Here is a 72089-nt window from a genome sequence, read left to right on the forward strand (position 1 = left end):
AAGCGCAATAAAGTCTTTTTAGGTCTTGCAGGGACCAAACGCGTAACAAAATTATATTTTAGGGATTGTCCAATTTAAGAAAAAGAAGTAGGGACCAAGTGCGCAGATTATCCCAAACCATAGTAGGGTGTTTGTTTTGATGAATCGGTTTAATCCGGTCCGATCAAGTAAATGTAATTATATTTCAGTTTTCAAAACATGGATCCGAATAGTCCAAACTAAATTCATATCTGATCCGATCCAACCAAATTACAATTCGGTTGGATCGGTTTTTTCAATTCGGTTTTTAAGAGGCGAGACATTTTAAAAATATATAACATAAAGTATTACCCAACTCTATAAAAGTAAATAAAAAAACGTTTTAGTTATGAATTATAATTTATAAACAACTATTAAGTAAAACTGATTATAGTTTAATATTTCATTGACAAAAAACTTTTGATAAGAAATGTATATTAAAGTATTATATTGGATGAAAGTTTCTAATACTTAAACAAATAATTTAGTAATTTTATAAATGATTAAAGATATATATTATAAATAAATAATAAGTTGTTATTCGGTTTTTTAGACTATTCGGTTCTTATTTTATAAACCAAAATCAATCTGAAATCTAAAATAATAATTCAGTTTAACTAAAAATCAATCCGAATATCCGAATATCCGAACTAAATAGTCCAATCCAAATTGTCAATTGGACAATTCGGTTATAACTAAATAGTGAACAGCCGTAAACCACAGGGACCATTCGCGTAATTTACCCATATAGAGAGATGGTTAGGGTTGATAGGAGGCAACAATGGTATGGGACAGAGAGGCTCCCGGAGAAGGTGGTGGTCGGAGATGGAGAACGTGACCCCATGGTGGCTCAGATAGGCAGCAAGAAGTGAGGTATGAGATCAAGGATGAACGATGAATGGATTAGGACTCCGGCAAACAGGAATTGGATTGAAGACTGAGTATTAGATTAATCATAAATATAAAATAATAAAAGAAAATAAATACATTAATAAAGTTAATTAAAAAAAGAAATAAATAATAGCATAATAGTCTTTTTTAGGTAAGACAGAGACCAACTACGCAACAAAAATAAACAAGATAGATCTTCCGAGTTAAAAAAATAAATTAGAGACCAAACATATAAATTACCCAAACCACATAGACTATTCGTGTAATTTACTCTATATATATTAGGATAAATCATTAAAAAAATGGGTATGATTTTTTCTTCTAAAAAAAAGTATTTTATATTTTTATGGGCTTTTGTTTGTTAAATGATCACCACACAGAATGAGTAATTGTACCCTCTTGTACCACAAAAACACAGCTGTACTACTATGCCAAAAAAAGGAAATATAGATCATATACTAAATATAGGCATGTACTAGAAGATATTTTCTATTTTTTCAAATGACAATATAATTTGTTATATTTATAAAAAGGAAAAAAACTGCTTTCGTATTATTCTGTCATTGGTTTTAATACAAACTAATTATTGTATTTTCAGAGTACAAAAATTTAAGAATGAATTATGTAAGAACCAAATATGTTAAGCGATCTTTAGTGATTAATATGATTGTGATAGTTGGATTTGTACATTTTAAACACATTATCATGTTAGTTTTTTTTTTAGTAAATAACATTGTAAAATCTTAGCAAAATTATAGATATGATAATTAGAAAACTTATTCAGATTTATTATATTTTCTTATTCTTTGAAACGTCTCCCTTATAAAAGATAACATGAAACTAATTTACTTCTTAAATTTTTATACCAAAAAACTAAATAGTAAATAAACAATAGCATGATACATTCAAACAAGTAGAAAGATATCCATAATGTTTTTATATCTACAGTTTCTAGATACACATTGTCATTTTTGTTAGGTCTACACCACCCTTTTCTCCTCTAAAACAAATATGTTTAGCTTTAATCTTTTGCAACTTGCATTCTCATCTATTCCATTCCCACCTCTTTCCAGCTTCATCCCACATGATCAAAACAATTGCACAATATTTTTTTTTTTTAAATTAAAATACCCCTAAAGAATAGCAAAATGTTACAATGCATCGATAAGTCTTTGTTTCTTACAATCCTCAAACCCTAATAAATCCATTTCTGTGTCATGACTTCTCTTGCCATTGCAGTTAATGATACTCGGAATGTTAACTCCGAATAATCTTAACATCTGAACCGGTTTGACAAGTTTGACCGGTTGGATAGGCTGTGTGTTGGTATTATCCAACCCGGTTTTTGCTTTCCAGTCTATGTACAGCTGCTTTTCCGGTCCAGTTGATCTCTGAAAGCTGACACTATCACCGGCGTTTAAGTTTTTCTCTTTGACAAACCGGCTCCACCCTTTGGTTAAAACGTAGCTCTGACTGCTGTTCCAGTAAGAGTAACGAAATCTCCATACTTTTGAATCATTGTCTTCGAAATGTAAAAGAACTCCTTTTGAAGTACTTCCTCTCTGAACCGGGAAATGTTTTTCTGCGTGTTGTTTGGGTATCACGAGTCGGTTCAGTTTGCCGACATCGCTAGGGGTGACTGTCTTTTGGAAGAGATGTTCACGTGGTATGACGGAACCCGACCCGGATGAACAACTTAACCCGGCTCCCGAAATGGGTTTATCGATGCAGCAGTTTCTTTTGCTTTGCTCCAGTTCGTCATTATACGTGTGTTTTCTCAGCATATCAACGATCTCGGCTTTCGAATGGCGGCTCAAGAAACTCGCTTCCAAGCTCGCTTCTTTTGTGTCGGCTTCAAGTGGCTTGAGGTTTGTGACGGCGTCTCGGCCACGAAACCGTTGTACGGCGACGTCATACGCCATGGCAGCTTCATCTTCCTCGTTAAACGTGCCAAGCCATACCCTTTGGTGTTTCTCATAAATCTGAGCTCCCCAACGACCATTCGGCTGTGGGACGACTCCTTTGAATCTTGAAGACGGCAGCTTCCTCGACTGTGCTTCCACCCCTCCTTCTGGGTCAAGAACCACGCTAGCTCCGCTTCCGACGCGGCAGAGGCTAGTCTCCACAGGCGGCTGCCGTGGGGTGACAACCGTTGGTGCAACGGTGGAGATGGTTTCGGTGGTTGTGCTTTGATCATCCGTGCAACTTGTATCCATTTTTTAGGGAAATAAATGATGTTGGTTTGATGTTTCTTGAGAGAGAAATAAAAATGTTATGAAATGGGTATGATCGTATATTAGAGAAGGTTTGAGTATATATAGGGATATTTCAAATCTTCATATGGTGTTTGATAATATTAATTTAAGTGCATGTTGTCATATAATAAGTCCTACTTGATATATTTGTATATATGATAACACGTAGATATGGAGAACCAGGCCAAACAATCTGTAGGTAAGAAATACTATACTACTAGTTAGCTTGCTAGGAAGGTTCATATATTATTTGAGGGAGCAAATATTTGAAATTAATTTCGTATGGCTTAAAAATAACAATTTTAACATGTATAGGAAGTAATCCATGCGTTTCCTGTATTTTGTACAATTAAAGATGACACTGAGTGGTATTAATTCGTAGCTATAGCAGAAACACGTACGGCCTATGCCAATTGATGTAGAGGGTCCTATAATTATGAGGTACAATAATTACATCCAAATCTATATAGAAATATGCATGACCTACATGTACACATAGATATCATGGGGCAACATGAATGTACGCATTGCATACATTAGAGGGAGTGAGAGAGGAGGACCAAGTGATGTTTTTGGTGCATCCCCTTTAAGCCATGCTTCATGGATGGCTGACCAAGTCTACGAACATGGTCCATGGCCAAGTGGATCTCTCTCTCTCTCTCTCTCTCTCTCTCTCTCTCTCTCTCTCTCTCTCTCTCTCTCTCTCTCTCTCTCTCTCTCTCTCTCTCTCTCTCTCTCTCTCTCTCTCTCTCTCTCTCTCTCTCTCATGATGCATATCTGGACATCCCTTGGTCTTTATCGAAATCAGCAACAAATAATATTCAAGATTTTGATGGGAGTGGTATGTATCAGCTAGATAAGATGAGGAAAGACGTATATTTCAGTATTATATATAATTATTTATATAGTAAATTATACTCATGATTCATATGGTTTGAGTTGTTTGTGAGCTTGGTTTCGGTTTTGTTATGAGGTTAGTCCTTGCCTAAAATAACATTACCCTTTTTTCTCTTTGTTTTTTTTTATTATCATTATCTTAGAAAATAAAATAATTAAACAATATATATATATATATATATATATATATATATATATATATATATACTAGGTGTGAGACCCGTATGTTATACGGGTTTGATAAAATAAAAAATTAATTATGAAAGTTTAAACAAAAATTTATTTAAATTTAAAATTTTAGATTTGAAATTTAAAATTTAAAAGGAAACATATTAAATATTATATGAATAGTAATATTGTAATTTATTGGTTATTTTTAATTAAAGTAACTATTAATTGATGTGTAAATATCATGTGTTAATTAAGAAAAGATAAAAAAAAATAAGAAAATGACAAATGAAACAACATTTAATCAAAAATACCAAAAAATGACATGCGTCAAAGTTAATGAGAGAGTGACATGTGGCAAAATTATTTTCATTTATTAGGTAGGATATATATATATATATATATATATATATATATATATATATATATATATATATATAGAGAGAGAGAGAGAGAGAGAGAGAAAGGTAGGTTCAAATGTTTTTCACATCTATTGTGTGCTAGAATGCACCAATAGGAATTTAGTATTAATTATATGTATATTAAATGTTATCCTTACTTATAACTCATTTTTATGAAAACTAATTAAATTCGTGATTAATGTCAACAATAATATTCTTTCAGAATGAGTTCATATCTAGAAGAATGAGAGTGTATTCCAGCAGAATGAGAGTATATTCTAGTAGAATACACTCTCGTTCTTCATATTCCATGCAACTTTATTGTATTTTAAGCGAGTGAGTCCTGAAACAAAATACGAACTCATATATAAATACCTAGATGCGAATTCATTCTGAAAGAATGTTATTGCTGAGATTAACGACGGATTTAATTAGTTTTCATAAAAAAAAATTATAATTATGGATATCATTTAATATACATATAATTATGGAAATCATTTAATATCTATATTTATTTAATTAAATAATTATTTAATTTACTAAATTTCTATTGGTGCATTCTAGCACACAATAAATGTTAAAAACAAAATAACCTAGCCATATATATATATATATATATATATATATATATATATATATATATATATATATATATATGTATATATATATATATATATATATATATATATATATATATGATAGCATTCCATCCATTTTCACTTTTTTTTATCTCTCTAATCGACATATTAGAATGACAGAAACAACCTTTTTTCCTACTGATATACCCTAAATTATATATATTTTAAAGAACATTTTATATATTTATATGAGTATTTTTGTTAGTAAAATACAACAAAAACTGCTAATTTGCTATATATTTATAGTTTACAACTGAAATGATCAACTGATGAGAAAGAAGATGAAAATGGCAAAAATAGAATATAATTTTCTGACTATTTGACTAAGTAAGACAGTTGAAATTTCGATATGAAGAATATTCTGATGATTTTGAAGATATATATTAATTTTACTACTTCATGCTGCAATTTATATCGGTTTTACAATGCTATAAATAGAGCTCTTGATTGTCCAAAACAATATATGTTTGAAGAATATAGAAGAAAACAAGCAAATTAAAGTCCAGAAGATCGAAGCAGAAGAGTAACATCAAAGTAACCGATCTTAGAAGATTAATTTTGGTTTGCTTTCATTATGTTTAGCATTATTATTTTAGGCTTTCTTATCTCTTTAGTGTTAATTATGGCCTAAACCATATTACTTTTGCTTAGATATTGATGAACTGATATGTTGTTTTGTTTGAAAGTAATATCCGTAGTTATTCAATTTAATATGAAAGTTTGATTAAAGATCCATGCGTATTAATATTGGTTACTTTATGTGTATGTAGCTGAGTACATGATCTTATAATTGAGTTTGGGTTATGTTACTTGAAATCAACTGCTTATTTAATAATTAGGAGATCAAAACTTGACCAATTGAGGCGTAGACATATATGTCTATCGGAGACGTCCTTAGTTTAGACATAGAAATATTGTGTTAATAGTCATGATTGCGGTATTGAGTTAGGCAATTTGAGAGGTTACCACGGCCAATGGGACTAATTATACCAATCCAGTCTTTCATAATACAAATTAATAGAATAAATCTAGGAATGTTATCCCTGCTGTAAATAACCTAGAAATATATGATTAACGACATTATGTTTGATTTAATTAATTTAGGAATCGATGGATGATTGCAAATTTACATTGCACTTCGTATTAATCAATCGTAATCATTAGGTGATTTGAAATATAAACAGTTGTACTTTATGTCATTATTGTTTAATTATTATTTGTTTGAATTTATATATATATATATATATATATATATATATATATATATAAATCATTATCCTCTTTAGTTTATTTAGTTTAGATCTTGCTTAGTTATACATTACTGTTCCCTTTAAGTTCGATACCCTTGCTTACCACAGTTATACCATTAATGATCATGTATATTGTCGTGTCAATTTGGATTATTAAGTCTTATAAATTCAAAACTATGTTTGAATTAGGTTTATTTTAATATATTGCTAATATCACATCAAACACGATCCTCTTCCTACGACCCCCAGTAACATCGATTGTAATATGTTTTATTCGTCGGGGCTTCATAACCATATAACCTAAAAAACTTAGCACCCTTCATTCCTCGCAAAAAACTCATCACCACCTCCCACTTACCTTGAAATATTTTCTAGTGAATCCTCACTCTCACCTATTCTTCCATTATACCACCATCCTTTCTTTCTTGTCTACCAAACACAATAGATTTCTGATTTACATAAGAAAATAAAAACATTCAGCAAGAAGAGTACTATAACAAACCTATACCTATAACTTCAAATTTACACATCTTAGTCTCATTGCATTTACACGGCGAGAATATACTGTAATATAACCGACAATGATGGTTTGGAACCTTGTTTTCATCTATTTTCGGCAACGATAGGCGGTTAGGTGGTGTAAAATCAAGATGAAGATGAATCTAGATCCTCAACGAAGAGATGAAGATGAGTTTATCGATTAATCCAGTGAAGGAAAAATGTTTGTGTTTTAGTCCCGCAACCATGAATTTCAGACTAAGATTTGAATTGTGATGGGATGAGGTGTGATCAAGTGGTATCGTATTACTCCTATTGGGCAGAGTCAGTATTCTATTCAAAAATGATTGGTTAAGCCACATCATTTTTTCCACCACACTCTGCCCTATCCCCCTCATCCAACACTAATTTTTTGATTTTGTAGTTCCCATGAGTTTTCTCAGCTCTAACGACCTAGGGAAAACAAAGTGACAAAATGAAGGGATGGTTGAGTGGTGTTCCTTACGTTTTCAGGAAGTGTAGGAGCATTTGTTAGAGCTTCGTCGGTTTTTGCTTGCCCCATGAAGTCTCTGACGAGCAAGTGCACCCAGACCTCTGCCTTTTGAGTTCTACATGTAACATTCTTGAATTTTTGGTGTACGAGATTATTAAATGTTAGAAATTTAATTTGGAAACTATGTAATGTCAAATGATATTGATCATCATTGTTTTGTTTGAATAATTGTAGTTAATATACTTTGAGGACCTTGTATCATGAGTAATTAAAAATAATCAGAAACATCTACATAAAAGAGGTATGCATTGATTAGAAATTGGGGTTAAGCATTTGGATACATTGTATACTAATGGTATTACCTATAAGCAATTAAAAATAATCGAAAGGATCTAGAGAAAATAGGTATGCATTGATTACAAATTGGGGTTAAGCATTTAGATACATTGTATACTACTGATATTGCCTATATTGCTATTACAATGAGAAATAAGGTTTAAAAATACCGAACTTGATGAATATTTATTATGTGAACTCTAAGTTAGTGAACATGCCAAATTGGTTCCTAACTTCCTAGATGTTTATCTATGAAGGAGTTAATATTCCATGGTGTTACTTAATAGAGGCAAGTTACTATTTTTATAACATGTTCATTCTTAATACTTTAGAGATGCAAGTTACTAAACTCAAAAATACAAACCTAATCCAAATTCACTTATGGATAACGTTTTTCCTATAGAGAATATATTTGTTAAAGTAGGAAAAGGTTGTTGGAGATCATATACAATGTCATTAATTGTTTTTGATAATATTTCTAATAACAACAAGGGTCTTTTGGGTTGTCTCATGACCAAATAACATAAAGAAATGGAGATATATAAGTTGTTAATTTATTAAGGAATTAATAAATTAATTATAAATTATTTTGGTAATAAATTAAAAGGTTTTAACTAATTAAAGGGGTTGAATATTAATTAATCAAAGGGGTTAATTTGATTAATCCAGAAGATCTGGAAGCGCTTCATATGGACGGTTTTGGTGTCTTTGGGATAGGGATAAGACAGGTTTGAATCAGATAAGGATAAACTCTAAGTGTTTGTACCCTTCTAGAATTCTACCCACTACCTATAAATAGACTACTAAGGGTAAAACCTAGAGGCTTCTTATTCCTCTCCAAAAACCAACCTTACTTTGTCTCTCCCTCCTTGAATGAAAATCACAACCTCTATCCTAGGGTTGGTGATTTTCGAATAAACCCTAGTTTTTGTGTTTCTTCTTTTTTTGTTTTGGTGTTGTGGGTCTAATTTCAATAGAGAGGTGCTACGTTGGATCATGCATCCATATCAATGAGATGGAAATTACAAGATTACAACCAAGCAGCTAAGGTTAGTTGTTCCTTCTTTTGTTAGGTTTTTAAAATATGTTGTTATAACTAGTAAAACATAGATTCTAAGATGCATATTGTTGTGATATGTATCCAGCTCGATTCTTGCTCCGTGAGGGATGGAAAAAGGGGGCCTGAGAATTACAACGAAGAAAACAAGACCGCCAGTCGTCGTCCGGGAGGTTGTCCCAAAATGATGCTCCGACGATCAATTCAGTTTGAGGTTCTGATGAGAGGGTGTGAAAGTATGATGGAAAGAGTTGAAGTTGGATCTTGGTCCCTTTTCTTGGAGGGGAAGAGACCCTTTTATACCTAAAATCAGGGGGACAGAACCCCCGACCATATCTTTTACTTTTTCCGGCCTGGCAGGGACATACGACTTTTGATTGGTAGATCGTGCTCCATGCGTAGCTACCTACCGTTCGTGCAGGGATGCCAGGAGCGACACTCTAAGTAGTACACCTGTCACTTAGGGGGACGACTGGTACTATTTTGTCTTGACTCTTGCTTCGATGCTTGGGTGCCAAGAAATGAGTTTGGGATCACAAGGAAGAGGGCGCAAGCGGAGGCCCGATGTTAGGCGCACAGTGGCCTTTGCTCAAACAGTATAATGGTTATATTACTTATTACGTCAACAAGTCCCCTAGGCTAGTAGAGGTCATCGTTTGCTTAGGGTACGCATTTGGTGGGACGGTCCCTAATGTGTAATAGATCCATTATGGTGAAACATCATTCGTTTCCTCTTTTCTTCTTCTCTTTCTTCCTTTTTCTTTTTATTTAAGGGTTCTCTACTTTTAGAAGTGGTTATACACTTTCTCTTCTTGTAATCTGTCATCCCATCCTCTATTGTCATTTCTTCTTTTACCCATATTTTTTCTCTCTGGTTCTTGATGGCCTCTACTTGATTTGGAGTTATTCCTATGCCCGAGGAGTTAAAGTCTCTTCAGTTCTGATTTAGGTTCATGCTGGAGCATGGAGTTCAATGCCCTTCGGAAGTATCTACCATATATCAACCTCCGGCCGGGATGGTGGGTATTTCGGTGGCGATCTTATAGGTCGGGTTTTGGCTTCCCGTTTCTGGTTTCTTTGATGAGGTTATGCAAGAATATGGTTTCTCTATCCACGACTTGATTCTGAATGTTGTGAACAAGATAGTTGGGTTTGAATTAAGGTTTCGAGCATTGGGAGTACTTCCCCATCTTCAAACATTCCATCCTTTCTTCAATTCGTCTACTTATTCGGGCGTTCACACTTTCTCTCAATGTCGTAATACACATTCATTTATTGTTAACCAGAAAGCGCCTCAGAAGAACTGGAAGGATTGATGGTTGTGGGTTAACAATGACTTGGTTGGGGCTGGCTATCCTCGCGTGCCTATGACTTCAGACTAGGCTCCTCAACTATCAGGGGTCGGTCTGTCGGTGGCTCGCACGTTAAGAGGAATTTGTTTCACCGGAAAAGAGTGGCTAGACTATGTATTGGTAGCGGCCGAAATGAGTGCTGCTTAGCGGTCTTGTGGAAAGATGCCTCAGTTTTATGTGGAAAATGACGGTAAGTGTTACCTGTTCCCCTGCCTTTCTCCCTCCTTTTGCTTTCCTTTTCTTGGTAACTGGTATCTATTGCTGAGAAAAAAGGGGTTTTGCGTTGTTTGCCATTTCAGGTAGCGAGAGGTTTCTGTCTCTTAAGAAAGTGCTACGGGGCGATTTTGAACGGGACCTATAGTATCACAAAGTCCCTCTAGTAGAGACTCTGCTGGCTCCCGTCAATGTTGGCCCTATTTTTGAGCGTGATGTCCCTCCTGTCGAGGCGGGGGTTCGAGGATCAGGTGTGCCTAGTGGTAAAGTTGTCTCCCGTCGTCGATCTGATGCTGTGGATTCTGCCCTCGAGGAAGATGTCGGTGGCAATTCTATCAGCCGCAGGTTGCATCGGAAGAGCAACATTGTTCCTCTCTTTTCTAAGTCCCCTTTTGTTATTGAGATTGTTGATACTGATGACTCGCAAGTGGTGTAAACAACATATTTGCGTCGGCCGGGGGAGCCAGGCGTTATGGACACTTACTTCGTACCTCCCTCTGTTCCCGGTGATGCCCCGTCGGCAGTGGGTCATTCGTCTTTGGGTGCGACTGGCATGTATCTCCCCGGGTGGAGTCTCGCGCCCGGTTCCCTTTTGTCGGAACAGGACCTGGCCGTGAATGGTTCTAACATGCATTTCCCCCGGCTACCATGGATGCTTTTGATGCTCTTTCTTATTATCACATGGCGAATGATCTTCAATATGTTGCTGCTCAGGTTTCTCCCTACTTGGTGGCGGTTGTTGGTCGTCTTCGATACATTAGGGCTAATTGGAGATGGCTGCTGTTAAATCCGGGCGTGACGAGCTTACGGAAAAGGTTTGGCTTCTCAAAGAGGAGCGACGCAAGTTTGATGAGCGCTACCTCGTGATGTCATGGGAAAAGACTGTTCTTGAAGCTCAGGTGGCAACCCTAGATGGGGAGGGAGATCTCTTATCCCAGCAGGTCCAAAATTTGATATCGGAGAAAGAATCATTGGTGGAGCGTTTGCACTACGAGACGATCAACTCACTTCTGAGGTCTCGAGGAGGAAAAGCTTGGAGGCTGATTTTGTGTGGGTTTTCTAGAAGGTAGTGGTTCGGGTGGTGGATCGTTTTGTTAAGAGCCGTGAATTCGCGCTTGGGATTCGTCGTGTGAAGGCCGTGTGTGTGGCCGCTAATGTAGAGAATGGAAAGTAGGTGGAACACACGCAGTCAATTGGTAATAGCCCTGGCTCATCTGATCCAAATGATGTGGCACAATCTATTGATGCAATGCATGCTGCCATTAGGGCTTTTGCGTAGACGGATTTCGCGTCCTACTTCCATTTGGGTGAGCTCGGCCTTGCTAATCTTCGCCAATTGTGCTCTGAAGAGTAGGAACGCCTGCCAGTCAGTGGTGTTGGAGGAACTGCTTCGAGTCTACCTCGCTAGGGTTAATTCACATTTTATTTTTGTATGTTTGTTGTTTCATCTCTCTTTTTATGTACTGTGTAGAATGTTGTTGTATTTTCACTTGCTGTTTCTTCATCACTAATGTTTGTCTGTTCTTACGAGCTTATATATATATATATATATATATATATATATATATATATATATATGTTTGGTTAGGGGTCTCCCCGAAGAGTATTCTATAGGCCTTGCTTTTGGCTCTTAAGTGAGCGGCCAATTGACTTTCTTTTGTGGTCGCTTAAGGTGAGTCGAGGTCGTCACTTCGAGGCTCCCTAGACTTGTATGTGCCTAATTGTCAGGGGAAGGTTATGATCCTTCGGACCCTTTAGGCACGTTTGGTTGAAAATCCTAGAGGCTTTCTTGCTTGTTTAAACCGATGTATACATAGGGGGGTCATCTCTTTTTGAGGTTTGTGGTTGCATGTTTTTGGGTTGTTTTGCTCAGACGATGTGGGTGATCAGCCTGTGTTGTCATTTAGCACGTTCGTGCACCCCTCATTTTTGTTTTATGAGTTTGTATTTGTGCTTTACATACGCGTGTGTGTAGATTGAATAGTAAGGTTAGTCTAGTATGTCGTGAAACCTTATTAATCGGAAAGTTCGAAGGACAACTTAAACATCTTCATGAAAAATGTTTGTCTAAAGTGTGGCTTTTAGGCCGGAGGTCTGAGCGTCATTACCCATTCCTTTAGTTATGCCCTTTGCTAGTTGTTTGGGTTCCATGTTCGGGGTATCGGTCTCCCGTCTTGTGCTTCCAACATGTATGCTCCGTCTCGATGCACCCCTACTATTTTGTAGGGTCCTTCCCAGGTTACACTTAGCTTTCCTAGTGGCTCCGAGTGGTTTGCCTCGTTCTTCCTCAGCACCCATTCTCCTACCAAGAAGTTCTTTACGCGTACCCATTTGCTGTAAAAGTTTTATTTACGAGCTTTGTAGGCCACTTGTCGCGGTCGAGCAGCTTGGCGTTTTTCTTCTAACATGTCCAGGTCATGTTGTCGTTCGTCCTCATTCAAGCCTTCATTGAAGCCGGTTACCCTCAACGATTCACTCAGAATCCCGAGTGGGGGAACCGCTTCCATCCATAAGTTAGGCTGAAGGGTATCTCCCTTCTTTCTAACCTCGTGGTGCTACGGTATGACTACAGTACTGTTAGTAACTCTTCTGTCCAGGCCCCTTTTGTTTTCATCAGGCGTTTCTTGAGTCCATTAACGATGGTCCTGTTTGATACATCGGTCTAGCTGTGTGCCTGAGGGTGTGCGACCAAAGTAAAGTGGCGATGGATCCACTTTTCCTCGCACCATTCTTTGAAGGGGTTTCCCTCGAACTGTGAGCCATTGTCTCTTATTAGGACCGTGGGGGTGCCGAACTAGATTAGGATGTTTTTCTACATAAAACGGATCATATGCCTACCCGTAACCGTGGCTAGGGGTTCCGCCTCGATCCATTTTCTGAAGTAGTCGGCCACGACCATCAGGAACTTCAATCCCCTGGAGCCGTTGGGAACGGTCCCACGGTGTCGATGCCCCATCGGTAGAATGGCCATGGGCTACTGATGCTGTTCATGGTTTCTGCAGGCTGATTCTATAAAGTGGCAAACGCCTGGCATTCCACGCATTTCCTTCTAACCCTTGTCGCGTCTTTGTATACGTTGGGCCAATACACCCCTAAACATAGTATCTTGCCCGTGAGTTCCCGTACTCCCTCATGTGGTCTGACTTCTCCCGACTGGCTCTCTTCTAGGAGAGCTTGGCCTTCCTCTTGCGAGATGCATCTGAGCCAAGGTGCTAGGTAGCCTCTCTTGTACAATTGCATGCCTTTTATGGCGAAATAGGGGGCCTTGATTTTTATCTGATTGGCCTCTTCCAGATCATCTGGAAGGACCCTGTGACGTAGATAGTCTAGGTATGGCTTCGTCCAGTCCCACGATTCGGAGATGGCATCGACTCGTTTGTTGTTGATGCTCCTTTCTCCCAGGACCTCTACTAGTACCTTCTTGATTAGGTGGTCAAAGGACGCTGAGACCAGCTTGCTAAGAGTGTCAGCCATTGTGTTGTCCATCTGGGTATTTGTTTGATTTCGAAGCTTTTGAACGAATGCACCAACTGTCGTGTCTTTTCCAGGTATTTTTGCATTCTTCGATCTGTGGCTTCGTAAGTGCCATTAACCTGGTTGGTTATCAATAGTGAATTGTTAAAAAACCGGAGATGTTTTGCGCCGAATTCTTGTGCCAATCGGAGGCTTGCGAGAAGCGCTTCGTACTCCGCCTTGTTGTTCGAAACTTTAAAGTCGAATCTCAAGGCATATGCAATTTCGTCTCCCTTAGGGTTTTTGAGGACAAGGCATATGCACCTGAGCCCTCCTTACTTGTTGAGTCTTCGGTGTGCAGTTCCCATATTTCTTTGCTTACGTCGGGCTCTAGCAGATCTGCTGGTAGGGCCTTAGTATTCCTCTAAGTGCATCTGGTATTTCTACCAAAAAGTCTGCTAGTGCTTGCGCCTTGATACTATTATGGGGGCGGTAATCTATGTCGTGCTCGCCCAGTTCTATCGCCTATTTCGCTAGACGTCCTGACTTTTCAAGTCTTAGTAGGACCTATTTTATTCGGAAGCTGGTCAGCACTTCGATTTTATATGCTTGAAAATAACGTTGCATGCGTTTAATCGTATAGATTTGGGCCAACACTATTTTTTTCCATGACTAGGGAGTTGATTTCGGGGCCTTGTAATACCCTGCTTACAAAATGTATTGGTAACTGCTTCTTGTTTCTTTCTACCATTAGTACCGATGAAATGGATTCATCGGCCGTTGCGAGGTATATTTGTAGGGTTTCTCTTGGGAGGGGGGCTCGCCATTGTTAGTAGCTGGCGAAGGGCTTCCTTTAGGCATTAGAAAGGTGCATTTGATTCGTTCATCCATTTGAAGTGACTGTTGTTGACACACCCTTTGAGGGTGTGGAATAGTGGTAGTGCTTTCTCTGCTGATATGGCGATGAACCTTCCCAACGCGTTCAACCTCCCGTTGATTTCGTGGAACCCTTTCATGCTGTGTGGGGTTTTGGAATCCAGAAATTCCTGAATTTTGACTTGGTTTAGTTTGATCCCTTCTTTATTTATCCGATATCCCAGGAACTGGCCTTCTTCTGCTCTGAAAGTGCATTTTCCCAGGTTGAGTTTCATCTGTGCTCGCGCCTGGGTCTGGAGGGTCTCCTCGACGTCTTGGAGCAATGTTGCTTCACTGCGGCTTTTAATGACCATGTCGTCGACATATACTTCCACATTCTTTCTGCTTTTCTCCATGAATACTTTATACATCTGGCACTAGTATGTCATGCCGACGTTTTAAGACTGAATGGCATTTTAACGATAGCAGAACTTTCCCCAATCGGTGTGGAAAGTCGTCTTTTCCTCGTCCTCCCTACGCATCTGGACTTGGTGATAGCCATTGTAGGCATCAATAAAACATTTGAGTTAAAAGCCCCCACAAAGATTCGACCTTTTAGTTTATTTTCGGGAGGGGGTAGTAGGGTTTTGGGCATGTATTGTCAGGTCGAAATAATCGACGCACATTTGCCACGAGCCGTCATGTTTCTTTACCATTACCGGTTTTGCGATCCATGTAAGAATAATTGCTTCTCGAAGGATGCATGCGTTTACAAGCTTCACAACCTCGTCATTGATTTCCTTGTTTCTATCACTCGCTTGCCCCCTCATTTTTTGCTTTACCGGAGCACTGCCCGGGAGAATGTTTAGGCTGTGTTCGATGATTGTTCGGTCTACTCTGGTCATGTCTGCGGGCTGCAATGGGAATACCCCGACGAAGCGTGTTAGCAACATGACTAGTTGAACTTTGGTTTCCGCCAGTAGGTCAGCTCTGATTTTTATTTCCTGTTCAGGGTGTTCGCCGTGTATTACGTGTTTTTCTAGTGGGTGGTCTTCTTTAGATTTCTTAGGAGCGCTCATCAGGTCAGATACCGCCATTATTTGGTGGCATGTCTGCATGTGTGGGGTGTCAGCGACTATGGTAGCTGAGCTGAATCGTGTACTAAATTTTAGTGTGCCGTGAACTATAGACTGCACAGCTTGCAACTCGAAGAGTGACGGGCGCCCTAGCAGTATGTTTTGTTCCGTTGGATGGTGTATTACGAAGAATTCAATTGTTCTTGTCCTACTCTCTCTTCCGTCGTGGCTGACTAAAGTTAATGGGATGTGTATTGTTCCAAGTGGCCATAGGCTATGTGTTGGATAAGGTGTCTAAGTCCATAACTTATTTAGTATGTACTTGACTCGACCCAACATGGTCCATTTGGGTTGCACTTCACCCAAACAATTTATATGGATAATCTTATGAGAATAGTATGTTTATGATTTATTAATATATTATCAGCTATAATATATTAATATGAAGTCATGTTATTTAATTAGTTTTAGTCTTAAATTAATTTAATGATTAAAAGGAAGACTAATTAAACATGGGATATTGCATTTTATATAATGTGGGCTTAAATTCATTAGGAATGGGCTAAGCATGCATGGGGGTCCATGGATGATCCATGGAGCTTTTAACCCATGGATCCTTAGAAAGGAAAAGACATGGGTTATTAGGGTTTACCCTAATCCTCCACACTATATAAAGATGCACATATTGCAAGAAATGGCAACTAGTTATGTGAAACTTTGTGGTGGCCGATTTCTACATAGCATATTATTCTCTCAAGGTTTTTCCAAGTTTGTGGTGATTTGTGATTCCACTTGAGGCATTCACATTATTGGTGTTAGGCTCTCAAACTCCAAGAAATCAATCACTATCAAAAAGGTATGTCATTCTTCTAGTGTTTTATGATTCTAGTTCTTATATTTTAGAGAAAACATAGATCCAAGGTTTATTAGGGTTGCATGTACACTTAGGAGTGTTAGAATGCTCAAAACGCAACAGTGGTATCAGAGCCTAGGCTTGTTTTCTTGAATACTTGATGCAAATTGCTGAAAAATGTCGAAAAACTACATTCTGCACAGCTGACTTGCCGATTCCTTCATGGAACTTGCCGAGTCCATGTGTATATGCAACCAACTCGCCGAGTCAGTTCATGCACTCGACGAGTTGGCAGACCTGAGTGCAGATTTTCGAATTTTGGTGCTAGAATGGGTCTAGAATCATTACCTTAAACTGTTTTGAACTTATAAAACCTGTTTTTGATGTGGTAATGATGATGGTGGACCAATTTCAAAGTTATAAGCAAAGTTTCAAGTTTATATTTGCTTATATGATTCTTGAAAGTTGTTGATTATGAATGTTCATGAACTTATGAGTTTTGATAGATCATAGGAATTATGTGAAAATTATTTGATAGTATAATTCTTGATCTTTATGACATTGAATGAAATTGGTCCATAACTTGAGGACAAGTTATGGAGTCCATAAAAACATTTATTAGAAAAAACTCTTCAAAAGTGTAACTTATGACTTCTTAAAAAAACAGTTAAAAGAAAAACTTTTGGAATTCCATAACTTGTCCTCAAGTTATGGAATTCCAAAAGTTTTTCTTTTAACTGTTTTTTTAAGAAGTCATAAGTTACACTTTTGAAGAGTTTTTTCTAATAAATGTTTTTATGGACTCCATAACTTGTCCTCAAGTTATGGATTTCCAAGAGACTCTTTATTAAAAGTTTTAACACTTAATTAAAACTCATAAGTGATGAATATCCCAAAGTTTATGAATTGTTCAAAACTTGCCCTCAAGTTTTGGAATTTGCAAAGTCTCTCACAAACTTTAATTCCAAACCCTTAGAGTTTTAAAAGTTAAAATTCAACCCTTATACTATTATAAGACTAATTGTTAATATATATATATATATATATATATATATATATATATATATATATATATGTATAAGATTAAGTCGTTTTACCATTAGTAGGCCTCATTCATGAAGCCAGTCTATAAGGGGGGTATAAGGTTGTTGCCTATAAAATGACAGCTTAATGGGTGTCCACTCTCACCCACCGCTTCCTTGATCGGTGGAGGGTCGTTAGCCGAACGCGTAGGACAATGACTTTAAATTTTCATTAAAAGTGTAATGATTATTATAAAGTAACTAAATATTTTTTTAATTCCCAATCATAGTTACTTTAGGAAAAATGTGAACATGGTGCTAACCCATGAAATTCACACTTTGTACCTTACCAAGTCGTTGGTGGAGCGTGTGTGGTTAACCGGCACACTAACTTGTACTAGTAAGGATCACAAAAGGTGACTTAATGTTTATCATAGATTGGTGGAGCGTGTGTGGTTAACTGACACATTGATTAGGAGATAATATTAAGGGTACCAAGTGAATTTGCATGGTTATTCACACCTTGTTTTGTGATCCTCGGCATCCCAGTCACAAAACTTGAGAGGGCACAATCGAGATTAAAACATGCCATTGAAAAGTTCAATGAATCTCAAAAGATCTAGGAGTTTCAAATCCAATAAAAACCTAATAAATTATTTCGTTTTTCATGGTGGAAATTGGTGAATCGTCATTCGCTTACCTTCAAATATTTTATAGCTTGGATTACGACATCCCTCTTCCAAGTTATAAAATATTGTGTTGGGTCCTAGCCTTAATATATCATATTGGGTGTTATATTAAGGATTTTGAATCAACTAACTTGATTATCTCCCATTATAGAGGTTTGGTTTAGACAACTATGATCTTCCCAAATCTCTTGGGACAAGCTTTCCTCTTAAAGATGATGTCCCTCAACATCATGCTTCTCTTCCTCCACCTCCTCTATTTATTCTCCCTAACCCACAAGTTTAAGGTCACTTAAGCCCTATTGGCAAGCATAGTCTATGTGTGCTCACATCTTGGAGATAAAGTCACATATTGACAAGCCGAGAGAGTTGGGTGTCAAAGTCTTGTGAAAGTTGGATGTTCAATCACTTTCTTGGTAACATAGTGAGTCCCTTTGGGACTACTATGAGACAGACTATGACATGACCCTTAATGATCTTATCTATTTGCTTGGTGCTGTGGAATCAGCAATGATTTGGAACACTAGTAAAGAAAATTTTGTTAGAAGATCAACTTCCTAAACCTTAAATGGACATTGATAATGGTAGCATTGGAGATCTAGAAAAAGGATTTCTCTTCCCAATGGAAAGGGATCGACCATAGTCAATTCGGTTGACCAAATGGTAAAGAAAAAGGCTAAGTCTGAGATAGTCTCATGTCCCATTACCAAAGGGTCCATATGCTTTATTGCCAAAGGGAGGGACACTAATTGCGAAGCTGCCATATTTACCTGAAAGATCATAAGATTGATCAAGTCAAGAAGTTTGACTCTACTTCAGTTAAAGTCCACTGTCTAACTCTATTAAGTTCATATTTGGAGATTCTTATTACATAATGTGAGTGGGACACATGTTGATGTTTTTAAGAATCAAAGAAAAGATAGGAAGCTTAAAGGAAGTATATGATGATTATGATTGCGAAGATGGGTTTCGATCGCATGGTTCGGTGATCAGAATTTTGAGCTATTGCTTGAGAGTTATGATATATTACTTAGGAATAGATAACAACAAGGTTTTCATATGGATTGTAAGGATAAGTTTTTCCACAAAGTTTTTTAAAATAAAAAAGGGGGGTTTTAATTTTATTTATTTTAAAAATATCCTAAGAATGGCATTTGTGAAAAATTGTTGCGTATATGTTTCCAGTAATAGCAATATTGGAAAGTGGATTTGATTCTTTCGTTTGTGGTAGTGTCAGAATTTACCAAATGAGGAAAGGTTCTCATCACCCAAGTTTCAATTGGACCGAAACTTGGAATCATACAAGCTGTATTGTATGACGGATGAGAATTTTCATCTTTGGAAAATTAAGACTAATTCCTTATGTGAACAAGGATAGGACTAAAGGGATCGGGTACACTGGGTGTGTGTTGGTCATGGTCCACCACAAAGATCGATTCGTCATGATTTACTAAAGTTTAGTAAGTATGGTTATACCTGCAAGTTTAAGTATAATTTTGTAATATTGAAAAGGTTTTAATGTATAGCAGAACGGATGAGAAGAATCAAATATGGCAGAGAGATAAAAGTTTCTCAAATCTGAAAAGATGGGAGAGTACAAATTCATACTCTAAGGACATCTTAGTGCATTGTTATGACTAAGAAGAGGGGTCATGAATTATTGGAATGGTTAAAATCAAGAAGATGAATCATACTTCGTTCCAAAACAATTCTTAGAGTTATAGTTCAGGATTGTAACATTGAGTGACATAAAGTAAGGTTTAAAACACTTATCAAATGTAGTGTAAAATGTTTTCTACTCTTGTACATTTTAAATTGGTAAGTTGTGATGTCTTGGATAAGATAAAGACCAACCAAGACCAATTGTGTGAAGTGTTAGTCTTGATAAGAATCCACACTATCCCTTGAATATTTGTTTTTTCAGGGAATGGTCCTTGACTAGGGAAACTTATATGTCAAGAGGACAGTGGGAGCCTTAAAGATCCTGAAAGAGTTTCAAGATTTAAATCAAGAGTAAAACCTATGTTTTATCACTAGCACATGACTTGAGGTTTGTAACCTATCATGTTGACACAATTCTTTTGCCAATTAAGTTGACTATGCATATGAGTTCTGTTAGTTCTAAATTGTGAGCATAACAGCTTGGAAGCATTAGTGGGACTTGTGCTACCAGGTGACAAGAAATTAAGGTTTAACAAGTTCAATCCATGTAAGGATGAATTTGTCACTAACCTTGTCTTGTTATTATGGTTTTGACAAATTCACATGGGTAGGAACTCATACACCATAAAATCTAAGTGTCATAAGGTTTCTCTCCAATTCATGAGAATGATGGTGAGGAAACGCTTTCACTAAGTCGATTTTAAGTAGATAGCATTTGTGTTATTTGCATTTTCAAAAGTCGTTAGTGGAGCGTGTGTGGTTAACCGGCACACTAACATGGACTTGTGAGAAATGGCAAAGGTCTAAACAATTAAGACTATGATTACGACATCCCTTTTCATAGTTCTTGAAATTGCTTAGACACACATGTGAGTTGTCTACGGAAAGGTGTATGAATCTAAATTTTAGAAGTCCAACCGATTTCTGAATACATGTCAAAGCTAGTGGGAGCATAAGTGTTATGCTAATAATCATCATGTTAGTGGGAGCATGATAATTATGATTATTATTATTGCAATCTAGCAATGTTAATTATAGAAAAACAAAAGTTTCAATTCGTGAAGTTGCAGGGGTTGAAAAATCGTTTTGCTATAATTAAGGGAGAGGAAATTATACTTCAATTCATTTCTAAAAGCTTAGATTAAGATTTTAATCATCTTTAGTCAATGATATATATTTTATGTTGGAATGGTTCAACTTAAAGAAATTCTATATATATTGCGTTATCAAAATTCGATTATGATTACGGAATCCCCTTCATAGTTAAATTTTGAAAACATGGTAAATAAAAAATATTGTAGCAAAAGATTGGTCTAGTATCATGTCTTGATGTGAGACATCATGAATCGTGTCCCATATGCTTCGGATATAGGATCGATTTCATGTGCTATAATATTCATCCTTTCTAAATTTTCCAAATGCTTAGGGCATTTAGAAGTGAAAAGTCTAGAACTGGATATGACTAAAGTGATTAAGCAATTGTCGAGGACAATCTGAGGTTTGCCAAAGATTGGTTGCTTAGGGACATTTGGAAGTATAGTGTTAATTTTTACAGGACCATATTGACATTTTCTTAAAAGAGGCAACTCTTGTTTAGAAGTGATAGTCAAAATGGGACTATGGAAATGTCTCCATAGGTGGAAGTTATTCAATCCGTGTAAGATTAGAAAACCTTAATGCAAGAAGGATGTTCAAATCAATGTACTTTGAATATGAGACTTCATTTCCATAGAGTTGATCTCCTTTGGAATACTTTGTAATGACTGTTGAAAAGTTTTGTGACTATGTGCATAATCGTTACAAGAGGAACATTGGATAAAAGTTTAAAATCTAACAGTTTTTGGTGAATGGTAGGAATTAGGAATTCTTACATTTACAATAAGGATTTGGGATTGTGAAATGAGCATCATTGGAATCATGTTCAAATGATCTATTTCACAAAAGTAAAGATCATAGACAAACATAGTGTGCATACTTGGAGTATGGCATAACTACTGTTTAGAAAAACAAAGTGTACATGTTAGGTGCATGGGACGACTGTTGTTTTATTCAAGTATTAAGTTGATTATTTGAAACATTATACAATGAATAATGTGTAATCAATATGGTGATAAATAAAAGGTGGTTCTATTTATATTCAAAAGGGTTCTGAGACCATATTGGATTCAATTATTATTGTGTTTCACTTTGCATGTTTTGACTTCCAGAATAGCTAGGTTATTCTTTCGAATGAATAAGTTATTTAAACACTCCACAGTCGCTCATATGTTGGAAGTAGGTATGAATTAAGACTGTCATGAATCGAGTTTGTAGATGGCTAAATGTGTTTAGATATAGCAATGGTTGCTACAACATTCATGAGTGCTCATAAGTTATGAGTATTGGACTTAACCCACGCTCACTTGTATCACTTCATGGAATTTATCTCGAGTGATCGTGAGACGGTAATATCATATAAGTCTTCAAACCTAGAGATATGAGTTGTTGCCTATGAGTTGGTTGTGCATTAATTGCACGAAAACGCATCAGTAGCTTGATGTTATAAAACGTGCCTTTGTGTACAATTCAACAAGTAGTAGAACAAGCATATGAGTCGAAGTTTATCTATTCCTTCTAGAAATAGAAGCGATATCTGGGCCCCTCGATGAGTTTGTTTTGACCTATGTACTGGGCCCGGTCAGAACCTAATTGATGTGTTCAATTTAGTTCTTTGTCAAACAAATCGGAAATCGGGAAACAAACTGCTGGACAATAAGTATGACGTTGCTCCATGTATTTGTTTGGATGATATCATGAGAACAGAGGATAATATGATCACTTATCTAAAATGGCGCTTCATAGTTCAACAGAGTTTTCGAGAGCTAGGATTATTGGTTGGTTCCTGAAGTCATATACGCAAATACAATTAGTAGACTTATCCAAGTGGGAGACTGTTGGATAAGGTGTCTAAGTCCATAACTTATTTGGTATATCCTTGACCCTACCCGGCATGGTCCATTTGGGTTGCACTTCACCCGAACAATTTATATGGACAATCTTACAAGAATAGTATGTTTATGATTTATTAATATATTATAAGTTATAATATATTAATATGAAGTCATGTTATTTAATTAGGTTTAGTCTTAAATTAATTATGAATTAATTTAGTGATTAAAAGGAAGAATAATTAAACATGGGCTATTTCATTTTATATAATGTGGGCTTAAACTCATTAGGAATGGGCTAAGCATGCATGGGGGTCCATGGATGATCCATGGAGCTTTTAACACATGGATCCTTAGAAAGGAAAAGACATGGGTTATTAGGGTTTACCCTAATCCTCCACACTATATAAAGATGCACATATTGCACGAAATGGCAACTAGTTATGTGAGACTTTGTGGTGGCTGATTTCTACATAGCATATTATTCTCTCAAGGTTTTTCCAAGTTTGTGGTGATTTGTGATTCCACTTGAGGCATTCACATTATTGGTGCTAGGCTCTCAAACTCCAAGCAGTCAATCAGTATCAAAAGGTATGTCATTCTTCTAGTGTTTTATGATTCTAGTTCTTCATGCCATGCTAGTTAAGATGTAAACCTTGGAAATTATTATTTCCATGTATTTTAGAGAAAACATAGATCCAAGGTTTATTAGAGTTGCATGTACACTTAGGAGTGTTAGAATGCTCAAAACCCAACACTATGTCCCTTGAAGTCGAACAGGGGTCCTCCGGTCAGGGGCTTCAATTCCGCTTTCCAGGACTTTGGTAGTTTCCAGAAACAATGTTCGTACAGGATGTATGTGCTACTTCCATTATCTATGTAGACTTGATGGATTTGTTTATGGTGTATGCACACGGTTATGAGGAGCGATTCTTTGGGCTTCCAACTCTGCAGTTTCAGGTCGTCGGTGGAGAAGTTGATGTTGTTGACTTGTCGTGTCATAGATTTGACGTTGTGGTCTACCTGGTGTCGCTCACGTTTCTTGTATGGTGTGTTGATCATAAACACTCCATGCTGGTGATGCTGTTTTTCTGATGTCGGCTTTTTGTTGACTATAAAGCTGGTTGGCGGGGACTTCATACTCTCCGTAAATTCTATGATGGCGCTTTTCGGCTGAATGTTTGGTGCTAGACAACCAAGTTTGCTAGCTGATGTCGTTTTCCTGGTGGAACCGGTGCTATCATTTTGTGGTGTTGTGAGCTTTGTGTTTTTCGTGATAGACATATAGTGTTGTTTATCGGGTTGTGTCGTACTGGGTGTACGTACAGATGGCGCCAACTGTTGTAATATGTCTCAGACTTGATTCCTACTCCGTGAGGGATAGAAAAAGGGGGCCTAAGAATCACAACAAAGAAAATAAGACTGTCAGTCGTCATCCGGGAGGTTCTCCCAGAACGATGCTCCGACGATCAAGTCAGTTCGAGGTTCTGATGAGAGGGTGTGAAAGTATGAGACAAAGAGTTGAGTTGGATCTTGGTCCCTTTTCTTGGAGGAGAAGATACCCTTTATACCTAGAATCGGGGGGGGGGGGGGGGGGTGGGGGGGAAGAACCCCGACCATATCTTTTACTTTTTCAGGTTTTGTAGGGACAGACGACTTCTGGTTGGTAGATCATGCTCCGCACGTAGCTACCTACCATTGGTGCAGGGCTGCCAAGAGCGACGCTCTAAGTGGTACACCTGTCACTCAGGGGGGGGACAACTGGTACTATTTTGAAATATTATTTTAATTGTTTAAATCTGAATATTCGAGTTTGGTAATTAATTTGAAATATTATTTAATTGGAATTTATATTTGAATATTATTTAAACATGAATTAAAATGTGAATGAACTTTATTTAATATGAGAATTCAATTAGAAAAACAAGGTTATAAATTTACTATATGGTGTAATCCTACTATACATATTGCAATTATATCACATGTGTCCTCACATGTTAATAAAAACATTGTCATCGAATCAAGACTAGGCTTATCCATTCTATTACTCTAATACAAGGTGTAAGGAGGTTTTTTCGATTCCTAATGAGGTATGTTTTTAAAATGCTTTACGCTTACCGCCCTTTACGCCTTTTTGTATTTTGAGAGTGTAGTTACTGAAAGGGTTAAAATTGGATTTTGTTTCAAGATTAAAAGTATTAATCATGTAATAAAACAAAATTCTTGTTGTACGTAAATTGAAAACGTGAGTCATGTGCTACCCATGAAAACACACATTTTGTTTATATTTTGATGATGACGCGAGTGTCGCTAACCGAACTGTCATTGTGAGAATATAAATTAAAATGAGAATCGCTCGGCAAATTGCATATATTTAATGAGAATACTGTTGGATTAGTGTCTAAGTCCATAACTATTTTGGTATGTACTTGACCCAATGATGCATGGTCCTTTTGGGTTGCCTTCACCAAAGCAACTTGATATGATGAATTATGGAGAGAGAAGATTAATTATGATTTATTAATATATTATGAGAATAATATATTAAAGGAGAAACCATATTGTTTAATTAATATTAGTCAAGAATTAATTGTTAATTAATTTTGTGGGTAAAAGAGATTAATTAAACTTAAGGGACTGGAACTGTAATGATAAGATAATTGCATTTGGGCTATGGATCACCTTGGAATAATAGGTTGGACGAATTCTATGGGGAAACCCATTGGAAAATGTCCAAGGGATTTTCTAAAAGGGTCCATGGGCTGCTTAGGGGTTAAGCAGTCAAATTAGGGTTTCCTAGTTGAAAACCCTAATAGCCTACATGTATATATAGTACCCTTAAGCCCCAAAAACGTGGATAAGAGTTCCATTAGGGTTTCTGGACGTTTTTAGGCAGCCTCCTTTCTCCTTATTCTTCATCCTCTTGCTTTTGGTGTTTGTGAGCCATTAGAGGAGTGACACTTGTGACTCTAAGCTTTCTAAATTCATTACAATGAGGATTTAAGATTGTTATTGCTACATAACAATCAAGGTAAGATCTAAACCCCATTCATAAGTTAATATGATTAATTGTATGCTAGATCTAGGGTTTAAAATCTTGGATGAATTGCATGTACAATAGAGAAACCTAGATCCAAACATTAGGGTTTGCATGAGCACATAGGATGTTCTTATGGCCAAAACCCATCAGTGGTATCAGAGCCTTGATTGGTTTTTGTTGTATGTGATGTTATGTTAAATTATTAACTAAAAATCGAATTCTGGCCTTCTGTTCGAACTGACTCGGCGACTCACTACATGGACTCGGCGAGTCTGCCCTACTCGGCGAGTTCCAATGTGTGACTAGGCGAGTCGGAGCGTCAGACAAAGGGAATTTTGGATTTTATTGTTGTTTTGCTTAAGGATAATTACCATATTCGTTTTAAACTTATAAAATACGATTTTTAATGTTTCTAAAAGATTATCCTTGCCAAAACACAAGATAATTACCAATTGATTAGATAATAACTTCCTTATATAATTAAAGATTGATTATTTGTATTAATTGGGTAACTTATCTTGCAAGAAATTGAAATTAGATCAAATATAGATAATGACAAAATTAATTGTTTAATTTCTATTATTTGTTATTTGATCCTTGTGTTGTGAAAAAGTTTCAATTGTGTCCATGTAAGTTTTATGGTTTAAATTTGAACTTAAAGGTTTTGTTTTGAAATTTAAATAGTTAAAACCCTAATGTTTTGAAATGTTTCAAAACTTGCCCTCAAGTTTTTGAATTTAAAATTTGATTAAAAGTTTAATTTAGAAATGTTAAATTCTAAAACCCTAGTATTGTTTTGAAAAGTTGAAATCACACCCTTATCGTTTTATTAATTAATTAAAGTGTATAATTAAAAGAGATTTAATAAATCCATAAAGTTTTGATTTACAATTTAATTAAATTAAAAGTATAATTATTAAATTTGACCGTCTAGTATTTTAAAAGTGTAAAATACACCCTATACTATATATAACATTAAAAGTCTAATATTATATATGTATGAGTAAAAGTTAGTCTTACCGTTAGTAGGCCTCATTCACGAAGCTGGTCTATAAGGGGTGTTTAAGGAAATTGTCTATATATATATTTTTATTATTTTTTATTTTTTTTAGTTAATTCAAGTTCTGAAAATAATATTTAAAAAAAGAATTTTTTGATTTTTCCATTTATTTTGCATTTTAAAATTAATTTTAGAATATGTACAATGTAATATTCTATTTAGAATATTTCACGTATTTTTCAAAAAAAAAAGGATTTTGTTTTATTTTTTTTAGTTAATTCAAGTTCCGAAAATAATATTTAAAAAAAGAATTTTTAGATTTTTCCATTTATTTTGCATTTTAAAATTATTTTTTAGAATATGTCAGTGTAATATTCTATTTAGAATATTTCACGTATTTTAAAAAAAAACGAGATTTTTTTAATTTATTTTTATTTTTTTTAGTTAATTCAAGTTCCGAAAATAATATTTAAAAAAAGAATTTTTGTATTTTTCCATTTATTTTGTATTTTAAAATTATTTTTAGATTTGGTCTCACGGTCTCACAAAATTAGAATGGTCTCAAATGAACCTGAACATATATATATATATATATATATATATATATATATATATATATATATATATATATATATATATATATATATATATATATATATATATATATATATATATATATATAAGAGAGCTTTTGTAAATCTGCAGGTTCCACCAGGATGGGAGGGTTATGGAGCAAGTTGGATGAGGCATGTACAGACTTTATGAATCCCCAAAAGGAAAAGACGACTTCCAACAAAAGAAATTTGCATTATACTAAATCTTGCCTTTTTTTTTTTTTTTTTTTTTTTTTTTTTTTTTTTTGTTGTTGTTTCTCATTTATACAATTTTAATATTGTTTATGGACGCCACAATACAACTAATAGTATCCATAATAATAGAGTTTTCGAGTTAAAATGTTTGGTGACATATAATTGCTAATTCATTAATTCAAAGTGCTTTAAAAATTTCTACAAGAATAAAGTTTTTGCATTAATTTATTTACGGAAGCAACCAAATGATTAGGGATAAAACCCACGAATAAGGACCAATTTTACAAAATGAATTTTTTTTAGACTTTAGTCAAAGAAATTACAAATCACAGTGATATTTGGTAGTTTCTGTGGTATTTTATTCTTTTATTCGATTTCTAAACATTTGATTATAGCAAAAAATTTAAATATCAATTAATTTGTCATAATAATTGTTACATGTAATTTCTAGTCTAATTATACCAGAAATATTTCTATGTTTGCTTGTTTGCTGGCAATTGCTTTTTTTTCTCTTTTCGAAATTCCTTTACTGTTCATTAGCGACTTCTCATCCAACTTATGTGTCGGCAAACGTAGTAGGATTGTACGGCCTGTCTGCTGTCGCTTTTGTTTATTTATTTTTATATGCAACTTAGTTTTAAGTTGATGTTGTGTATAAAGTAACTAATTGTTTATATATTATTTTATTATTATATAAATGTAATAATTCATATATAGCAGCCTTAATAGCCCACTTTTAAATTAGACTATCAAATTCGTTACCAATAAAATCGATAATATGTTGCAAATCAAGCCATACAAATTTGGTTTCAAAATGTTTGGTTGGTACCATATCAATCAGTCAGTCATGGTATAGTAATGATATACATAAATGCTACTATTTGCATTTTCTTTTGTTTGTATCTCATAACATTATTTTCAACCCAATTCTATAGGAGTTTCATATTTAATTCTATTTCATTTTTATCCTACTTTCATCATAAAGCTATATTCCTACTGTATTTTATTTTCGTATTCATATTGATTGTCAAATATACCTAGGGATAATCACAAAAATGACTTTATATTCAGAGTTTATTTTTTCTTTTATTTTAATGTTTTTCTTCGGATTAGACCTCAATTTTATTTTATTTATTTTTTCTGAAAAAACCTTTATATTTTTTTTCTAATTTTTCCAATTTAGCCCTTATAATTTCTATTTTCTCGATTTACCTTTACGTTTTCACTTTTTTCGATTTAGACTCTATATTTTTTTAAAAATTTTTTCGGATTAAGCCTCAACTTTATTTTTTTCTAAAAAAATGATTTCATCTTTGTTATCTTGAAAGTTTTTTTTTGCCTTCGGTTCCATAATTTCATCTCAGATAACTTCACGATGGTTTAGAGAACATTGTGTTGTAACTGCATTGTTTGACGATTGCATAATTTTCTTTTACACAAGGCGCCATTGATACATTGAAAACTATTGTTGGCGCATTTAATCATCTAGAAAAGTTCAACACAAGATGTGTAACAATCATCCGTATGATCAAGGGTTATTCTCATTATGAGTCATTGGATTTGATGATGGAAGAACAACCCCTCTCTTCTTCCTCTTTTTGCCAATAGATGTTATCCTTCCTTTCTTTTTGTCTTTCTCATCTTTGGTCATAGAACCCTATGACTTCTTAATGAGAATGAAAATGCCAACAACAACAACATTTACCCTTCATTTTCCATAACCAACATAAAAAAATCAATGTAGATAACCGTTGATTAAACCTATGATCATTTCACATCTTCAGTTGAATTTTTCCATATCATTACATAAACCTACAATGTTCTTAACCAATTGTCAACCATTGGATTTACATGACCATCTGTAACGTCTGATTTTCACAACATAACTTTTCATTTTTAATTAAGGTAAAACATCATGTTTATAAAATCCAAATCAAGAAAGCCGTTTGCTACAAAATACATTTGTTTGAAAATTAGAATAAGGTAATAAATACGAAATCTCCATGGCTGCTGATGAATGTGTACAGTCACACATTCGCATTCCCACGATCTCCAATGGCACCTAAAAAACATTTAATCCACAATTGTAAGCCAAACATAATGAGTTTCCTTAAAATACCTCACACCAAAATATACATATAATGCATGCACACATGAGCCTTCAATCAGTCTGGCCCACCTTGAATGACCCACAACATGCCTGGACCGCTCTTGAGCCTACAGTCTGATTGGTCATCCTCTCAAGGCCTACAATTCACGTGGACCGCTCTCTCCCATCATACAACTGACCCACCACTGGCCTATAGCACACCGTTGACCCGCCTGGGTATGTTGGCCTACAACACAAAGTAGGACTGCCTCAACGCATGCCACCACAATATATCCACATATGTAACAAACAAGCAATCAAGTAAACACATAAACACAAGCAACTATCTACCCTAGTCTACATGTCTAACACCTTACTACCGCATACCATGCCTCATACAATGTACTGCACTACTACTGGTAGATCTCCAGGGAATGCATAACTATATGTAACCAAAGGTGAGATAGACATTCGAATAGTTGATCCCATTCTAGAGCCGTAAAAAAAGGAACTTGCAAGAAATCCTAGATCAAGAGTTCTTAGGCTATCATGTGTGACTACATACAACCCCTAGGGTACTCAACTAGATGATCACCAACCTACTGGTACTTTAACCAGCATACCACTACTCTTATATCCTAACATACAAGGATATACATTGTAATACATAGAATAGTGAGGGAACTCACATGAATCAAAGACCTAAGGAAACGCAACAAAACACTCACTCCATGTACTAATTGCTTCCGTGAACCGACTAGAACCAAACAAAGGTATGGCCTTAACTAATAACTCAATTCCTTTAAGTTTGACCTAAAGTAAAACTGGTCAAAAAGTCAATGGTCAATAGTCCTCAAAAGTCATCGGTCAACCCTCACCACGACGTGGTGGACTCTTGGCCATGTCGTGGGAACATTCGAATAAAACAGTCGTTAGAACCTTATACATGATGACATGACGAGCATATTGCACGTCGTGGGAACTAATCCTAGACAACTTAATGGATTACGCCCTTAATCCATTAATCCACACACTCATCTCCTCCAGAAGGCTTCCTTACACCCATTGAGTCATAAAAATCATTGCTTTATAGTCATGCATGGCCAATGCATGTCTTTCCCCAAGCTAATTCATAACAATGGAGGATATGAGGTCAAAAATCCCATGCATGAGCCAAAACCTAACGAGATCTCATATTTGGAACACTAAGCCTCAAATGGACCTCAAGGATCCATAAAGTTGCCAACTTTATGGAATCCAATCACTCAAACTCTCCCAAACATGGAGAAAATGCACAAAGGTCTATATCTAGAAGCATAGAACATAAAGCTTGGAACTTGAACATTGACAAATGTCCAGAGTAAGTGCTAGAAGATAATGATGAGACTTGCAAGCTAGATCTATGCACTAAGGATATTTCCTTCTCCTTCAAGACACCAAAAATACCACCGAAAGCTCAAGAACTCAACAATGGAGGCTAGAGTTTCATTGAAAAGGTTGGAGGATGCAGAGGATGCCCTAAACCTTGAATTTAAGGGCTTAAATATGGAAGTAACTCCAAAAGCGCATGGGTATGGGCTGTAGTTGCTTCTAAGTCGTGGCCTTCCACTCGTCACGTCGTAACAGCCATCTCGGCTACGCGTCCGTAAATTTTGCATGTCACGTCGTGGTGCTCAAACCTCCACGTCGTGGCATAAGATTTTTACCAAAAACCTTTCTTTTGATCATTCTAAACCTTCCATTGATCTATCCTGGAACACACGTATTACATCATATCTCTAGATTAGCTCTAAATCATCATCGAACTGGAAGCATCTGTTATGGAATTATAAAATTGGTGCAAGAAATATTCGAAGATTTTTTAAAATGTAAATGCTTTTTAGAAAAATAAATAAATTTGAGGTTTAATCCAAAAAATGAAAATATGTAACGGCTAATCAACAAAGAAAATGAAAACATAATGGGCAAATGCAAAAAAAAAAATATAAGGGCTAAATTAGAAAAAATATAAATGTTTTTTGAGGGAAAAAATAAAGTTGAGGTTTAATATAAAAAAAACTTAATTTATACGGTTTTTTTTTAAAAAATAATTAACTATTTTATTAATTAACTTATAAGATAGATTTCAATTATATATTTATATAAAATATGTTACATGTTTCATATTTTGAATATATATATATATATATATATATATATATATATATATATATATATATAGGGAAAGGATCAAATGAGAACACTTAAAAGGTTGAGAACGCAAGCACATATATATTCAGTTGTGATTTCATGTATTCATTTGTAGAGAAATGATAATTTTTTATGCACAATCAACATGAATATACTTTTTCTCTTCAATTGAAATTAAAAGCGTAAAAATTTATCATTTCTCCACAAATGAATACGGAATTACAAATGAATATACTTTGTTCTCGCATTCTCAACCTTTTTGGTGTTCTCATTTGATTATACTCCTATATATATATATATATATATATATATATATATATATATATATATGTATATATATATATAATTTTTTATATAAGTTTACTTTATATTTATAATTAATTAATATAATTTAATATATAATAAATAACTTTTAACAAATAAATAAAAGTAACTAAAAATATACAAAATAAAAAATTGACTAAAATAGAAAAGATTCATTAAAGTCAACTCCATTTTCGTTGATTATAAAAACATTCTATTTCGTGGTATATATATATATATATATATATATATATATATATATATATATATATATATATATATATATATATATATATATATATATATATATATATATATATATATGGTTAGGTTATTTTGTTTTCAGTATCTATTGTGTACATGTATGATTGATTCTGGACCAATCATTTTAGTTATTTTAAGAAAGTAATTAATGCATATTACATGTTGAAGATATAATGGATATTAATTACATCTTCAGCATTTAATATGCATTAATTACTTTCTAAAAAGAACTAAAATGATTGGTCCAACATTAATCATACATGCACACAATAGATAGTGAAAACATTTGAACCTAACTCTCTCTCTCTCTTTCTCTCTCTCTCTCTCTCTCTCTCTATATATATATATATATATATATATATAGAGAGAGAGAGAGAGAGAGAGAGAGAGTTGGTTTTTGAACAGTAACTGGCTCAGCCGATTACTGCTCATCGGAGCAGGCTCAATTTTGGCGCCGATAGCAAATGCTCATGCAACGTGTTCGTCTTCTATTCATCGCGCCTCTTTCAACCAATATCTATCTTCCATCATTGGGGTCATCCTTCTACCTAGGGTTCTTATGCATTGCAATGAATTTATTCTAGGAATCGTCGACACCTGCTTTAATCGGTTGGGGTTTCTTTGGTTGAGTTGAATTGATCACTGTTTACATGAGGAGGAACCCTAAGTCGATTGAAGCCTCACTTCCGATTAGAAGTCGTCGCCATCTTCTTTTCAACTACATCGACCTTCGAATTTGACTTTCATTGGCCGTCGCCAACCACTACTGAAGCCTTGGAAATGATGTTGTTTGTCGCCTACTGCCATAGGTACATAAATTACTTTCGATTTTCAATCGTCGGCTGGATTTCGTATCCAATTATACAATGTATTTTTTTTTCTTACCTTCTAAATTTTCTTCAAACAGAACTACGAGCTAACTTCCGATTTGAGGTTAGTTGGTGTCCATAATATGTTTTCCTACTATGAACTACTGACATAACGACTATTGTTTGCAGCCGCCGCTACCACCTTGCTTCACCATGGTGAAGATCGAAGGAGCATCAGTATCCAAGAACTATTCAACTGTTCAACTGATATTTTGATTTCTTCAACATGGAAGGTAAAAAATTTTCCTACTAGATAATTATCCATTTCCTTTGGTTATTCACTTCGTATCATGACTATTGTAACCTCCCTCTCCCTCGCCATCTCTCCCAAGATGCTTTATATTAGCGATTATTCATTTATGGTGGCAATTGTTCAAATGATGGGTTTGAAGATGGGCTAACTAACTTCCACCTTCAACTTCAACTATAGGCTTCTATTTGATTTTCCCTTTTCTATCCTCGATATTATAGTTTTTTTAAGTAGATTTTTATCTATATTAAAGTGTTTTTTAGTTAAATGATTAGATTTCATGTATTAAAAACAAATTTCAAATAAAGGAAAGAAGTGAGAGAATGGTAATCACCTTCATGAAGTTTTAGGTATTATTCTCTTATGCTTACCTTTTCTGTTTATGCCTTCTTGTATGGTATGAACTCACCATCTCAATTGATCGCCTGAACTAAGGGGGAAGGATATAATATATATTTTGGTAAGAATATAATGTTCACATATCAAAAACTTCATATTTACATAGAAACCCCAATTTACATTTTGTTTTTTTAGAATTGTAGGCACTTCGCCAATCTGACTGTATCTTTTAAGCAAGTTTTCAAGTCTAAAAGTCATGTGATTGATTAATCTGTAATCATAGCATGATTCAACTTGTGGAATTAATAGGTAGTTGACACTATATTTTAGACTATAATAGTTCGAAACTTTCTGGTGGAAGAAGGCTAATGAGTAGGGACACATTTTTAGAAAAAGTATGGCCTTGAATACACTTAACTAAAATCGAAGAAATAGTCTACAAACTATTACTGCAAGAAATATCCTATACCAGTTGAGGGTTTTCAATGGAAGAGGGATCATTCCTGCTTCAAAATATGAAACTGCATAGAGCAAATCATGTACTATAAAATCTAACACTTAAAGCTTAATGGAACCAAAGTAAATTAGATGAGAACAATAGAGTTAAAATTTGATTGCCAAATGAAATTACTCCATTTTGGAATTACTGAAATAAAGTATGCATCAATATATTTAGTTGCCCGAATTTCCCTAATTTGAACATTATTAATTGATATCACTTTATGTGGTTGTTGTTTAAGGTGTTTGAAGATAAATCCCCTTTGAGTAATATTGTTTTCTTGTTGATCATAAGTCTGCTGTTTTTGGAGTACATACTGACACTACTAGAAAAACAGCCTTTTACGACGCGCAATGCGTGTCGTAAAACGCTCAGACGATGCGCAAATGCGTGTCAAGGAAGGACCTGTCATAACGAGAGACGACACGCTTTTGCACGTCGTCTATTTAGGACGCGCATTTACGACGCGCATTTATGACACGCATTTACGACGCCCAATTATGACGCGCAATGCGTGTCAAGGAAGGCCCTGTCATAAAGGAAGACGACACGCATTTGCGTGTCGTAACCTTACGACGCACGTGTTTATGACACGCAATGCGTATCAAGGAAGCCCCTGTCATAAATGAAGATGACACGCATTTGCGTGTCATAAACTTCAATAACCATTTACGATATGCATTTACGACGCGTCTTTACGATACTCATTTACGCATAATACAAAAATATGTAAACAAATATTTACCAAAACAATCAATTTCATCCGATAACATCATGTCAAAAAACTGTAATACATTGATATTAAGGGGATCTAATAGTGCATTGTTATAAAGAGGTTTTCCCTAACTATACGACCTAATACTACATTGCTATTAAGAGACAGCTTCTGCAATGTAATGCTATACAAACTAAAAAGATATATAGAAAGATGATAAACCTCAAATTCCAACTAAGTAGAGTTGCATCTTTCCTTTCATAATTCTTTAAGACTAATGAACCCCTGCTCCGATATTTTTTGTGACCTGATAAAATAAAAGTCAAAAAAATAATATGCAAATAAATTTTTAGAAGAATCAAACATGGAATGTTAATTGTAAAAGACGAAATTACCATTTTCTCCATCCATAGAGTATGGGACCGCACTTGAGATATGATATTTGATCCATGTGGTGTTTCGGGGTCCAAATTTAAACCTGCTCTGCATTGAAAATATTTACATAGAGTTGTTATATAAATATTTTGTTAATCACACAATCAAGTTTAGCTACCTGATATAACAAGTTGACCCCTAACAGAGTAAGGTCCTCCAAGAGTGAAGGCATCATAACATGGAAGGTCTCCCACACATCCCCCATAATGACAAAAAAAACATGTCAGCACTTTCAAAGCCAATAAATCCAAAATTCTCACCATATAAAGTGAATAATATATAAAATGAGAATGGCTCACATTAGCAGATTAAATTTATCATGATTGTTATCAAGATGAACCGATATGAATTCTCTTAGAACAACATCAACAACATATAAAACGAAAGAAGTTTTTTTAAAAAAAAGGTTACAAAAGAGAAAGTAAGATTGCAAAACTAATAAAAGATGTAAACATTTATACACACTTACAGCAGAGTGACTTTCGTTTTCCATACCATCAATAAAAGGTTCGAAATACTCTCCTAAATAAAAATGAGAAAAAAAAGTGGAGGTTATTTAGTTGACTTTGAGTGGAGTATTAAGTAAGAATAGTAAAAAAAAAAAAGAGAACCTATAAACAATAAAGAACCTACCAAGTTTTATATAATCTGTGATTGCATATTGAGGCTCTCCTTTGCTTCCTTCTTCTGCTACAGGAGTGTACATATAAACTAGACATGAATCATTGTCATCTAGAGTCAACAAATACTCCTTATTTTCAGCACCATTGGACTACTATTCAATTTTCTCCTTAACCAACTGAAAAAAGCAACAAGTATTAATTAAGCCTTCTGTTGACAAGTCAAATTACACAGGGAAAAAAGGTATTTTATAGGGATCCTATGAATATCTAAAATTCGGTTGTTAGTGATGCCATTGAGTAAGGTTATGAGCCATCATTTTTGCTTAGTGGAAAAGGGTATTTTATTTGAAAAAAGGGGGCAATTTATAAGGCTGCACATGTTAAACAAATATTGTGAATAATATAACGTCTTAATACCACACATATCACAGCACCCCACTTTAAGTTCTTTGCATTACACCGTTGTACTTCAAAAAAAATATATCGAATTACAGCAATGTATAACGTCTTAATAACACACATATCTGAAGTATAATGCCATAACAGAGTTAAAAGTACCATGACATAAAGTAATTGTAACGTTTTCACTAACCTGTGGATATCTAAAACTTATAAGTTTTCCCAATTTTCCCCACGATTGGATCTATGCTGGCATTTTTCTACTGAAAGTATACCAAAAAAAAGGATAAGCTGATAAGACCTAAAACCTTTTTGAACTGTTAATGATTAATAATAACAATAGTTGCAACTTGACTAACCTTTTTCTTTATCAACTGTGTAGCAATTCTTATTATAAGTTTCCATTAGGCCGCCTATGTCTTCTAAATACCAAACACAAAATTAGGTATTAGTTTTTATTACTTAGATGGATGACTACAATTCAATAAAAAAAATTAGAAAGTATTTCTTGAAATCTGAAACCAAATATTATCAAAATCTCAATTTAAATGTAAATCAGTTGGTTAGCTTAGCTGCCATGATATAAAGAGCCTGATACACAAGAAGCCCAATCGGGTACACAACAGACTGTTTGTACATAAACAAATAAAAGGATGACATACCCAGAACATAAATATCTGTAGGTGGAGCAACATGTAACCAATCATCAAGATTCATATTACTAGAAAGGGATTTTCCACCAACATTCCATGTAGCTGCAAAAATATTGGACGGAAATTGAACACAATAATTGCTACTTTATTATTCAATATTCAAAATAAATGTTAAACTAACTTTTTTTTAAGCAGTAGAAGGTCCAGACAAACTTGTAGTTATGAACGTTTATAATCTGAGGGTGATCAAGATAAACTCTACTCTGTCTGGGATGCTCAGTAATCTTGCTTGATTTCTCTGTACATCCATGTGAATTGTGGAATTAAATGAATCACAAAAATATAGTTTGAGATTAAATTAATTTGATGGTTTTATGTTGTAGAATGGTTACCTGTTTAAGTCTTCTTGATAGCTGGTGGCTCCCTTTGAGAAAACTTATTCCTCCATTCGCCATCACCACCTATAATGATGGTAATAGGGTAAATATGTAATTTCTTAACCTTATATGTAAAGGCGGCTATCCTGAACTCAAGCCCATTGACTATATGAAAACCATGTATTTTCTCAAATTTTCATAAGCATAAAGATCAAGAAGCTTGTTATTAACCTCATCTGTTGCAATAGCTAGCAGCTGTCAAAGGCATTGTCAATTTATAGATCCAAGGGTAGATTTGGAAATACAAATTTATTTTGTAAAAAAAAAGTATGTTACAAATTTTGTAAGCTAGTCTATCAGTTTATCTAATGTGAAGACGAGAAACAAGCACGTGCCAAGAACTGTCTGACATTCATCTTCATATTTTGCACCGTCGATAGCACCATCAATAAAACTATATAGTAGATCCAAGAATCTGTAAATAAAAAAAAGTTCAAAAAACCGACGAATGAGAAAATTGAGAAAAGAGAAAATAAATAGAACACCTAGCATATGAATCATTAGGTGTTTGAAAAAGGACATGTTTGCTCAAGAACTGCTTTCTTTTCTGGTATGTTAGATCCTGAAGAGACTTTATGTCCCCCCTATTAAAAAAATTATTGATATAATTTAATGTATTTTAGTGGTATGAAGTTAAATGTCTCTCTATAAGTCTAAGCACAAAAACGCCTTAATTATCTTTTAAACAGACTTGTTTCTGTTATTTGACATTTTAAAAAGCTTAATTGTCATTTTACCTTAGGCAACTCCATTTTGTATTTTGTGAGTAAAAAAACATTATAAGGTTCTCCACTTGATCTGCTTCCATTTCTGAGTTTTCCAATACAGCTACATAATCCTATCAAGTTTCAACAAAAAAAATTACCACGAGAAGAACATTATTCAAATAAGTTACAAATTATGAGAGTTCTAAGAACATTAATATATATATATATATATATATATATATATATATATATATATATAATTGACCTTAACATCAATACATTTAATGGTATCTTGACCTTTAAAACAATGATTTCGTAGGTATATGGCCTTCTGTGACCAATCTGCAAGAAGTGAAGTATAAACTAACTTTACATAAAAATATTTAAAAGCTCATTCTATTTATAAACAAGTTGATATTTTATTAGTTCTGTTTTTACATGTACAGTTACGGATACCTGGGATTTTACTTTTCTGTCACTTGTTTGGATTCAGGTTTGATGCAAACCTGAGACCAGAGACTAAAGTTCTGTTAGATCAATGCCAGGTGCCCTAGAGAGAATAAACCACAAGAAAAATGAGACAATAAATAGATATTATTAGGAGACACGACATCATCCTATTTCAAAAGATAAAAAACCTACAAATTTTATGTCCCATATTCATGGTAAGACCTCGTTTACCTATTTTTGTTAGATCTTAATGGCTATAAGCTTCTATATTCTTATCCAAAGCACATGTCTTTATGGCCTTTCTGAGATTGACATATCACACACCTAAGAAAATAGACACGTCAAAACACCCAACATATGTTATCGTTAGAGTGATAATATGTGATCATTGATTTAGATTTAATCTATAATTTATAAAGAATGGTCTTTTAGATTTCAAGAAACTCCCAGTAAATTTAAAAATCTCTTAGAAATTCTGATTTAGAGAATTACGCAGGCATGAAATTGGTTGTCGTTTCCAGTCCACATTAGTTTTTATACTTACAATCTTCCATAGAGAACGCATATGCCAGCACTGAGAACATCTCCACCTTTGACTCCTTTTTCAATGACCAAACCGCCCCGTACCAGCTCACAAGTGCAAAAACAGCAAATAAGATTCCAAAGTTAGTGAAGACAACCCCCTTCAAGTGCAAAAACAACAAATAATTCTTCAAAGTTTGGTCCAGGGAAATCCTCGTCTCAACTTCTTTTCTGGTGGCATTCTGGCACAATGCACAAACTTCCTAAATCTTATTTTAGATAGTATCATATCAATTATTAATATAAGCCAAGGTTACATAAAGAAGGCCTGTTTAAAACCAGTTCATGAATTGGAAAGCAATAGAAAATGATAATATAATCCCTTCATGGTTGTAAGTTAGCAAGGGCATTTTAGTCATTATAGTCATTATGGGTCTTCATTATAGTCAAAATGTTGTAAAAATGAATGATTTTAAAAAACAACAAAAATGGAAAACCGAGAAAAATGAAAAAATGAATGGTTTTAAAAAACGTAGAAAACATAACCAAAGACCGAAACCAAAAAAAAAACTGAAAAACCGAGTCGTTTTTAAGAAACAAAAAATCTAACCGAAATAGTCGAACCATATCTATAAAAAAAAGCTTGAAAACTACCGAAACTAGAAATAAGAATTAAAGAAGAAACTAATAACAAAGGCACCGATAACAGGAGGTATTAAAGGACATACTCAGACAACATGGATCAGGCGATCTTTTGAACATTTTATCTTGGACTTTTTGCTTGGTTATGTGTCTTCTTTGTGAAGGCTGAAGACCCATACATATTTTTTACATTTGAAGTTACATACGGACAAATTTCTCCTCTTGGTGTTTCACAAAGGGTAAGAGTCAACACACTTCTATTTATTGCACACTTCAAGATGATGATGATATCTTAACTTATAATCTCTTTTTTTTTCTACCATTAATTTAGGGCATATTTATCAATGGGAAGTTCCCAGGCCCAACCATTTACTGTATCACCAACGACAATGTAATTGTCAATGTCATTAACAAGCTGGATGAGCCCTTTATTATCACCTGGTAAGTACTTTCCCTTGATTTGATTTTGTGTTCTTTTTTGCTTTCTGTGATCATGGCTCATATGACTATATGAATTTCTATTTACTCTAGAATAGGAATTTTATCAAACAAAGAAAGACCTCATGGCAAGATGGAGTTTTGGGGACAAACTGCCCAATCCCACCAAACTCAAACTGGACATACCAAATGCAAATGAAAGATCAAATTGGAACCTATTCCTACTTCCCTTCAACCAAGATGCATAGAGCTGTTGGTGGTTTTGGAGCAATTAATATTCGAGCAAGAGCTGTGATTTTTGTCCCATATCTCAAACCAGTTGAGGAATTCACTTTACTCATCAGTGACTGGTGGAAATCAGATAACAAGTTATTTTCTAATCATTAGTAATTGAGAGGAGTGAAAACGAAGTGGTAAGAGAAAATGTAAAATCACAAGGTTCTTCTTAGCTAAGACAAGGAGAGGTGAACGCAGAGGGGAAACTAGCAACACAAGACGAAGCCAACATAACAGACTGAGAATTTAATTTGGGATTATAAATGAAGTAGCCAACAAGTCGATTTAATTACCCGTTTTGCAGTCTTTTAGGAGCTTTCAGGGTCTTCTTGAACCCTAAATTTCTCCAATCTTTGAATACTACTCCAAAATTGTTATCCAGGGTGTTTAATTCTTTGAGATCGTTTCAATTTACTTACCAATTTATTGCTATGGGAGAGGAAGTCAGAATTACCGACTTCAATGTCAGCGGTGGAGATGACAACGACCGAGTTTCAGAGTGGGAGGTCGGGTTGCCGAACGTCGATCTGACTCAAGACGGTTGTGGAAGGCAAGGATACCGTCGATCTGACTCAAGACAATTCCGATTCGAGGAGATTACAGAGAGTTGATAGCGGCGGCGCTAGCGGTGGAGCTGCAGGGGAAGCTGACTCCGCTTTGCGAGCTGATGATTCTTCCATAACGTTGTTGAAAAGGATTCGTTTGGTTTGGACTCCTCAACTGCACAAGCGATTTGTGGAGATAGTTGGGCATTTAGGAGTGAAGAACGTTGTTCCTAAAATGATTATGCAGATGATGAATGTTGAAGGATTGACCAGAGAGAACGTCGCCAGTCATTTACAGAAGTATAGGCTTTATGTAAAACGGATGCACGGATCATCTAACGAAGGGCCATATTCTTCCAATCCTTTGTTCACTTCCGCTATTGTTCCCAAGAGGTTTCACGATTCAAAGTAGAAGATATTACATAAAATTTTTGGGTAGAATTCAGAGATTGAGGGTACAAGAGAAACGATCGTCATTCTTCTTCGGTAGAAATGTTCACGATTTTGTGTGGAATGAATGTGAAAAAAAGCCCTAGTTGTGAAAAAAGCCCTAGTTGCTTATCAAGAGGAACTAATGAACGCGCGTTACTAAAAAAAATATAAAGCGACGTCCTTACACGACACACATTTTACGAAAGGTTCCCATTGTGTTTTTTTTTACTATGACACTAATTTCAGGCACGCACAAATGCGTGCCCTCTATCCTTCAAATTTTAGAAGAGATGACATTATTTTTAGGGCGCACGCTTTTGCGTATCGTAAATCACTGCGTGTCATTGTTTGCGCATCATTAAAGGGCTGTTTTCTAGTAGTGTGAGTATCATGTAAGTAAATCATAAAGATCATAATAAAAATATAATTTAACTATAATCATAAAAATTGCCAAATAAAATCCGTATGGTCACATATTCACAAGGTTCTAAATAACGTTATGCATGACATGACGACAATGTCAAGTCTCAAGCTTTTTTGATCCATGACGAGCCACGTCATCTGTAAGACGTGACTTAAAGGTGGAAATTTTATATATAATTAAACGCAGCTATGGCTAGCATAACCCTTATAGATTTAATATTTGCTACTGGTGAGAAGGTCTCATCATAGTCAACTCCGGGAGTTTGAGTAGAGCCCTTCGCCGCCAGTCGCGTCTTATATGTGTGTACTTTCCCATCCATGTCGGTCTTCTTCTTGAAGATCCATTTGCACCCGACTGTCTTATGACCCGGTACATTGTCAACCAAGTTCCAAACTGGATTGTCACACATGGACTGAATCTCGTTGTCCATAGCCTCTTTCCAATTCGCAGACTCCGGGCCTGCCATGGCTTCCTTGTAGTTGTTAGGTTCATCCAAATTTATTAGCGTACTATCAATAATAAATGTATCACCCTTAGCAGTTATACGGAAACCATACAATACCGGTGGAACACTAACTCTACTATCCTCTTGGCATATGAGTTCTTGCTCCTCGGGTTGAGCGCCAATGTTAGAGGTTCCTTCATCGTTTGATTCTTGAAGCTCTTCAAGATCAATTTGCCTCCCACTTTCCTCTTGGCATATGAGTTCTTACCCTAAGAAAACTCCTCTCCTCGCAACAAAGATAACATTGTCACTTAGTCTATAGAAGAAATATCCAAAGGACTTCTGTGGATAAATGATGAAAATACACCGCTCACTACGAGGCTTGAGATTATCATGAGCCTATCATCTTATGAAAGCCTCGCAACTTAAAACCTTGATATGTGCCAACAAGGGAGTTGTCTCTAAGGCATACCCCCAGAATGAGATTGGTAACGAAGCTCGAGTCATCATGGAACGAACCATGTCCAACAAGGTTCGATTGCGCCTCTCAGCCACATCATTCAACTACGATGTCCTAGGTGGCGTCTATTGTGAAACAACTCTGCATTCCTTGAGGTAGTCGTGGAATTCAAGAGTAAGGTACTCACCACCTCGATCGGAGCGGAGCATCTTAATTTTCCTGCCCAGCTCATTCTCCACTTCTTACTTAAACTCTTTGAACTTTTCAAAGGTTTCAGACTTGTGCTTGATTAAGTAGATGTAGCATACATATTTAGTTATTGTGTTTTGTAATAAATAATATTATGAAATATTATACGATATTGATCGTTGAGTTCTAACAGATAGTTTTTACTAGAAATGAAGTAAAACTATGTTTAGAATCACTCAGAAAATATTGGAAGTCTTATAAGATTCCAATCAAATGTCAAATATTGAAATTTAACCAAAATATAAAATTTGAAATAAGTATAATTTTATTATTGAAAGTTGTAAAGAATCTCGTTAGAAACATTTAGGCGAAAACCTCATCGAAATCCGAGTTATAAAGAAAAAGTAATGACCAATCGAAGATCCGCAACAAAACTGACAAACATTATTTTGCATAAAAAGTGAGTTTTCTATACACTACTTTTTAGCCTTAGTAATCTAAATGAAAGTCGTAGTATTTATTAAACCGAAAATTTCTATAAAAAGAACGTCCAAATCTGACTTCATATGAGGAAGTTATGATTTTTCTAAGTTTCGGAATAGCAATAGACAACTAAAAACTCAAAATAAAGATCGAGTAATTTTTAGCCGACGCAACCTAAATGAGAATCGAAGGTCTCGTCAATAGTAGTACAACAGTAAAAAGACAGACGAAAACGGACATCGGATGAAGAAGTTATGAATTTTTAACGGACTTTTCCTGTCCCGATCTGTTAAAAATATAATCATAACAATAAATTAAAACTAGCCAACAAAGTCTAAACAAAAGTTGTAAAGCATAATTTTACCTACGTGTGCATATAAAGAACGTCAAAAACAGAGCTCGTATACGAAAGGTATGGATTTTTGAAGTTCGGGGCACAAAATTCAAGAAAAATCCCAAAATCTGAGGAATTTCGCATGGTCGGATGTCGGCCATGTCACCCTCGCTCGCTGCATGTCGCGTGTCTGAATTGATGAGTCATCTGAGGCCAGCTGTCGACCTGTGTCGCACCCTCCTCGAACCAAAGGCTCGACCAACCAGAATCCGTCGCGTGCCTTCCACTTGTCTCGCCCTCGCACCCGCCACCTGCCCCCTTCGCATGCTTGCCAACTGCCTCCTTTGCATGTGAGCCACGCCCCTCCTTCTCCTCCCTTCGGATCTGAAGCCTCCCCTATATAAAGGGAGGTGCGAGATCTCTCGGTTTTGGTTGGAACTTCTCACATTTTTCATTCCTAAACCCTCTTTTAAGCTACTTAGCATCCCCCGAAGCCCCGAGATCATACCCAACACCCGAAACACGTTTCGAAGTGCCCGAAGAGCCCAAGAAATTTAACTTTTTGGTTTGAAGTTCAACCCTCTCAAGGCCAGGTTTTCAAAAAAGCTCCCGATTTTCATCAAAGAAAGTTAATTATCGTACGAAGTGCTTCCCAAATTACTATTTTAACCTCCAATTAATTCACGGTGAGTTCAATATATAGGAAAAATTGTATGTTATGTATTATATGTGCTATGTGCTTTTCCATGTTATTATTTCATGTTATTATGGTAGCAAAGTTGTACCTCTGACCATGTGATCAGTGAAAGGACTTAGATTCACGACGGTATTGGTATGTAGCCTCTGGCCGTGTAGAGCATGCCTCGTAAGAGAATGACTTCTACCCCTATGGCATTGACAGAAGGTTAGATAGGGCTAAAAGATCTGAAATCTACCAAAATGTTTAATCAGAAAGTGTATGTCTTCTGTGCCATTTGTGTTGAAGCTTTATTGATGTAATCAAGTATTGAAATTGTTATGTCTCATTGATTGTATATCTTTGAATCAAATCATTGATTGATATGGAAAGCTTGTCACATGATTCATATATGCCTTTTTTGTTCCTTGTTCCGCTTTGCTTCTGCCATATTGAAGTATATATATGACATAACATTATATTGTATCTAGTATTGAACTCACTAAGCATCATCGCTTATCCCTGTTAGTGTTTAATTATTGCAGGTAATAAGGATCCAGTATAGTCATATACTGATAAAAGATTTTGAATAGTTTAAAGCTATTACTTTTTTTTTATTTAGTACTCATGTATGTATAAATTATAGTATCCTGGGAAGTTATGTAATTTATAAAACTTTGTAATAGTCGGTTTGTATCCAGACTTATGTAACCAAATTATCAATGTAAAATATTATTTATGAATATGCAAGTAGCATATTTTGGAGTAATATGATGTTGTTCAATTTTAGAGAGGGGTTCTCTCATTTGAAAGTGTGGGTCTTTCAGTAGATATACCCATATGTTCTATAATCATCGGTTAAAGTCACGTAGAAGCGGTTTGAATCCCTTGTGGCGGATCTAAAGGGCCCACACACATCGGTGTGTATGAGATCTAATAAACCCTCACCCATTTCACAAGTACCAGTGAAGGGTGATTTGGTCATCTTTCCAAGTAAACATGACTCGCACGTGTCATCGTCCCTAAGGTCAAATGACTCCAACACTCCATCCTTTTGGAGTTAGGCTATGCGCTTCTTGTTGACATGTCCAAGACGACAATGCCACAAGCACACCTTATCCAAACCATTGGAAGAATCGATATGCAACTCATCATTTCCTAAGTTGTCTACAACCATCACAGTTTCATATATACGATTACAAGGCAATGCTTCAAAATAGAAAGTACCATTAAAGAAAGCATTATTAGAACCAGTTCCATTATTGAATGAAAATCTAAAACCCTGTTTATACAAACCATGAGAAGAAATAATGTTTCGTGTCATTTCTGACGAATAGTAACAATTATTCAAATCTAAACCTAACCCACTACTAAGCACTAAAGAGTAAACTCCAATCTTGGTGACAGGAAACGCTTTCCTATTCCCCATGATCAAGTTTATCTTCCCATACTCCACATCCCTACTTCTTCATAGACCCATCAAATTAGAACAAATGTGAAAACCATATCCTGTACCGAGGACCCAAGACATAGCATGTGATGAGTTATTCGATAGAATACTATAAATACCTACGAAGGAGGGCTTTATCTTCCCATCCTTGATGTCCTGCAGGTAGTTTGGGCAGCTTCATTTCCAATGCCCTTTGTCGTGGCAGTGGAAGCACTTTGCATCCTTCGGGTTTGAAGAGGGAGCAGTAGGACTAGCTTTCATTCCACTAGAAGAGGTACCATCGTGGGACTTTCCCTTGTGGCTCTTAGAAGGAGCCTTCGTCTTCTTTCCCTTTCCTTTCCCAATAGCCAAGACGGGGGCATCAACAGCATGAGTAGATGCAATAGATTTACCTTTCAGACTACTCTCAGCAGTTATTAGAAGGCCTTGAAGCTTGCTCAGAGTGACCTCCTCCTTGTTCATATGGTAGGTCATATGAAACTGGTCGTAACAAGGAGGCAAAAAGTCTAGAATGATATCTATGGCCAACTCGTCATCGAAGTTAACATTTAACCTTAGCAAGCGGTCCACATATCTCTACATTTTCTGTAGGTGGGCCGTGATGGACTCTCCACCCTTCATTTTGGTAGTGGTCATCGCAGCGATGATCTCATACCGTTCTTGCCTAACACTTTGATGGTACCTTTCCATAAAATCTTGGTGCATCTCGTAGGGATAGTAGTCCTCGTAGGACTTTTGGAGTTCAGTAGTCATTTTTGAGAGCATGATGCAATGAACCTTTGTAGCATCTCGATCATGAGCCTCGTAGGCAACAATCTCTTCGGGAGTATCACTGTTCCCATTAACCTCCTTCAGCTCCTTGTCGAGAACACACTCCTTGTCCTCGTAGCGGGTGACCATTCGGATATTGCGGATCCAATAATTGAAGTTGGACCCATCAAAAATCTACCCTCCCAAACAAGTTCATGAGTGAGAATGATCCGGAGGGGTTTGAGCCAGAAGCGTTGTTGGTTGAAGTAGACACCTGAAAAGAAAAAGAGACAAAGTTCGATTAGATAAGAATCCCCAATTTAACACCCAAATGAAAAATTAGGGCTAGCACCCAACACAATTATTTACAATTTAGAAGAGGGATGTTGTAATCTAATTGAAAATAATTTGAAGGTAATTGAATGACGATTAAGTTTTAAATGAATTAAAATTCCTGGATTCTTTTGAGATTCAGTAAACTTTTAAATGGCTTGTTTAAATCTCGATATGCCCTTCAAGTTTTTGACTAGGATACCGAGGATCACAAACAAGGTGTGAATAACCATGCAAATGTACTTGGTACTCTCGATGTCATTTACCACCTAATCAATGTGCCAGTTAGCCACACACTCTCCATTGATCTATGATAAATATCGAGCTTCCCTTTGCCACCTATGCTGGTATTATATCCCCAAAATCTTGGCCAGAAAAGACCGATTTCATTTACGCTTTTTAAAATAATTTCAGAGTAAATCCTTTTGATTTAAAAGAGTTGCGGAATTTGTTCCCAAAACAAAATATGATAAAATAAAATTTATCAAAGCATTTCATCAAGAGATGCATTTTCATTATATAATCAAAACTCGGGATGTCATGTTCCGATACAGACCATAAAGCATAAACGAGAACATTACAAGTCATTCAACAAATATATACATATACAGACTTGTAAACAAAACAACTCGATGATTCATCCATCTTATGCCCTTGCGCCACTTCCTATAATACAAATAAAACTGAGTGGGTCAGGCTTGGGAGCCTGGTGAGCATATAGGGTTTTCAACCCACAATAAATAATTATATTTAATTTCACCAATCAACAGTATCCCGATTACCCATTCCCGTTATCCTCACTTTACATCCCTAAAACAACATCTATCTCAAGGGACCTAATCTAGGATTTTCATCGGGACGAACATTACTGCTAAGGGGTTTCCTCAACAATAGATATCCTAAAGGCAACCATGAGGGGGATAGAGTACACCGGTGAACACATCATTCACAACACCTATGGGTTATGAACCTGCTAGCGTTCTACATGACTGTCTAGAAAGAGTCTGTGGTCGTTATCCATACTCCGCTGAAGAACTAGATCAACAACAACAACATCGAGGCCTTTTCATCTGTTTATTATACACCAACTATCTACCCATGTTCTGCCCAACATACTAGTAGATAAAAATATATATTTTTATACATAGTTTAAAACTTGTATAACATTCTCATTCAATACATATTCCACATAACAGATGAGGCACACCCACATAACATGTATTTCATACAGAATAAATCAGATCTATGAGATAGAAGAAAGTGAATATACATTCACACACATATCCAAAAAATTATACACATAACACGTATTTCGTATAAAATACTTCATAATTATGCGTTAGAAGAAAGTAACTACACACTCACTTGATCAGAAGATGATTGGACAGCACTACGACTCGTAGAAGTAGTATTCTTCGGTAGATCTGGAAGATCTTCACAAAAACTGGGCTCCTCGCGGGCAGAGCTTCGGCTCGGGAATCGCACTTCTCGGAATCCTCGGGGCTTCGGGACTTGCTTCGGGGCTCGGGATTGTTACCGGGGCTTCGGGATATTTCTGGCACGCAAAACGATGCAAAACGGGAGAAAGAGAAGAGAAAATGAGCAAATGAGCCGGCTGCCCTCGCATCCCTTTTATAGGAGGCTGACGCCTCGCAGTACGCTGGGCGTACTCCTCCGAAATCGTCATTGCATGCGTCATCCGAAGAACTCGAGTGCGATGGTCGTCATGCTTCGTTGTACGTTGGGCGTACGCCAGTACGCTGGGCGTACTTCGGATAAGTCCGATGACTCCCCTTCGGATAATGTCGGATTTAATAATTAAATTTATATATTAATTATTTAATAAACTTCAAAAATTCATATCTTCTTCATACGAACTCCGTTTTTGACGTTCTTTATATCCATGTGTAGGTGAGACTACGCTCTACAACTTTCATTTAGACTCCGTCAGCAAATTTTAAATTTATTTTTATTATTTATTTTTTTAGTAGGCCGGGATAGGAAAACTTCGTTATAAATTCATAACTTCTTTATCCGACATCCATTCTCGCCTATCTTTTTATCGCTTCGCTACCACTAACGAGATCTTCGATTCTCGTTTAGATTGTTTCGGCTAAAAACTGCTCGATCTCAAATCGAGTATTCGGGCTGCATACTGCTAAGTCGAAACTTCAGAAAATCATAACTTCCTCATACGAAGTCAGATTTGGGCGTTCTATATATATTCGGAAACCTCGTTTCGGCAATTACAATTTTATGTAAAGATATCGAGTTTATTTTACACTTAAATTTTGACGCTTATTTTTATTCTTAATTAATCAAATCACATAATTAAGCAATTAAGCACAAAACACATAATACTCAAATAATACACTTCTATTATTTCAAAACGGGTTACAAAGGTTAACCTAGACTATTATATCAACATTAATGACAAGCCCAGAAACACAGGCGTTACAATTCTCTCCACCTTAGAATGATTCCGTCCCCGGAATCACACATCAACAAACAAATGCGGATAGCGACCCATCATGTCACTCTCCGTCTCCCAGGTGAGATTCGGCCCATTCATGTGTTTCCATCGGACAAGCACTAACTCGACCATCTTGTGTCGCAACTTCTTAGTCTTTCGGTCAACGATTGCCTCTGGTTCTTCAATCAACCTTTTGTTCTCATCGATTCTCAACTCCCAAAGTGGAATCATGTCGGGAACTTCTCCCATGAACTTCCTCAAATAACACACATGAAAAGTGTTATGAATTCCATTCAGTTCTTCTGGTAGTTCGAGCTTATAAGCTTGGTTCCCAATCCTCTGAAGAACTTTAAACGGTTCAATAAACCTTGGACTTAATTTTACCCCTTTTACCAAATCTTATAAGTCCCTTCCACGACGAGACTTTAAGCAAAACCGAATCTCCAACTTCAAAAGTCATCGATCTTCGCTTGTTGTCAGCATAGCTCTTTTGACGATCCTGGGCTGCTAACATTCTTTCCCTAATTATTTTCAACTTTTCAGCAGTTTGGTGGACTATCTCCGGTCCCATAAATTGCTTTTCCCCAACCTCAAGCCAACAAGACGGCGTACGACACTTCTGTCCGTACAAAGCTTGATAAGGTGCCATCTTTATGCTCGAGTGGAAACTATTATTGTAGGAAAATTCTACCAAAGGCAAATGTTCATCCCAGTTGCCTTGGAATTCCAGGGTACATGCTCTCAGCATATCTTCAAGTGTTTGTATCGTTCGTTCGCTCTGACCATCAGTATGCGGATGGTAAGCTGTACTTAAACACAACTTGGTACCCAATTCCTCTTGTATACTTTTCCAAAACCTCGAGGTGAAACGGCTATCACGATCCAAAACAATTGTTAATGGAACACCGTGAAGCCTCACAATTTCCTTTACGTAAGAATTCGCAAGCTTATCCATAGACCATTTCTCTTTGGCTGCTATGAAATGCGCACTCTTAGTGAATCGATCAACGACCACCCAAATCATGTCGTGACCACTCTTTGTTCTGGGTAGTTTAGTGACAAAATCCATAACAATGTCTTCCCATTTACCCATAGGCACAGGTAAAGGTTCTAAAATCCCGTACAGTTTCTGATGTTGTGTCTTTACTCTCGCACAAGTCACACACTCAGCCACATACTTTGCAACATCAAGCTTCATCGTCGGCCACCAGTAGTAGGGTTTCAGGTCCCTATATATTTTAGTGCTACCAGGATGAATCGAGTACATGGTCTTGTGAGCTTCTTCCATCAGAAGGTCTCTGACTCCTCCTGTCTTAGGTATCCAAATCCGATCTTGGAACACCTTCAGTCCATGACTGTTTATACCGAACACCAACGTTTTGCCCAAACGTTCCTCCTTTTGGTCATTTTTCTCAGAAGCTTCCTCTTGAGCTTTCTTTATACTTTCCACAATGGTCGAGACAACTTCAATTTTCAACGCTCTTGGCCTCTTGCTTTCTAGATTGACTTTCCGACTGAGAGCATCAGCCACAACATTTGCTTTACCGGGGTGGTAAAGTATCTCACAGTTGTAGTCCTTAAGTAACTCTAGCCAGCGTCGTTGCCTCATATTCAATTCCTTCTAATTAAAGAGATATTGGAGACTCTTATGATCAGTAAAAAGTTTGCACTTCGTGCCATAGAGGTAATGCCTCCATATTTTCAGAGCGAAAACTACCGCTGCCAACTCCAAATCATGAGTCGGGTAGTTCTTTTCATGCTATTTCAATTGTCGAGATGCATATGCGATCACCTTATCTCTTTGGGTCAAAACACAACCAAATCCAACCCCAGACGCATCGCTATAAACAACGAAGTCTTCAACTCCATTGGGTAGAGAAAGTATCAGTGCCTCACATAGTTTCTTCTTTAGCTTCTCGAATGCTTCTTTATGCTTATCACTCCAAGCATAGGTAGCTCCTTTGTGGGTCAAAGCTATCAATGGACTAGAGATCGAAGAAAAGCCTTGGATAAACCTTCGGTAATATCCGGCTAATCCTAAAAAGCTTCGGATCTCCGTGGGACTTTTCGGTTGTTCCCACTTCATCACAGCTTCAATCTTTGCTGGATCAACCATTATCCCTTCTTGGTTGACCATGTGACCCACAAATTGGACTTCTCGAATCCAAAAATCACATTTGGAGAATTTTGCATACAACTTCTCCTTCTTCGAAACTTCTAACACTTCTCGCAAGTGTCTGCCATGCTTCTCTTGGCTTTTCGAATAAATCAGAATGTCATCTATGAACACTATCACAGATTTATCCAGGAACGGATTACAAACCCGATTCATTAAATCCATGAATGCTGTTGGAGCATTGGTTAGTCCAAATGAGATAACCAAAAACTCGTAGTGTCCATATCGTGTTCTGAATGCAGTCTTCTCAATATCTTGCTCTCTTACTTTTAGCTGATGATATCCTGACCTTAGATCGATCTTCGAGAAATAGCTCAAACCTTGCAATTGATCAAACAGGTCATCAATCCTCAACAACGTGTATCTATTCTTTATTGTTAACTTATTCAGCTCTCTGTAATCAATGCACATCCTCATACTTCCATCTTTCTTCTTTACGAATAACACCGGAGCTCCCCCAGGGCGATGAACTAGGTCTAATGAAACCTTTGTCCAATAACTCCTGAAGTTGCATCATCAGCTCCTTCATCTCCGTCGGTGCTAATCGATAAGGTGCTTTTGCTATTGGCGTCGTCCCTGGTAACAAGTCTATTCTAAACTCCACTTGTCTATCAGGCGGTAATCCAGGAAGATCTTCGGGAAATACTTCCGGATAATCACATACGATAGGAATATTCTGCATCACCTTCTTTTCCTTCTTAGCATCGATCACGAATGCTAAATATGATGTACACCCCTTGGCCAAACACTTTCTGGCTTTCATTAGGGAAATGATTCTAGAATTTACTCTGCGTTTATCTCCATACACCATAAACGACTCTTTCCCAGGCGGGTTTACCTTTACAATCTTCTTCTTGCACAATATCTCGGTGTCATTGGCGCTACGCCAATCCATTCCCAACACGATGTCGAAATCATTGAGTTCTATAGGCAATAATTCCTCGCAGAACTTATTCCCATTCAAGTCAATTAAGATGTTTCTCATACGATGGCTAATAGGTACAAACTTGCCACTAGCAACTTCGACTAATAAAGCATTATCTAGTCTATCAACAGGCAAAGCTAGTTTCCTACCAAATTCATGCGAAATAAAGGAGTAGTTGGCTCCAAAATGAAATAAAATTTGGGAAGGCAGTTCGTTTACGAGAAAGGTACCTGAAGCGACATCAGCTTCGTCTTTAGCAGCTTCCAGTGTCATCTGGAATGCTCTCGCCTTCGGCTTTGGCGGAATGTTGGGTCTAGATTCCTCCTTCTTCTTCGGGCAGTCCCTCGACATGTGTCCCTCCTCATCACAACCATAACAAACTTTCTTAGCGAGGGTGCATTCATTGGCATAGTTCCCTGGCTTTCCACATTTGTAGCATGTGGCCGCTACCTCACATTTTCCATGATGCTTCTTCTTACATTTGTCGCATTCCGTTGGCACTAGGTACGGAAATAACTTCATTTTCTCAGTGAATGCAGTAGCATAGTCATCTATGCTCATCCTCCCCTTCTTCAAGTTTTGGAACTCATTGTTCAGATCAATCATATCTATCTCTGAACAATACTGTACCCTTAATTGTTCCAAGAACTCTTCCCATGACATTTTCAGGGCTTCTCCTCGTGGCATAGTATCTGCCAACAACTTCCACCAACTCAAGAATCTAGTCTTCATTTGTCTAATTGCAAAGACAGTCTTCTGTTTGTTGCTACAGTCGCAACTTTCAAATACCATCTCCATTTCGGAGATCCAATCCATAATCTCAACAGGCTTCGGGATTCCAGAAGGACTTGGCGGCTTGGCGCCCAAGAAGTTCTTGTACATTCGCCCATCCTTGTTGTTTCCCTTTTCCGGGTCGTTCCTTCATTCTCCTTGAGTCCCAACTTGACTCATAATGCGACTATTGTTTTCTTCTTCCGATTGTTCGGGAATCAATTCGGGTTCCTCAATAGGTATGATAGGTTCGTCCTTATTATTATGCAACATCTGTCGCATCTCATCCCTTTGTTCGGCTAACATAGCCCGAATCATGGCTTGCACCCCAGCCATTGTTATTGGTTTTGGTGCTGCTGCTACAACAGGTATTTGCTCAATCACTGACGGTTGATTCCTGTTTTCATCCGCGTTTCCAACGCCACTCCTTGTTCTTACCATTTTTGATCTGTACACCAAATAAGGTGAAATTAGATCCTCCTTCATGATAAGATATTCAAATCATCCTTATCACTCCGAAATGTTTGCATGTTAGTTCTAATATCGTAGACATACGCTTAGAATCCTACACACATAAGGTTTCCAGATCCGGTCGGCAACAGACCATAGATCCGAACAAATATTCTCATATATGGCAACATATAACATTTAGCTCATAAAAGCATTTTTAGGCAACTTTCCTAAAATAAACTAGTGCTCCTGTCTAAAATTTAACAGACACACATTGCACAATCTTCACTTAGCATTCTAAGTTTAAGTCTAGAAATCCTTCAAATTCCTAGATCGCTTAAATTAATGCTCTGATACCAACTGTGACATCCCCAAAATGTCGGCCAGAAAAGACCGATTTCATTTATGCTTTTTAAAATAATTTCAGAGTAAATCCTTTTGATTTAAAAGAGTTGCGGAATTTGTTCCCAAAACAAAATATGATAAAATAAAATTTATCAAAGCATTTCATCAAGAGATGCATTTTCATTATATAATCAAAACTCGGGATGTCATGTTCCGATACAGACCATAAAGCATAAACGATAACATTACAAGTCATTCAACAAATATATACATATACAGACTTGTAAACAAAACAACTCGATGATTCATCTATCTTATTCCCTTGCGCCACTTCCTGTAATACAAATAAAACTGAGTGGGTCAGGCTTGGGAGTCTGGTGAGCATATAGGGGTTTCAACCCACAATAAATAATTATATTTAATTTCACCAACCAACAATATCCCGATTACCCATTCCCGTTATCCTCACTTTACGTCCCTAAAAAAACATCTATCTCAAGGGACCTAATCTAGGATTTTCATCGGGACGGACATTACTGCTAAGGGGTTTCCTCAATAATAGATATCCTAAAGGCAACCATGAGGGGGATAGAGTACACTGGTGAACACATCGTTCACAACACCTACAGGTTATGAACCTGCTAGCGTTCCACAGGACTGTCTAGAAAGAGTCTGTGGTCGTTATCCATACTCTGCTGAAGAACTAGATCAAAAACAACAACATCGAGGCCTCTCATCTGTTTATTACACACCAACTATCTACCCATGTTCTGCCCAACATACTAGTAGATAAAAATATATATTTTTATACATAGTTTAAAACCTGTATAGCATTCTCATTCAATACATATTCTACATAACAGATGAGGCACACCTACATAACATGTATTTCATAGAGAATAAATCAGATCTATGAGATAGAAGAAAGTGAATATACATTCGCACACATAACCACAAAATTATACACATAACACGTATTTCGTATAAAATACTTCATAATTATGCGTTAGAAGAAAGTAACTACACACTCACTTGATCAGAAGATGATCGGACAGCACTACGACTTGTAGAAGTAGTATTCTTCGGTAGATCTGGAAGATCTTCACAAAATCCGGGCTCCTCGTGGGCAGAGCTTCGGCTCGGGAATCGCACTTCTCGGGATCTTCGGGGCTTCGGGACTTGCTTCGGGGCTCGGGATTGTTACCAGGGCTTCGGGATATTTCTGGCACGCAAAACGAGAGAAAGAGAAGAGAAAATGAGCAAATGAGCCGGCTGCCCTCGCATCCCTTTTATAGGAGGCTGAGGCCTTGCAGTACGCTGGGCGAACTCCTCCGAAATCGTCATTGCATGCGTCATCCGAAGAACTCGAGTGCGAGGGTCGTCATGCTTCGCTGTACGCTGGGCGTACTTCGGATAAGTCCGATGACTCCCCTTCGGATAATGTCGGATTTAATAATTAAACTTATATATTAATTATTTAATAAAATTCAAAAATTCATATCTTCTTCATACCAACTCCGTTTTCGACGATCTTTATATCCACGCGTAGGTGAGACTACGCTCTACAACTTTTGTTTAGACTCCGTTGACAAAATTTGAATTTATTTTTATTATTTATTTTCTTAGTAGGCCGGGACAGAAAACTTCGTTATAAATTAATAACTTCTTTATCCGACATCCATTCTCGCCTATCTTTTTATCGCTTTGCTACCGCTAACGAGATCTTCGATTCTCGTTTAGATTGTTTCGGCTAAAAATCGCTCGATCTCAAATCGAGTATTCGGGCTGCATACTGCTAAGTCGAAACTTCAAAAAATCTTAACGTCCTGATACGAAGTCAGATTTGGGCGTTCTATATATATTCGGAAACCTCGTTTCGGCCATTACAACTTTATGTAAAGATATCGAGTTTATTTTACACTTAAATTTTGGCGCTTATTTTTATTCTTAATTAATCAAATCACATAATTAAGCAATTAAGCACAAAACACATAATACTCAAATAATACACTTCTATTATTTCAAAACGGGTTACAAAGGCTAACCTAGACTATTATATCAACATCAATGACAAGCCTAGAAACACAGGCGTTACAGCTGGTCCCAAATTAGTGTGCTGGTTCACCACACACGCTCCACTAACGACTCCGCAGGGTGCACAGTGTAATTTTATAGTATAGCATCATTTTTCACATTTTTCCTAAAGTAAATAAGATTGAGAATTTATAAAATAATTTAGTTACTTAATAGATCATTATACTTATTAATGAGGAATTAGTTGCCCTATCCTACCCGTTCGGCTAACGACCCTCCACTAGTCAAGAGTACAGTGGGTAAGAGTGGATACCCAATGACGGTCATTTTATAGGCCGCTTCCTTAAACATCCTTTATGGATTAGATTCGTGAATGAGGCCTAATAACGGTAAGACTATCTTATCTTATACATATATATATATATATATATATATATATATATATATATATATATATATACATATACATAAATATTTTAATATTATAATAGTATAAGGGTGTATTTTAAACGTTTCAAAATACTAGGGTTTTAATCAAATTTAAAATTTTAGAAAATTAATACCTTTTAATTTTATAATCTTAAATATTAAAACTTTGATTTAATAATTATCAAAAATTAAACAATTAATTTGAATTATTAAATCTTGAAGGATTATCCACTAAATTATACAATTAATTTAACCTAATCCCCTTATCCCCTAAAATTCGAAATTTTTTGGATGGGATAATTCAAAATTTTTTAATTATCTATGTAAACAATTAAAGGCATAATTACAAAAGATGGCATTATCCTAATCCTTAAAATATTGGAATCTAATCTTGGGGGATAAGCCATTTTTGAAAACCCTAGGGTTGGACGACCCTAATTTCGAATTTTTAATGCCAAAGGAAAGGGTTCAAGAAACCCTAACAAAATTCGAAAACTAGGGTTTTGGAACCCTAATTTCGAAAATCCAAGCCCTAGGGTTTATTTTCCATAAACCTCAATTTGTCAAGTTCATACTTTTGTATCAAATCCAATTGAAAAGAAAAACCAAAGGCTCTGATACCACTACTGGGTTTTATACAAACAATCATATGTGTGCATGCAACCCTAATTTGGATCTATGTTTTCACTATTAGACATACAACAAATGAACACAAAAGAAAACCCTAGCATGCATCTAATATTTCTAAATTCACAAAAAAGGGATTAGAATACATACCTTTGTTTCTATGTAGTAATAACAACTAAGTCTTGAAGTTCCTTTGCTCTTGAGAACAAGTACCACAAATGTAGTACCACTAATGGCTCACAAACACACAAGAGTGAAAGGATAAATATAAGAGAGAGGAGAGAATGTAAATTGCTTTAGAAACCATCTCTTCTAGGTTTTCTCAAGGGGTGGTTCAAAATCTTAAGCCTAGGGGTCCTATTTATACTTGAGGTCAGCTAGGGTTTCAGTGTGAAAACCCTAATCCCATCGCTTAGGGCATAAGCAAGTACATGGAGCTCCTTGCCTTAAGAATTGGACAAAAACTCCTAGATCCTTATAGGATTTTCGGCCCAATGGTCCAAAGCCTCAACTATCAAATAATTACAGAACAACCCCTGTACTTTTAATCAGTTTCTTTAATCCCAAAATTAATTCCAAATTAATTTCTGATTAAATACTAATTAATAATATGATTCCAAATTAATATATTATTCATATAATATATTAATAAATCATATTTATCCCCCAATTTATTATTCTTAATAATAAATCAGCCTCTCTCCTCGACAGTCATCCTGTCTAGTCACTAGTGTGAAGGCAACCCAAAAGGACCATGCTACTATCGGGTCAAGTACATCCCATTTATAGTTATGGGCTTAGACACCTAATACAACATTAAGTTGGCAACTTTATGTGCTAAAAGGGCTTTAGGAGAGTCTTGGAGTTCAGATGTAGGAAATGGTTGAGTTTTGGAGCATTGCATGAAATTTGGATGTCTTTTCTTCAATTTTGGACCTACATGAGATCTAGACATGTATTGGAAAAATATGTCTTAAGAGCATCGACTTTTTAGTGTATTAAGAGGTGATAAGACCTTCTGGTAAGTTAGAGTTTAAGGCTTAATGGATTAAAGACTTAAAAGTTTGATTTTTGGCCTCAGACTATTCTTACGACGTGAGACACAAGGTCTCACAACATGAGGAGCAGTTGATCCCATTATGATGAGTTTGTTGGGGATCACGAAGTGAGGATAGGCTACCCACATTGTGAGGTCTGCTCAGGTGTCATTCCTTGACTGATTTTGCTAGGCTGAGTCGTGTTAAGTTGGGATCTGATCGGGAGAGCTCTCACGACGTGACCAAGGAATGGTCACGATGTGTGATGTGATTTAGGGATTTTGGGCCTAATTAGGAAGTTGGACTATATTGGGATTTTTTTGGTGCTATTGGTTTGGGACTCAGACTTTGAGCCAAGTAAGGAAATGGGTAAAATGGACATTTACCCTGAGTGTTGGAGAATTGGACTAGGATTCCAACTATGGGTTGCGGACCAATTATTAATTGGGTATTATTTTATGATGTTATCACATGGATTTTCCGGATTAGCAGTCCGAGATTTTATTTGAGTTATTTACTAGCGTGAGGTGAGTTTTCTTCACTGTATCTGTGGGTTGAAGGCACCCATGCCAACCCACTAATTCATTACGTAGTATGATAATTATCTTCATGACAATTGTTAATTATGCCTATATTTGCTTGATGACTCTGCGACTCTTTGTTATGTTATTATATGGTAGTGGTAGGAGGTGAAATAGAATCTGTATCCGTTGAAATAGACCGAAGTGGATTGCAACCACCCAAATATGCTTAATAGTATATGGTTGAAAGAGACCGAAGGGGATTGCAAGCACCCATATATGCTTGATAGTATCTGGTTGAAATAGACCGAAGGGGATTACAGGTAACCATATATGTTTGGCCGTATGTTTGTATGGTATGCGGTATTTGGGCGAACTCATTAAACTATGTGCTTACGGTTTATTGTTTATCGTTCAGGTACTTCCGGTACAAATAGGAAGGGCCCGAGGTGACTACACTGTATCCACTCATGTTTCCGCAACTTTATGATTTTAGGATTGTACCTGTTGGAAATATTTTTATGTGGTTGTCACTTAAAATAAGTTAAGTATTGATTTACATTTTCTAACAAACATTATCAGAATGTTTCAGGTTGGAAAGATCCTGAAGATTGAAAAAGTGTTTGGAGAATCAAATGTTGAAGCACATGGAGTTAACTTTGAGCACTTGCAGTTGACATTGAGCACTTAAAGTTAACTTGGAGCACTTGCTGTTGACATGGAGCACTTGAAGTTAACTTGAAGCAGTTGAAGTTGACATGGAGCACTTAAAGTTTACTTGGAGCACTTGCAGTTGACATGGAGCACTTGAAGTTAACTTGGAGCACTTGCTGAACATGGAGCACTTTCAGTTTACATGGAGCACCAGCTGAAAGCAAGTTGGACCATAATGATCTCAGATGGAACATCTTGATCATATGTGGAGCATCAAGATATTGGTGGACCATCTAGAATATTGATGGCTCATCAGAAACATTGTTAGCTCATCCACAACTCTATGGATCAACATGAGTACTTGGTGGCTCAAATCAAGTCAATGAATCAACATGATCACATTGATGGCTCAACAAGATTGCACATGGCACATCATGTACAATGAAGGCACGTCCAAGTTACTTAATGGCACATGAACTTCGTCCATGGTCCATCATGAACATGTAGTTGTACATCTTCAAGTTCAAGGCATATTCCAACATTCAAGAAACAACTAAACTTGATCGATGACTCTTCTGGAAGTGGATGACATATTAGAAGACAATGGAGCAACATGATGCTCATTTTTCTCATCACATTTTCATTATAAATTTGCTCATTTACTGATAATTTAGCTCTTCCTGCTTCATTTCATGCTCATTTTGCTTAATTGCTGTTTAGACTTGTTTTTAGAGAGCCATTTGAGTGTTTTAGTTTGTTTACCATTCAAACACTTGTAGCTGAATTGTGATGAATATGGTACACTTTTAAATCAATGTTATTAAAGATACAAAAATGTTTTTATCATTAACTTGGTGATTCACAACTCTTTATTTTCCGCATTACTTGCCACTTGACGATTCTGAAACTCTGTTTCTGTATTCTCAACACTTGGACTCTACAAGTCCAAGGTCCACTGAATTTTTCTCAACTTCTTTAGATGGTATCAGGGCAACTAAATTTCATCTTTTCTTCAGGTAGTACCTGAGAAATTGAATTTCATTATTTCTTCAGTTGGTATGAGAGCTCGTGTGATCGACTTTGAGACTCAAAAAAGTTTTCACAATTTTTTTTAAGTTTCAAACTAGTGTCACTTGTTCTCAATGGCAAGTGTGAATCAAAAGCAAAATGTTCTCTATTCAGTTTCAGTTGCAAATAGTCTTGGCGCAAAAAATCGTGCACCTATCCTTGTCCCAAGTGAATAAAATTCTTGGGTAGATCACATCAAGTACTAACTGGAAGGTCATGACTATGGCATATAGACCTTCATTTCTACTGGAAACATACTGCATAATTTCTGAAGGATATCAGAGTTCCTAAAGCCGATGTCTCTCCTGAAACCTCCAAAGTTATTTTTGGATCTGTTTCCTTTGCTGGTCAACTTCGTGAGAGGAAATCAAGAAGTTTGAGACTAAAGCAATGCAAGAGGTCTTATCTAGAGTTCCTCATGACATCTATGAGCAACTTCCTGATGAAGATATGAGTTCACCCTTCAACGTTTGGAACACACTCCAGAAACAATTAGAGGGAACTGAGAAGATTCTTGTAAACAGGAAGAAAGCCACATTGATAGATATAGACAACTTCAAAATGTTACCTTATGAAACTCTCTTTGATGCATATTACATGTACAACATTGTTGTCAACAGGGTGAAGAAGCCCAAAGGCGAAAGATCGCAAGGGGATTTCAATATGAAATTCTTGAACAATTTATCTCCTAAATGGAATACAATGCATATGATTATACTGCAAACTACAACCAATTTACACACCATGTCTTTGTTTGATCTATATGCTGCACTGCAACAACATGAGCCAAAAGTCAACAAACTAGCTCAAGTAACGCCCTTTGAAAATTCAAGGACTTGCCATAAGAAATTCAGCACCCATGGAAAATCATTCTCAAAACATGATTGCACATCATAATCCAATCTTAAACCTATTTTCTGATCAGTTTTCCAACCAAGGATATGGAGCGTATCCTTATCAAAGTTTGAGTATGGCTTAACAGTACAATCAGAATCCTTACATGCCAACTGAACAACCTCTTCAAATAGCAAATGTATACATGGAAAATCATCAAGCTTTCATTGGAACCACAATGGAATCTCCTCAAATCAATGAAGAAAATGAGTATGAAGAATGCTTAGCACTCCTGATCAAGTTCAATCCAAACTTCAAAAAGTTTGTGAACAAGCCAACTGGGAACTTCAGAGCACAAAGTTATCAGCAACCCTAGCACTATCATCAGAACTCCAGAAACTTCCAAGGAGGAAACAACAATCAACAAAGCTTCAACTCTCAATTTAAATTCTGAAAGTTACAACTCCCATAGGATGAATATAAGGGTTCAGGATAACAAGTTAAAGTCCTATGATGATAATGAAGTAACCAGCTGCCACAACTGTCAATGTGAAAATTCTTTTGCCAAGGATTTCAAAATGAAGAACAATAAGGTCAAAGATGAAGTATAATACCTTCAAAAGGCGGAGCAGATCAAGAAGCATTCAAAAGAAAAGGATTTAATGGTTATGGAGACTCCAAATGTGGAAGTTTGGGAAACAGATGATGAAGCGGAGCAAGCAGAAGAAACAAAAGCTTACAAGAACTACTTCTACTTAATATCTGGTGATGAAAAAGAGCCTTCTCCTCTACATCAACAAGTTGTTGAGAAGGTATACTTCATGCTTCGTGATAATCATTTAACTATTGATCCTTTGCTTGATGACATTGACCATATTTATGAAATAATCAAAGAATATGTCACCAATGTTGACTATCGTGTGAGTTACTACAATGACGAACTGGCCGCCACTCAATTTAGATTTGAAGAATTAAGATATAATATGGCTAAGTTAGAGAATGATCTTGAAATCAAAACAGAAGCATATCTTACGTCAGTTGAACAATATGAAATTGTATTGAATCAACGTGACATCATTGCAAAAGATAATCGTGATATGTATGCCCAACTCAACACTAAAATCAATAGTTATAAGGCATCCAAAACCCTTTTTGAAGAAAGCTTGCATGCCATTCTCTCTGGACGAAAACCATAATCGATCAAATATGGTCTTGGTTATGATGAAATGAACAAACAAATCATGAGTCCTAATACTCAAACAGAGTTGTTTTAATGTACTCCAAGTCTCTTCACTAGAGACAATGAGGATCTAGAAGAGGTGCTAATTTGAAGTCTTGATGCAATTACCACTTCATTCTCAAGCATCCCAATGGAAGTCACATCATCCCATGATCTTCTAGACTTGGACACTAAGTCTGAATCTCAAGTAGAATTTTCTCTTGAATTTCCCACCATGGAAAGTTTCAATTTAGAAGATGTCGCTTTTGAAAAATCAAATATCTCTGGTTCAAAATCTAATCGTAAACAATTCAAATCATATGAGCCGGTAGGATATTCCAAGACTGAACCCATTGAATTCCCCAGTCATGAAACATTTCCATCTCTTAATGCTTCAGTCTCTAGAACAAAGGACTTAGGATGTAAATATTCTAAGAAACAACAGTATGGGAAATTTGCAATTCAAGTAAAAAAGGGTCAAACCTTGAAGAATGTGAGTAATGAGAAAACTGTTGTACAAATACTCAAGAGACCTTTCATTCCAATAAAAATCACATCACCTAGTCCCAAACTACAAGATACAACTGTAAAACCAAGTAATGTCTCTAAAGATAAGGGAAAAGAGAAAGTTAAGGTTTCTAGAGAACAAGGTCGAACTGTAGTCATTCCTTCAAAACCCAAAGTAGTTAAGACTACAAATAATGAAAAGGAAAGAAAGACAAAGAGAGTATCAAAGGCTAAGTCTAGACAAGGGAAGACCAGACACACCTGTGCTCCCAAAACTTCAAAGACTCAAAGAAACTATCCTTCAAATCATGGTATTTCAAATTCTAGACTTCCAAACCAAACTGGAATTCACTATCAGAATAGTTTCAGAGCTAACAAACTTCCTGATTTGTCTGAAATGATGAGACCAAGACCTGTTCCAACCAACCCATTCATGTATCAGAATAGTAATTACCCTATGATTTCTATTCTTGGTCCATATTGTGGTTTTAATCCATCCATAGGAGGGAACCACATGTTTGGGGGAAACTTTGGGTTTCTAATGATCAATCAGTTCAAGGGAAATACCCAGTTTCCTATGTTTGATCAATTTGGAATATCTGTGAACTATAAATATCCTTCTCTAGGAATTCCTACCCATTTCACCAACTCACCATATTCCTTACATACCAAACCTTATAAAAAGACCACTAAGAAAGCCAAAAACAAGGTCTCTGAAAAACAAGTAAAACCCAAAAGGTTAATGATAAACAAGAAATTACTATCCCAATTCCAACAAATCTGAAAAAATCTATCACTCAAGGACCCAAACAAACATGGGTACCTAAACCTTTTCTCTAAATGCAGGATTTTTTTGACGAGGTACCACATGACGATACATGGTACATTGACAGTGGATAATCCAGGCACATGACAGAGCACAAAGGTTACCTTAGAGATTTCAAGATCAGAACTCCAGGTCAGTATGTTACTTTCGGAAACAACATGAAGGGAGAAGTTATAGTATATGGAAACATATTGAATATAAACTTTACCGTTAAACGTGTAACATATGTAGATGGTCTTAAACATAACCTTATTAGTGTTGCACAATTGTGTGATAATGTTCAAGAGGTTTTGTTCACCAAAAGCAAGAGTTTGATTATGGATACCAACAAGCGCATCCATGTTGATTCCCTATGAAATGGGAATATGTATCCTCTTGATATTAAATTAATTGAGGGAACCCCAGATATTTGTCTTCTTTCCAAAATTGCTTCTGACATCAGTTGGTTGTGGCATAGAAGAATCTCTCACCTCAACTTTGGTTATATCAACAAACTCATTGGAAATGATCTTCTGAGAGGACTACCGTTGTTAAAACTTGACAATGATATACTTTGTGCTGCCTGTGAACAAGGAAAAATCTCCAAATCTTCGCACAAAAGTATAACATAACATACTATATCTGAACCTTTTCAACTTATACATATCGATCTTTGTGGTCCCACTATAGTTCCTAGATTAAGTGGTAAGAAATACATTCTTGTGATTATTGATGACCATACCAAATTTACTTGGGTGTACTTTCTGCGAAACAAATCTGAAACCACCAATGAGCTAATTAACTATATTCTCAACATAGAAGTTAGTATATCCAAGCCACTTAGAAGGTTGGAAAGTGACAATGGTGGTGAATTTAAGAACAACGCCTTTTATAGCTTTCTTATATCCAAAGACATCGAGCACAACTTTTCTGCACCCTACACTCCATAATAAAATGGTGTAGTTGAAAGGAAGAATCGGAAACTATGTGAAGTTGCTCGATCCTTGTTGATCTTCGCAAACCTACCACAATACTTCTGGTCCGAAGCCACTGCAGTCGTATGTTGCACTCAGAACATATTTCTAATCAACAACATGCTTGAAGTCACTCCTTATGAAGCAATGAACAAGAGGAATCCTAACGTCAAATTCTTTCACATCTTTGGCTCTCATTGCTATATCAAGAACAATAGGGATCAACTAGGAAAATTCTCTCATAAGGCTGATGAAGGTATCTTTCTTGGATATTGCCTTCATGCTGCAACATATAGAGTATGAACAAGCGAACCAGGGTGATAGAGGAAATTAGTGATGTCACATTTGATGAAAGTTATGTGAGACTTCTAGATCTAAACCACTTTGGTCCTTAAATGGTAGTACCTTTTGATAAAATGAACCAATCATCACCTGCTAAGGCTTCTACTCCAGTCCGTGCTATTGAATTAGATTTCGAATTCCTTTTTCCAACTCAACCTTCTGCCCTAGAATCAGAAAAAATCACTAAATCAACTTCTCCTAATGTCTCTCAACCTAATCAACCATTAAAAGACTCCAGTTCCACAAAAGCTTAGGTTGAGGGGAAAGCATCTTCGAATGATTCTATTTCTAAAAGTCTTTTAGAATCTTCTGAACCATCTACCCCAACCTCCCATCATCAATCTGGACCAATCATAACACCTATCACTGCATCTTTTGAGGGGGAACCACCTTTGGATGGTTCCATTATTAAAGGTACTTTAGAATCCTCCCAACCATCCAGTCCATGGTTTCATGGGGAATCCCACTCGACTGGTTCCAGCGCTTTAAGCTCCTTTACATCCACTCTATCTGTTGAATTCAAGCATGAAACAGTTGAAGGGGAACCACCTATTTTAGGTAGTTCCGGACTCTTTCAAGACGATCTTTTTGAAGGAACATTCAATTATGACTACCCAGATCGTCCAAAAGAACAATATGAGATAGTTTGCACCCCCCAATTCTTAAGGAAACTCTTCTCACAAAATGGACAAATGATCATCCCATCGAACAAATCATAGTTGATCTAGACTCGGGACAAGTGACTCGTTCAAAAACCAAGAATGAATGCCTATATGAAAGTTTTCTATCCATGATTGAGCCCAAAGGAATCAAAGAGGCTCTATAAGATGCAAATTGGGTAAAAGCAATGCAAGAAGAGTTAGTTGAATTTGAACGCAACAACGGGTGGGACTTAGTGCCAACACTTGAAGGAGTATTAGTTGTTGGTTCAAGATGGGTCTATAGAAACAAGAGTGATGAAGATGGAGTAGTTATCAGGAACAAAGCCATACTAGTTGTCAAAGGCTACTCGCAACAAGAAGGCATATACTATGATGAAACCTTTGTACCTGCTAAAAGGATAGAATCCATTAGGATTTTCTTGGCATTTGCTACACACAAGAACTTTAAGGTCTTTCAAATGGATGTGCAGTGTGCATTTATAAATGGCTAAATCGATATAGATGTCTATGTTCAACAAACTCATGGATTCGAAGATCCAAAATTCCCCAATAATTGCTATAAGCTTCAAAAGGTTGCCTATGGATTGAAGCAAGCTCCAAGAGCATGGTATGAAACATTATCCAAATTTTTGGAAGATTCAAAATTTCAAAGAGGCTTTATCGATCCCACTATCTTTAGGAAAATCCACAACAACCATCTGATCATTATGCTAATTTACGTCAACGACATCATATTTGGTTCAACCAGCAAGGACCTTAGCGATGAGTTTGCTGAGTTGATGAAAAGTAAATTTAGAATGAGTATGATGGGTGAGCTCAACTACTTCGTAGGTCTACAAGTTTGTCAATCTCCTAAGGGAATCTTTATTGGTCAAGAAAAGTATATCAAAAACTTATTGAAGCGATACTCCATGGAGAATGCATCAACTGTAAAGACACCAATGTCTACATCCTACAAACTTGATTCAAACCTTGATGGGAAATCTGTAGATCAGAAGCACTATAGAGGAACGATTGGCTTGTTACTGTACCTAACAACTAGTCGACCATACATCATGTTTTCAACATGTCCGTTTGAACGCTTTCAAGACAATCCCAAGGAATCACACCTCATGGAAGCCAAAAGAATTTTCAAATATTTGAAAGGAACTGCTTCTCTGGGTCTATTCTATCCTACTAAAGGCAACTTCTATCTCCCAACCTTTACTGACTCAGATTATGGAGGATGCAAGCTCGACAGAAAGAGCACTTCTGGTAGCTGTCAATTCTTAGGAGGCAGATTAGTTAGTTAGACTTCAAAGAAACAAACATGTGTTTCAACTTCTACTGCTGAAGCTGAATACGTTACTGTTGCCAATTGTTGTTCTCAAGTGCACTGGATGCAAACACAACTGAAAGATTATGGATTCAAAATGCAATAGATCCCCATATATTGTAACTCTAAGAGTGCAATTGCAATATCTCACAATCCAGTCAACCACTCAATAACCAAGCACATTGATATCAGGTATCACTTTCTGAAAGATAATATTCATAAAGGTCATATTAAGCTTCATTTTGTTCCTATAGATGAAGAGACGGCCTATGTTTTCACAAAAGCTCTGGACGAATCCAAGTTTTTAAACTTTCTAGGACGACTTGGCATGCTTAATCCAGATTCTCTAGACATTTGAAGTTTTGTTTTAAGTTTTTTTTTAACTCCAAAAAGTTTTTACTTTCATTTTTATTTTACACAAAAGAAAACTCCAAAAAGATTTTACTTTCATTTTTTACTTTACACAAGAGAAAACAAAAAAAAGATTTTATTTTTTGTCTTTTGTCTTTACTTTAAATAAAATAAAATACCAAAAAGATTTTATTTTTACTTCTGTTAGGAAAATCCAAGTTGTCATGACAACTATGCAAATGAAGAAGGTTAGTTGCTCTACACTTTAATGATTTTTCAAAATACTAAATTCCATGGTTCTTCAGTTTGCTTTAGTACACAACTAATATTGGTACTTTAGTGACCATTAAAAGGCTTCATTGTTATACTCTACGTAGAGTTATAACATACATCAAGTACTAATGTTATGTGGGATAATATGAAGTGAACTCTAAGGTTTAGTTAAGCCAATGTGCTATAGTATATTGGCTTCCCTGTCCTAGTGAACTCATGAGACAAAAACGCGAACTTGTGCAGATTGAGGGACATAATTTTTTTTGATTTGTGAATATCTATACATAATAAAAAGATTCTTCGTTAAAACAAAGCGAGTCAAGTTCCATGTTTATTTGTTTAATTTCCGCTCTTTGAGTCTAGTTGTATATTCAATAAGTTATAGTTTACGAGTGGAGTCAATCTGTGACCTTTGGGAGTCGATAAGTATTCCCCTCAGGGATATATTTATATCTATCCACATAATTATAAAAACTTGGATGAATGGGTAGAAATATAGTTTAAATAGGTTTCATAGAAAGTCATGGACTCCAATGAATTTCTTAGAAAGTCACGAACTAAAGTACAAATAGAAATAAAACTAGGAATTATTTGCTTGTGTACTTTGTCAAAGTTAGAGTTGTAAGAAAAGATTAAAAAAGTAAAAATAAAAAATAAAAAAAAAGATTTCTACAAAAAGATGAAGAAGTGTAGTTATATTCTTAGGTCAATTACTGTATATAGTATATTTTTATTTCTTTTAAAATCGTGTCACATGGAATTTGGCGATACATTTTGAAACGAAAGGGGTAAATAAAAGGGTACAAGTGGTAGGAATGTCAAAAATGAATGTTGTTCAAAATAAGTGGGGAACGTTTATGAGGATTTTCAGTATTTATGGTTTGGGAAGTAACTAGGCCTTAGACACAAGTATACGCAGTGAGACATAATTGGTGAGTACAAATCAGGTTATTCTGTCTGATTTTAATGAGTTCAAAAGTAATAATCAACAAAGGAAATTCTTTACAATGTGAAGTGAAGGATCATACACATAATCTAGTTACTTTATAAATCTATAAGTGACAGCAAGATAATCCACAATGCTTCTAAATCATTCATCCTTCTAGGTTTTAATGTTTCCTTAAGATTATTTCTTCCACATGCACACAGTTCACTACATTTTACTATTTTCTTCTCAGATTCTCTATTCATATGCACACATTATCATTAAAGATAGATTATTTATTGTTTTCATTTTCATACTTTCTATTAAAATCATGCCTTAGAATCTAGGTAAAGAAGCTAAGTTAGATAGATAATATCACTTAGTTGATCATGGATCATCCATAGCCAAATGGAGCATCTTATGACAACTGGACCATCCTTTTCAAGAAAACCATATGTGCTTGTCATGGTTCATGGAGAATTCTCGTATATAGTGAAGAAGGAAAAGATCAAAAGCTTTAAAGGACATTTATTGGACCATCTCCACTTCCTTGGACCAACTGGATGAATGAATGAAGCATCCTCATTTCATCTTGATCATCTTGAGGCATCTTAGACCATCTTCATCAACTTGATCACTTGGACCATCATGGACGATCTCTACTACCTTGCATCAAATGGAAGTCACTTTGACCATCTTGGAACATCTTTAATAGCTTGGAGCTTGTTCAAGAACTTGGATCATGTTCAATAACATTAGATCATGTTCAAGAAATTGGAGTATCTTCAATCCCACTTGGTACATCACGTTCATATGGATCAACATCATAAATGCACCATGCATGTTTCAAGTAGGTGATGGACGTCTCGAGTAGGTCATGAATACTCCTTACGTGCCATGTACGTCTCTAAGATAACATCCATGCTTGTGCCACCTTTTCTTTCTTGGTTATCAAGTCATCCTTAATTTGGTCCGTTGAGAAACCCTAGAAACCTTCACCTATAAATACTTCACTTCTATTTCTCATTCTTGTTTTCTCACTTTCTCATAAATTCTCACTCTCATACTCTTTTTGGAGCAACTTCGGTTCAACTACTCGTTTGGAGCAACATCAATTTTTTTGGAGCAAAATCGAGATTTTTTTAGTTTGGAGCAACATCATTGTGGTTAACATGACTTGGAGAAACTTCGGTCTTCATGAGTAATAACTTCTTACCACAAAACTGCTTGACGCATCCCTCGCAGGTCTTGGCGCAACTTCTCCATCGCAACCCTTTGGCTCAACTTGTCACTTTCACAGGCCAACTCCGCTTAGACCAACTCCCTTCTTGCAAATACTATGGCGCACCTTCCCTCTCCTCATACCTCACTTGCGCCACACGTCTCTTTTTGTGCCACGACTTCATCCTCTTGTGCCACAAGAGCCTCACTAGAACTTCCTTTTGTACCACACTCAACCCACGATACATACTTCTTCTTGGACCAATACCCTAATCAAAAACACTTTTTTCTTGCGCCACACACTCTTCTCTTGCGCCAAACAACTTCAACTTGCGCCATATCCTTCTTGATCCAATCCCTTCTTGCACCATTCCCTAATCTCGAGCAACACTCAACATTCCTAATTCTTGTGCAACAGTCCATCCTAAAAACCCTGGTATGCTTTTTTTTTCCTTATCCTTGATTCTTGTTGTTATTTGTTGCTATTGATGCTAGTGATTCTTCTTTGCATTTACAAATTCCTCTGTGTGTTTTGATTCAACATTGGAGTGAAAATTTGGAATTTTATTCATTCATTACCATGCTTCAATATAGGTAATGGACACTTTCAATTTTCATGATGTGGGTACCGATACACCCAAATTGAAAGTTACAAATAGATTTAATTGGGATCCTCATACATTCAAGTTGTTTCTTGAGGAATTTATGAACGACCTAAAAAACTGGAATAGACTAGGTACTTATTTCAATAAGATCGCGTGCCAAAATATATGTAAGAGGATTTTGGAATGAAAAGGTAAAGATTTGGACATGAATCAAATAAAAAACAAATAGGACATTATGCGGAAAGAGTTCAAATATTATGACCGTTTAACAAGACTAGCAATGGGAATTTTAATTGATCTCGTGAGAAATATAATCTCAACATCAAATGAATGGTGGGATGAGAAAATAAAGGTAATAATTATAAATTTTATCTAGCAATTTATTATTTGTATTGTGTTTTTTGTGACATTCTCATTTTGTACATATAGGAAGATAAAGAGTATGCTAAGTTTAAGGATACAAATTTGGAGGTATATGAGAGATATTACGAGGCTTTATTTTAGGATACCATAGTTGTTGGAGACAAGGATAAGGTACCTTGTGAATTTGGTAGCAGTAGCACTCCGGATGATGTATAGTTTGTGGATATTATAGATGGAAAAAAAGCTAGTGACGAAGTCCTCTTATTTGATGATGTTGATGCGTTTCTCACATATGATAGTTCTAGTAAGAAAAGGAGGGGAAAGAAGTTAACTCCCAGGCGTGACAAAAAAATAAATTTTGAAGGGAAAAGTATGGTAAGCTTGCCATATGAAGAGATACTGGGCACTGTTTTTGATGTTTTGTTAACAAGGAGCACTCAAACCTTAAGACAAACCACACACTCACCGACAACAGAAGATTGCATGGCAATTTTGTCTACTTTCCTGGGTTTTGAAGAAGGCTCAATAGGATATTTGGAAGCGTTAGAGGTCTTTCTAAAGAAGCCAGCTCGTTAGAATTTTATGGTTCCAAAGACTGATGAAACAAAGATGGAGTTTCTCAAGAGGCTTATAGAGAAAGAGATGTAGTTGAAGACATACTCTACTTTTATGACATGTGTTAGAGTTACCCTTTTATCTATTAGGTTGACTT

General features: G+C 36.0%; 1 protein-coding gene and 1 pseudogene across 2 annotated transcripts; both read right to left on the reverse strand.

Annotated features, from left to right (window-relative positions):
* Nucleotides 1-1809: 1809 nt before the first annotated feature.
* On the reverse strand, nucleotides 1810-3245 carry LOC145101257 (AP2/ERF and B3 domain-containing transcription factor RAV1 pseudogene; annotated as a pseudogene).
* A 32194-nt stretch (nucleotides 3246-35439) lies between these two features.
* On the reverse strand, nucleotides 35440-38100 carry LOC145100017 (uncharacterized). 2 transcript variants are annotated; one of them, XR_013704766.1, is made up of 10 exons: nucleotides 37871-38100; nucleotides 37660-37776; nucleotides 37488-37580; nucleotides 37185-37247; nucleotides 37019-37088; nucleotides 36437-36602; nucleotides 36273-36325; nucleotides 35922-35990; nucleotides 35764-35846; nucleotides 35440-35675 (listed from the first exon to the last, which is right to left on the reverse strand). XR_013704766.1 is itself a non-coding variant. In XM_079037456.1 (10 exons), the coding sequence occupies exons 6-10, from the start codon at nucleotides 36507-36509 to the stop codon at nucleotides 35515-35517; spliced, it is 444 nt and encodes a 147-aa protein (XP_078893582.1). In that variant the 5' UTR covers nucleotides 36510-36602; nucleotides 37019-37088; nucleotides 37185-37247; nucleotides 37488-37580; nucleotides 37660-37776; nucleotides 37871-38100; the 3' UTR covers nucleotides 35440-35514. The 2 variants fall into 2 exon arrangements, 1 of the variants encoding a protein (XP_078893582.1); XM_079037456.1 differs by having other exon boundaries at nucleotides 35764-35851.
* Nucleotides 38101-72089: the final 33989 nt, after the last annotated feature.

The sequence above is a fragment of the Lactuca serriola genome, chromosome 4 (genome assembly GCF_051521515.1).
Source record: "Lactuca serriola cultivar US96UC23 chromosome 4, Lser_US96UC23_V15, whole genome shotgun sequence".
Lineage (NCBI taxonomy): Eukaryota > Viridiplantae > Streptophyta > Magnoliopsida > Asterales > Asteraceae > Lactuca > Lactuca serriola.

Excerpts from the sequence above, each read along its gene's own strand:
- LOC145100017 (XM_079037456.1), bottom strand. The coding sequence starts at position 36,509 with ATGTACACTCCTGTAGCAGAAGAAGGAAGCAAAGGAGAGCCTCAATAT. Across the intron at positions 36,326-36,436 it reads CACAGATTATATAAAACTTG|GAGAGTATTTCGAACCTTTT; the intron begins GTAGGTTCTTTA and ends ATTTTTATTTAG. Across the intron at positions 35,852-35,921 it reads GGGTCAACTTGTTATATCAG|AGCAGGTTTAAATTTGGACC; the intron begins GTAGCTAAACTT and ends TTTTCAATGCAG.